This window comes from Triticum urartu, chromosome 2A (assembly GCF_056163025.1).
Source record: "Triticum urartu cultivar PI428250 chromosome 2A, HENAU_Tu73, whole genome shotgun sequence".
NCBI classification, from domain to species: domain Eukaryota; kingdom Viridiplantae; phylum Streptophyta; class Magnoliopsida; order Poales; family Poaceae; genus Triticum; species Triticum urartu.
This window is the reverse complement of record NC_141874.1, coordinates 296,696,561-296,768,649: the sequence shown is the minus strand read 5'-3', so window position 1 is coordinate 296,768,649 and position 72,089 is coordinate 296,696,561. Positions and strand designations below refer to the sequence as shown.

The 72,089-nt window shown below is 44.1% G+C and overlaps 2 protein-coding genes and 1 long non-coding RNA gene across 3 annotated transcripts; all 3 read right to left on the bottom strand.

Annotated features, from left to right (window-relative positions):
- Positions 1-36,498: 36,498 nt before the first annotated feature.
- LOC125529758 (uncharacterized) lies at positions 36,499-46,404 on the bottom strand. The gene is made up of 4 exons (XM_087539817.1): positions 46,308-46,404; positions 36,971-37,108; positions 36,627-36,774; positions 36,499-36,529 (listed from the first exon to the last, which is right to left on the bottom strand). The coding sequence occupies exons 1-4, from the start codon at positions 46,402-46,404 to the stop codon at positions 36,499-36,501; spliced, it is 414 nt and encodes a 137-aa protein (XP_087395943.1).
- A 761-nt stretch (positions 46,405-47,165) lies between these two features.
- Positions 47,166-49,282, bottom strand: LOC147984881 (uncharacterized; the record flags this gene model as incomplete). The annotated part of the gene is made up of 4 exons (XM_087541301.1): positions 47,166-47,204; positions 47,282-47,369; positions 47,438-47,541; positions 49,034-49,282. Coding segments are annotated over 4 exons (480 nt in total), but the record flags the coding sequence as incomplete, so codon positions are not given.
- Positions 49,283-50,365: 1,083 nt separating this feature from the next.
- LOC125529757 (uncharacterized) lies at positions 50,366-52,363 on the bottom strand. The gene is made up of 4 exons (XR_007292738.2): positions 52,018-52,363; positions 51,718-51,777; positions 51,424-51,507; positions 50,366-50,741 (listed from the first exon to the last, which is right to left on the bottom strand). It is a non-coding gene; the product is annotated as an uncharacterized LOC125529757 (long non-coding RNA).
- Positions 52,364-72,089: the final 19,726 nt, after the last annotated feature.

The following is a 72,089-nucleotide window of genomic DNA, read 5'->3' as shown; positions in this document are numbered from 1 at the left end:
GATAGATTGGATCCTTAGCAGGCTCTGGGTAAATAGCTTCAACAGATAGATCAACCTCTGGCAAGAATACAAGATGATTGCGCGCAGACGGCTGATAGTTGAAGGCAGAGTCAAGCTTGATAAGGCGCATGACCCGTGGAGCATAGAATTTTAGACCAAAAATGTCGGAGCCAGCTGCAGCCAACTGCCTGATGAAGAAGTCTTGAGCATTGAAGCTTATGCCATTGAAGATATAGAAAACCAAAGTCTTCATTGCTCCTTCAAGCTTCGTTGCAAATGTCCTTTGACATGCCATAGAGTTTTTCTGATGATGTGGTAAATGGTGCGGGGCAGATACTCTAGGTCTTCAACAAAGAATTTGGTTGGGTATTCAGCGTCGTGAGGCAAAGGCTTCATCATGCTCAGCAATTGGCTCATGTTGGGTTCTGGCTTCTGGAAAATGCTCTCCAAAGCATTCTGGTGTTGTTGACAACCTGGTTCATAATATTCGCCAGGAGTGGGCAGGGCTGTGAGCTCAATGATGTCTTGGGCTTTAGCTTCATGATGAAGATCGCCTGTCATCCACTCAAGGATCCAAGTCTTCGGATCCCTGTTGTATCCACGAATGTGGAGGGTAGCATAGAACTGAAGCAGAAGTTCTTCATTCCAGTGTTCCTTTGCAGTCACAAAGTTGAGCAGACCCGCATCACGGAAGCAGTCAAGGGCTTCTTCAAGGCATGGCAGTCCAGCAATGGCTTCACAATCAAGATGCATATGAGGGAAGATGCGTCTCTGATTGTACAAGATGCATGAATAATAGCTTCGCTGCTGATAACTCCAGAATCGGTCCGAAGAGATTCTTGGCCTTGTGTAGGGGTTCTTGTCACTATCGAAGAATGTGTTGTGTGCCTTGAATCCATTCAGATTAAATGGATCCTGGTGAAGTTGCAGTACCTGGAAATCGTGGTAGCCTTGGCTTTGGCTTCTGGACCTGAGGCTTGTGCTCCACATGATAGGCAAACTGAGGTCCGGGAGCAGGCGGAGGAACCAGGATTGGCCAGCGGACGGTAACAAGCTGTCCACGATCATATGCTTGCTCGATGGTGTGTGGCCTTGGAGGAGGTACAAGAGCAGAGGCATTGGCTTCAGGCAGCGGATTTGCTTCTGGTGCTGCATTGGCTTCAGGTGCATTCACTTCTGGCACCACATTAGCTTCAGGCGCCACATTAGCTTCAGCCATGACAACGTCATTGGCTTCAGTGTTGATGTTAGTGGCCGCCTCAGTATTGGTAACCTCCACTTCAGGAGCTGGAGGGTCGGACACGTTCTCCTCGAGAACAACTTCAGGGTTGGACGGGGCTGTAGCAACTCTTTCTTCATCACGTGGTTCTTCTTCTTCATCGGCTGATGTAGCCGGAATATCTTCAGCCGCTTTGGCTTCAGATTCAGGGATGTTCATAGTAGGAGAGGCTTCAGGAAAGACTTCGCGTGAAACGGATTGACGCTCTTCTCCTTCTGGAACACTTGACAATGTGACCTGTGGCCTTGGTCCTTTGCGAAGCCTGCGAAATGCTGGCGACGCCTGTGGAGATGGAGTTGGTTGGGCCTCAAAGTCTTCACTGTCAATCACCGGAGTGGTGACCTGTGGTGGGGGAGTGACTGGTGTTTCTTCAGCACGAGGGGATTCTTGAGGGTGATCAACCCATGAGTCATCCTGAGCAATTGGCGTCAATGGATGACCAATGCTGATGAGTTCGCTGTTCGTGAGAACAGGCGATGATACCAAATTGTGCTCGATCTGAGGAAGGACTTCATCATCTTCAATATTGTCGTGAGGACCAATGTCTTCAGCTATGGTGGGGTCAACAGCTGGATTCTCTTTAGATTCAGGAGCCTCTGTGGAAGCAGGCTCATGAACTACCAGACGACGTTCACGATGTTCAGACGCAGGACGAGCAACATAAATTGGCTCGACAACAAGGGGCTCTATGGAAGCAGCCCGATCTCTCTTCTTTGTTTTTCTTTTCTTGGTTGGTGGAGCATCTGAAGGAAATATGCCCTAGAGGCAATAATAAAGTTATTATTTATTTCCTTATATCATGATAAATGTTTATTATTCATGCTAGAATTGTATTAACCGGAAACATAATACATGTGTGAATACATAGACAAAAACAGAGAGTCACTAGTATGCCTCTACTTGACTAGCTCGTTAATCAAAGATGGTTATGTTTCCTAACCATAGACATGACTTGTCATTTGATTAACGGGATCACATCATTAGGAGAATGATGCGATTGACTTGACCCATTCCGTTAGCTTAGCACTTGATCGTTTAGTTTGTTGCTATTGCTTTCTTCATAACTTATACATGTTCCTATGACTATGAGATTATGCAACTCCCGTTTACCGGAGGAACACTTTGTGTGCTACCAAACGTCACAACGTAACTGGGTGATTATAAAGGTGCTCTACAGGTGCCTCCAAAGATACTTGTTGGGTTGGCGTATTTCGAGATTAGGATTTGTCACTCCGATTGTCGGAGAGGTATCTCTAGGCCCTCTCGGTAATGCACATCACTCAAGCCTTGCAAGCATTGCAACTAATAAGTTAGTTGCATGATGATGTATTACGGAATGAGTAAAGAGACTTGCCGGTAACGAGATTGAACTAGGTATTGAGATACCGACGATCGAATCTCGGGCAAGTAACATACCGATGACAAAGGGAACAACGTATGTTGTTATGCGGTCTGACCGATAAAGATCTTCGTAGAATATGTAGGAGCCAATATGAGCATCCAGGTTCCGCTATTGGTTATTGACCGGAGACGTGTCTCGGTCATGTCTACATAGTTCTCGAACCCGTAGGGTCCGCACGCTTAAAGTTCGATGACGATCGTAATTAGAGTTTTTGTGTTTTGATGCACCGAAGGTTGTTCGGAGTACCGGATGTGATCACAGACATGACGAGGAGTCTCGAAATGGTTGAGACATAAAGATTGATATATTGGAAGCCTATATTTGAATATCGGAAACATTCCGGGTGAAATCGGGATTTTACCGGAGTACCGGGGGGTTACCGGAACCCCCCGGGGGGTTATTGGGCCTACATGGGCCATAAGGGAGAAGAGGAGGGCCGGCCAGGGCAGGCCGCGTGCCCCCTTCCCCCTAGTCCGAATAGGACAAGGAAGGAGGGGGGGGGGGCGGCGCCCCCCTTTCGTCTTTCTCCCTTCCTCCTTCCTTTTCCAACAAGGCAAGAGGGGGGAGTCCTACTCCTGGTTGGAGTAGGACTCCTCCAGGCGCACCCATAGGGCCAGCCGCACCTTCCCCTCTCCCTCCTTTATATACTGAGGCAAGGGGGCACCCCATGACACACAAGTTGATCCTCGTGATCGTTCCTTAGCTGTGTGCGGTGCCCCCTTCCACCATATTCCACCTCGGTCATATCATAGCGGTGCTTAGGCCAAGCCCTGCGTCGGTAGAACATCATCACCGTCATCACACAGTCGTGCTGACGAAACTCTCCCTCAAAGTTTTGCTGGATCAGAACTCGAGGGACGTCACCGAGTTGAACATGTGCAGAAGTCGGAGGTGCCGTACGTTCGGTACTTGGATCGGTCGGATCAGGAAGACGTACGACTACTTCCTCTACGTTGTGTCAACACTTCCGTTGCCGGTCTACGAGGGTACGTAGAAAACACTCTCCCCTCTCGTTGCTGTGCATCACCATGATCTTGTGTGTGCGTAGGCAATTTTTTGAAATTACTGCGTTCCCCGACAGTGGCATCCGAGCCTAGGTTTTATGCGTTGATGTTGTGCACGAGTAGAACACAAGTGAGTTGTGGGCGATATAAGTCATACTGCTTACCAGCATGTCATACTTTGGTTCGGCGGTATTGTTGGATGAAGCGGCCCGGACCGACATTACGCGTACGCTTACGCGAGACTGGTTCTACCGACGTGCTTTGCACACAGGTGGCTGGCGGGTGTCAGTTTCTCCAACTTTAGTTGAACCAAGTGTGGCTATGCCCGGTCCTTGCGAAGGTTAAAACAGCACCAACTTGACAAACTATCGTTTTGGTTTTGATGCGTAGGTTAGAACGGTTCTTGCTAAGCCCGTAGCAGCCACGTAAAACTTGCAACAACAAAGTAGAGGACGTCTAACTTGTTTTTGCAGGGCATGTTGTGATGTGATATGGTCAAGACATGATGCTAAATTTTATTGTATGAGATGATCATGTTTTGTAACCGAGTTATCGGCAACTGGCAGGAGCCATATGGTTGTCGCTTTATTGTATGCAATGCAATTGCGTTGTTATATCATGAAGGTGCTTCGGAGATGGAGATCACAAGCACAAGATGATGATGGCCATATCATATCACTTATATTGATTGCATGTGATCTTTATCTTTTATGCATCTTATCTTGCTTTGATTGACGGTAGCATTATAAGATGATCCCCACTAAATTATCAAATTATAAGTGTTCTCCCTGAGTATGCACCGTTGCGAAAGTTCTTCGTGCTGAGACACCATGTGATGATCGGGTGTGATAGGCTCTACGTTCAAATACAATAGGTGCAAAACAGTTGCACATGCGGAATACTCAGGTTTAACTTGACGAGCCTAGCATATAACAGATATGGCCTCGAAACACGGAGACCGAAAGGTCGAGCGTGAATCATATAGTAGATATGATCAACATATTGATGTTCACCATTGATACTACTCCATATCATGTGATGATCGGACATGGTTTAGTTGATTTGGATCACGTGATCACTTAGAGGATTAGAGGGATATCTTTCTAAGTGGGAGTTCTTTAGTAATATGATTAATTGAACTTAAATTTATCATGAACTTAGTACCTGATAGTATCTTGCTTGTCCATGTTTGATTGTAGATAGATGGCTCATGCTGTTGTTCCGTTGAATTTTAATGCGTTCCTTGAGAAAGCAAAGTTGAAAGATGATGGTAGCAATTACACGGACTGGGTCCGTAACTTGAGGATTATCCTCATTGCTGCACAGAAGAATTACGTCCCGGAAGCACCGCTAAGTGCCAAGCCTGCTGCAGGAGCGACACCAGATGTTATGAACGTCTGGCAGAGCAAAGCTGATGACTACTTGATAGTTCAGTGTGCCATGCTTTACGGCTTAGAACCGGGTCTTCAACGACGTTTTGAACGTCATGGAGCATATGAGATGTTCCAGGAGTTGAAGTTAATATTTCAAGCAAATGCCCGGATTGAGAGATATGAAGTCTCCAATAAGTTCTATAGCTGCAAGATGGAGGAGAATAGTTCTGTCAGTGAACATATACTCAAAATGTCTGGGTATCATAATCACTTGACTCAACTGGGGGTTAATCTTCCTATTGATAGTGTCATTGACAGAGTTCTTCAATCACTGCCACCAAGCTACAAAAGCTTCGTGATGAACTATAATATGTAAGGGATGAATAAAACTATTCTTGAGCTCTTCGCGATGCTAAAAGCCGCGGAGGTAGAAATCAAGAAGGAGCATCAAGTGTTGATGGTCAATAAGACCACCAGTTTCAAGAAAAAGGGCAAAGGGAAGAAGAAAGGGAACTTCAAGAAGAACAGCAAACAAGTTGCTGCTCCGGAGAAGAAACCCAAGTCTGGACCTAAGCCTGAGACTGAGTGCTTCTACTGCAAGCAGACTGGTCACTGGAAGCGGAACTGCCCCAAGTATTTGGCGGATAAGAAGGATGGCAAAGTGAACAAAGGTATATGTGATATACATGTTATTGATGTGTACCTTACTAATGCTCGCAGTAGTACCTGGGTATTTGATACTGGTTCTGTTGCTAACATTTGCAACTCGAAACAGGGGCTACGGATTAAGCGAAGATTGGCTAAGGACGAGGTGACGATGCGCGTGGGAAATGGTTCCAAAGTCGATGTGATCGCGGTCGGCACGCTACCTCTACATCTACCTTCGGGATTAGTATTAGACCTAAATAGTTGTTATTTGGTGCCAGCGTTGAGCATGAACATTATATCTGGATCTTGTTTAATGCGAGACGGTTATTCATTTAAATCATAGAATAATGGTTGTTCTATTTATATGAGTAATATCTTTTATGGCCATGCACCCTTGAAGAGTGGTCTATTTTTGATGAATCTCGATAGTAGTGATACACATATTCATAATGTTGAAGTCAAAAGATGCAGAGTTGATAATGATAGTGCAACTTATTTGTGGCACTGCCGTTTCGGTCATATTGGTGTAAAGCGCATGAAGAAACTCCATACTGATGGACTTTTGGAACTACTTGATTATGAATCACTTGGTACTTGCGAACCGTGCCTCATGGGTAAGATGACCAAAACGCCGTTCTCCGATACTATGGAGAGAGCAACGTATTTGTTGGAAATCATACATACAGATGTATGTGGTCCAATGAATGTTGAGGCTCGTGGCGGATATCGTTATTTTCTCACCTTCACAGATGATTTAAGCAGATATGGGTATATCTACTTAATGAAACATAAGTCTGAAACATTTGAAAAGTTCAAAGAATTTCAGAGTGAAGTTGAAAATCATCGTAACAAGAAAATAAAGTTTCTACGATCTGATCGTGGAGGTGAATATTTGAGTTACGAGTTTGGTCTACATTTTGAAACAATGCGGAATAGTTTCGCAACTCACGCCACCCGGAACGCCCCCGGAACATCGTTTTGGGGTTATGCTTTAGAGACGGCTGCATTCACGTTAAATAGGACACCATCGAAATCCGTTGAGACGACGCCTTATGAACTGTGGTTTGGCAAGAAACCAAAGTTGTCGTTTTTGAAAGTTTGGGGCTGCGATACTTATGTGAAAAAGCTTCAACCTAATAAGCTCGAACCCAAATCGGAGAAATGTGTCTTCATAGGATACCCAAAGGAGACTGTTGGGTACACCTTCTATCACAGATCCGAAGGCAAAACTTCTGTTGCTAAATTCAGAGTTTTTCTAGAGAAGGAGTTTCTCTCGAAAGAAGTGAGTGGGAGAAAAGTAGAACTTGATGAGGTAACTGTACCTGCTCCCTTATTGGAAAGTGGTACATCACAGAAACCGGCTTCTGTGACACCTACACCAATTAGTGATGAAGCTAATGATAATGATCATGAAACTTCAGATCAAGTTACTACCGAACCTCGTAGATCAACCAGAGTAAGATCCGCACCAGAGTGGTACGGTAATCCTGTTCTGGAAGTCATGCTACTAGATCATGATGAACCTACGAACTATGAAGAAGCGATGGTGAGCCCAGATTCCGCAAAATGGCTAGAAGCCATGAAATCTGAGATGGGATCCATGTATGAGAACAAAGTGTGGACTTTGGTTGACTTGCCCGTTGATCGGCAAGAAATTGAGAATAAATGGATCTTCAAGAAGAAGACTGACGCTGACGGTAATATTACTGTCTACAAAGCTCGACTTGTTGCAAAAGGTTTTCGACAAGTTCAAGGGATTGACTACGATGAGACCTTCTCACCCGTAGCGATGCTTATGTCTGTCCGAATCATGTTAGCAATTGCCGCATTTTATGATTATGAAATTTGGCAAATGGATGTCAAAACTGCATTCCTGAATGGATTTCTGGAAGAAGAGTTGTATATGATGCAACCAGAAGGTTTTGTCGATCCAAAGGGAGCTAACAAAGTGTGCAAGCTCCAGCGATCCATTTATGGACTGGTGCAAGCCTCTCGGAGTTGGAATAAACACTTTGATAGTGTGATCAAAGCATTTGGTTTTGTACAGACTTTTGGAGAAGCCTGTATTTACAAGAAAGTGAGTGGGAGCTGTGTAGCATTTCTGATATTATATGTGGATGACATATTATTGATTGGAAATGATATAGAATTTCTGGATAGCATAAAGGGATACTTGAATAAGAGTTTTTCAATGAAAGACCTCGGTGAAGCTGCTTATATATTGGGCATTAAGATCTATAGAGATAGATCAAGACGCTTAATTGGAATTTCACAAAGCACATACCTTGACAAGGTTTTGAAGAAGTTCAAAATGGATCAAGCAAAGAAAGGGTTCTTGCCTGTGTTACAAGGTGTGAAGTTGAGTAAGACTCAATGTCCGACCACCGCAGAAGATAGAGAGAAAATGAAAGATGTTCCCTATGCTTCAGCCATAGGCTCTATCATGTATGCAATGCTGTGTACCAGACCTGATGTGTGCCTTGCTATAAGTCTAGCAGGGAGGTACCAAAGTAATCCAGGAGTGTATCACTGGACAACAGTCAAGAACATCCTGAAATACCTGAAAAGGACTAAGGATATGTTTCTCGTATATGGAGGTGACAAAGAGCTCACCGTAAATGGTTACGTTGATGCAAGCTTTGACACTGATCCGGATGATTCTAAATCGCAAACCGGATACGTGTTTTTACTGAACGATGGAGCTGTCAGTTGGTGTAGTTCTAAACAAAGCGTCGTGGCGGGATCTACATGTGAAGCGGAGTACATAGCTGCTTCAGAAGCAGCAAATGAAGGAGTCTGGATGAAGGAGTTCATATCCGATCTAGGTGTCATACCTAGTGCATCAGGTCCAATGAAAATCTTTTGTGACAATACTGGTGCAATTGCCTTGGCGAAGGAATCCAGATTTCACAAGAGAACCAAACACATCAAGAGACGCTTCAATTCCATTCGGGATTTAGTCCAAGTGGGAGACATAGAAATTTGCAAGATACATACGGATCTGAATGTTGCAGACCCGCTGACTAAGCCTCTTCCACGAGCAAAACATGATCAGCACCAAGGCTCCATGGGTGTTAGAATCATTACTGTGTAATCTAGATTATTAACTCTAGTGCAAGTGGGAGACTGAAGGAAATATGCCCTAGAGGCAATAATAAAGTTATTATTTATTTCCTTATATCATGATAAATGTTTATTATTCATGCTAGAATTGTATTAACCGGAAAAATAATACATGTGTGAATACATAGACAAAAACAGAGAGTCACTAGTATGCCTCTACTTGACTAGCTCGTTAATCAAAGATGGTTATGTTTCCTAACCATAGACATGAGTTGTCATTTGATTAACGGGATCACATCATTAGGAGAATGATGTGATTGACTTGACCCATTCCGTCAGCTTAGCACTTGACCGTTTAGTTTGTTGCTATTGCTTTCTTCATAACTTATACATGTTCCTATGACTATGAGATTATGCAACTTCCGTTTACCGGAGGAACACTTTGTGTGCTACCAAACGTCACAACGTAACTGGGTGATTATAAAGGTGCTCTACAGGTGTCTCCGAAGTAGGGGTGGGCGTTCGGTATAAACCGAATTTTCGGTTTCTACCATTCGGTTTTTCTTTAAATTCGGTTTGCAAAACTAGAAACCGAAAATGCCAACATAAAATACAAAACCGAAATTTCGGTTAACCGACTGATTCGGTGCGGTGTCCGGTTTATGCCGAATGGACCTTGCGTGTAATGACAGTGGCCAGAGCACCCTCTTGTATAGCCGCAAGTCTCCACCATTTCTCATAAGCCAGGCGATGTGGGACTAAACAGTCCCTGGTAGGACGCTCGCTCGCCCACTTCTTTCTTTAGCGAAGAGTGACATGGCCCACATGGGCTGGGAGATGCCATTCACAAAAAATTGGGCCTTCATGGTACCACGTACGTGTGGTCAGCCCAAGCGAGTAGCTACCACATACTTGTGGTCCTTCATAGTACCACGTACGTGCACTTTTTGCCACTGACTCACGTGCGGCCACCCATCGCAACCTGGCTACGTCGTTAGCTACCTGGGCACTGTTGTTCGTTGCGATTACTTCGGTTTCTGTTTCGGTGATCGGTGTTAAACCAAACCTGCCGAATTTAATTCGGTTAATAGAGTAGAAAACCGAAATTTCCTGTAGCAGCAAAAAACCGAAAATTCGGTTTTTTCGGTATCGGCTTCGGTTCGGTCTTCGGTTTGTCAGTTTTTATGCCCACCCCTACTCCGAAGGTACTTATTGGGTTGGCGTATTTCGAGATTAGGATTTGTCACTCCGATTGTCGGAGAGGTATCTCTAGGCCCTCTCGGTAATGCACATCACTCAAGCCTTGCAAGCATTGCAACTAATAAGTTAGTTGCAAGATGATGTATTACGGAACGAGTAAAGAGACTTGCCGATAACGAGATTGAACTAGGTATTGAGATACCGACGATCGAATCTCGGGCAAGTAACATACCGATGACAAAGGGAACAACGTATGTTGTTATGCGGTCTGACCGATAAAGATCTTCGTAGAATATGTAGGAGCCAATATGAGCATCCAGGTTCCGCTATTGGTTATTGACCGGAGACGTGTCTCGGTCATGTCTACATAGTTCTCGAACCCGTAGGGTCCGCACGCTTAAAGTTCGATGACGATCGTAATTAGGGTTTTTGTGTTTTGATGTACCGAAGGTTGTTCGGAGTCCCGGATGTGATCACAGACATGACGAGGAGTCTCGAAATGGTTGAGACATAAATATTGATATATTGGAAGCCTATATTTGGATATCGGAAACGTTCCGGATGAGATCGGGATTTTACGGGAGTACTGGGGGGTTACCGGAACCCCGCCGGGGGTTATTGGGCCTACATGGGCCATAAGGGAGAAGAGGAGGGCCGGCCAGGGCAGGCCGCGCGCCCCCTCCCCCCTAGTCCGAATAGGACAAGGAAGGGGGGGGGGCGCCCCCCTTTCCTCTTTCTCCCTTCCTCCTTCCTTTTCCAACGAGGCAAGAGGGGGGAGTCCTACTCCCGGTTGGAGTAGGACTCCTCCAGGCGCACCCATAGGGCCGGCCACACCTCCCCCTCTCCCTCCTTTATATACTGAGGCAAGGGGGCACCCCATGACACACAAGTTGATCCTCATGATCGTTCCTTAGCCGTGTGCGGTGCCCCCTTCCACCATATTCCACCTCGGTCATATCGTAGCGGTGCTTAGGTGAAGCCCTGCGTCGGTAGAACATCATCACCGTCATCACACCGTCGTGCTGACAAAACTCTCCCTCACCGTTTTGCTGGATCAGAACTCGAGGGACATCACCGAGTTGAACGTGTGCAGAACTCGGAGGTGCCGTACATTCGGTACTTGGATCGGTCGGATCGGGAAGACGTATGACTACTTCCTCTACGTTGTATCAACACTTCCATTGCCGGTCTACGAGGGTACGTAGACAACACTCTCCCCTCTCGTTGCTATGCATCACCATGATCTTGCATGTGCATAGGAATTTTTTTGAAATTACTGCGTTCCCCGACAGCATCATTAGTGGTGGCTTTGGTCTTGCGCTTTCTGGCTTCGGCTTTAGCTGCTCTAGTTTTCTTGAACTTCGAAGCCACTATGGGGACCTTAGGCTTCGAGCCTGTCATACTGGCCGGGAAGACAATGCGAGGTTCTTCCTGCCTTGATGCTTCTGGTTCGACCACAGCTGGTTTCTTCTTCTTCTTGGCAGCCATTCTGGGGTCGATGCCTGGTCGCCCCAAAGCCTTGCACTTTTCAGCTTCATTGTAGCCTTGAACACATTTGGCAGCAAGATTCTTCATGCGCTCACGAGAACCTTTTGCTTCTTCTCATTTCTTGTGGAATGCCTCCTTGAGCTCATGCATCATGACCTTGAAATTTTGAATGGCTTCAACATTGAGCTTGGCCATGTGCTTCTTGAACTGAGACTTTTCATAATCAATCTTGTGCTTCAGCTCAACAATCTTCTGTGCAAGAGCTAGCTCAGGAGCAATGGCTCCATGGAAGAAGACGTTGAGGACAATTGGGAGCTGAAGATCATCAAAACTGAGGTCTGGGCTGTCAAACCACTCATCAATAAACTTGTACAGAATCTCCACATCAAAGAGAGGAAGATCATTGAACATTTCCGCCTCTTGCTTGCTCTTTATCAATTGCTCTAGAGCGTCATCGCCAAGATCATCGTCGCTGGACATATCAATGGCGTCATTCTCGTTTCTCAAAACAACAGCAGGAGTCAGTGCTTGACCAGTGGGTTGCATGGGCTTTTTCATCTTGTCAGACTTGGAGATGCGTGAGAGATCTTCAGATTGCACACTGACTTCAGGAGGTGCAGTGGCCAGAGGCTTCTCCCATGAGACCTTTGGTGCAGAAGAGGGCTTTGAAGCCTTTGGTTTCTTTTGCTTCACAGGCTTCGGTGGTGCAGGTGCTTCATTAGAATCAGTGTCATCTGCAGAGTGGTCCATGACTGCCCCTTGAACCTGAATGTGAGTGATGAGACCTTCTAAGTTGTAGAAGGTCCCAATAAGATTGGGTTCAGATTCGCGTGTGCCGTCAGCTCGTGGTGCAGAGGGGCCTGGGTTGAAGTCTAATCCCAAAGACTTCTTGTTTTCCTTGGCCGAGTTCTTTGCAGCCTGATAGTTGCGCTTGAACAGATTATCTTCACGACACCATAACAGAGAGGATGGGTCGGCATTAGCAGGCTGAGGTCCACGAATCATGCAGGGGTAGAAGCCTTGAGCAATAGCTTCGGACTTTGACTTGGGCTGAAGACCTTTGTAAATTATGTCTCCCCAGGGGCCCTTTAAGGCATTCTTCTCAGCATAATCCTTGGTGACGAATCTGTACTTGAACCATTCCTCTGCCCAATGTCTTCGAATCCATTGGATTCGGTTCTTGCGTTCTCCATAGGTTTCTTCTGGATTTGACTTGTATAACTCATAGAGATCCGGTCGCAGGTCCTTAGTAGTGTTTCCACGGCGTTGTCTGCCGCCCTTCCTGACTGATTTTTGAGTTGTCATGAAGTTTAGACTGAAAGGCTTCGACATTGTCGAAGTCTTCCGTCTACTGGTCAGACAGGAACTGGTTTCAGGAGAATTTGTGTGACGCTGTAAGAACTTTGCAAATGAACGCAAACTATGAGAACCAAGGGATTCTCCCACGGACATGTACCTGTGACAGTATTAGAGATGCGAGGGAAGGGGAAGAGGTCATATGCATTCTTAGAAGATTTTGAAGATAAATCAGTTTAGAAGACATTGACCTCATAGTGCGAAGACATTCACTCATATGTAGTGAGTTAGTTCCAGATTTGCACGAATCCACGAATAAGTACAAGTGAGGAATCTAACTACTTTGTGAAACATAAGTGAACATACTAGGCATGCTATGAGATGCAGAACATGATAGATCCAATTTTGTAGCAACAGAAACCACTTGTGGTTGGAAAGGATGAATCTATCGGATCAAAAAGACTGTAAAAAGAGGTTTTATTTACCACACGAGGAACTGCTAGACGGAGTGGGAGAGGAGGCCGAGCAGTTCGATCTTCCATGCCCTAACTTGGCGACGGAGGACACCTACGGCGACGACAGAGAAGAAGATGTCCGCGGCCGGCGTGATGACGGCGTCGGTGAGGTCGCGGTAGCTAAGCGCTTCGTTGCCGGTGTCGTCGAGGGCTAGCGGTGGCGCTAGGGTTTGTGCGAGAGTGGAAGAAGAGATAATGACTGGGGTAAGACGTGTATTTATAGGGACAGGGACGGCACAATATTATTACACAGGTGCCCCTGGAGGTTCACATCTGAAGGACACGTGGCGATCATGCAACACATAGGAGGTTGTTCCATGTTCCCACACACGCCTGGATTGTCGGGTGGTCGTTCCCGCTTCTCTGGGTTTCAGGTAAAAAGGATTGAACATTTAAAACAGATTTAATGTTTGTCTCTGTATCTTCTGCTGACAAAGACGCAACGAAGACATTCGACAGTTTCAATAGAATGCATATGATTTGGATAGATAGACTTAAGACGGGAGCATAGAAAGGTCAGGGTCTGATCACATTCACTTAGTTCAAAAGATTCAACTAGAAGACATAGCTATAAGTGAATGTTGTAGAGGACAAAAACCAAATTAGTACATTGAAAATAAACATGAAGCCATGTTAACAATGAAGACAAACCAAATGCGAAGACTTTGCAAATGTAACGCCAACAGAAATTATTCCAAACACAAGTTTGGTGGTGGCGTTACCCACCGTATAGGAAGTATTAGACCCAGACACGACGCACAATTATCGTGGCGCTCCGAAGTCAAATTCCGCGTTAATGTATTCACACTTAGAGTGTAAGTCTTCATTAGTTGAAGATATACGTTACTTCGTGTGTTTGCACATCTAAGTCATCAACTTGCATAAGTGTTAGGATGTGTGCATGATCACATGACATTTGAGGATTCCAAGATATTTAGCTCACACCGCAACTTGCAAAACCTTTTCTCATCCAATGGCTTTGTGAAGATATCTGCCAGTTGCTCTTCAGTGCTGACGTGAATGATATCAATATCTTCCTTCATGACATGATCTCTGAGAAAGTGATGACGAATCTGAATATGCTTTGTCTTCGAGTGCTGAACTGGGTTGTTGGCGATCTTGATGGTGCTTTCGTTGTCGCAGTAGAGTGGCACTTGCTTCAGATGAATGCCATAGTCTTTGAGTGTTTGCTTCATCCATAGAAGCTGAGCGCAGCAAGATCCAGCAGCAATGTATTCAGATTCAGCAGTGGAGAGAGATACACAGTTCTGCTTCTTTGAAGACCAACATACAAGTGATCATCCCAGAAAGTTACATGTGCCTGATGTAGACTTGCGATCCACCTTGTCACCAGCATAATCAGCATCCGAGAATCCAACTAGAGCAAACTCTGAGCCCTTTGGATACCATAATCCTAGCGTTGGGGTGTGAGCCAAATATCGAAGAATTCGCTTCACAGCTAAGTGATGCGATTCCTTTGGTGCCGCTTGGAATCGGGCACATATGCAAACACTAAGCATGATATCTGGCCTAGATGCACATAAGTAAAGCAAGGAACCAATCATGGAGCGGTATACCTTTTGATCGAACTCTTTACCATTGACGTCAGAATCTAGATGACTCTTGGTAGGTGTTACGACATATCTCTCTCAAGGTAGTTTTGGTGATTGATGACAACATGTTTGCGGACTAATCTTGTGCTTTGAATAATTCATAGATTCTCCCCTCGCACGAGACGCTTTCTTCCCCTCGGAGTGTATTTCAAGACGGTGTAGCTCTTTCGTCTCTTTCTCGGTGGACTAGTTGCATAGAGGGCACCATACTATCAAGAGGGGGTCCGCTGGGGTATTGCATGGGTGGAATCATCACGTACACATCAGCTTCTCACCCTCCGAGCTTTTCCATTCCATTGTAGAGTTCTCTCCTCTCTTCCTTGTCCTGTCTGGGTCCAAGCGGTAGTACCGCGCAACCCAGCGGTAGTACCGCTGAGGAGCCACAAGCGGCAGTACCGCTCCACAGCGGTAGTACCGCCCGTGGCTCCACAGCATTAGTACCGCTGGGGTGCCTGGCACCTCCGTCTCGTCCTTAGCATCTTTGGAGAGATTCTCTCTCTCTCTCTCTCTCTCTTGTGCCCCAGCGGTAGTACCGCACTACCAGCGATAGTACGGCCGAAGGGTCACAAGCGGCAGTACCGCTCCACAGCGGTAGTACCGCCCGTGACCCCACTGCCGTAGTACCGCTGGGCAGTCTGGCTCCTACCGCCTCGATTCGAGAGGTCTTTTTCTCGTGTCGGGTTTTGCGGCACTAGTCGCGGTTGTAGAGGCGGTAGTACCGCCCCTACCACCGCGGTAGTACCGCGGTTGGGTCCTTTCCTACTAGTCTCCTCTGCGCGGCAGTGCCGCTGGCTGGCACGGCAGTACCGCTGTCCTGGCGGTAGTACCGCCCCCTCTCAGCGGTAGTACCGCCCTGTGCGGGGCTGGTTGGTGGGGGCAACGGTTGGATTGTTGCCCCCACTATAAAAGGGAGTCCCCTTCTTCTCTTTGACCTACCTCTTCCTCCCCCAAGCTCCATTTATTGCTCAAGCTCCATTAAATGCTCCAAGCTCCATTTTCGCCCGACCTATCTCTCTAGCCAATCAAACTTGTTGATTTGCTCGGGAGTGGTTGAGAAGGCCCCGATCTACACTTCCACCAAGGGATTTTCGATTCCCCCTCTCATCCCTAGCGGATCTTGTTACTCTTGGGTGTTTGAGCACCCTAGACGGTTGAGATCACCGCGGAGCCATAGTCCATTGTGGTGAAGCTTCGTGGTTGTGTTGGGAGCCTCGGATTAAGTTTTGGAGATTGCCCCAACCTTTTTTGTAAAGGTTCGGTCGCCGCCTTCAAGGGCACCAATAGTGGAATCACGGCATCTCGCATTGTGTGAGGGCGTGAGGAGAATACGGTGGCCCTAGTGGCTTCTTGGGGAGCATTGTGCCTCCACACCGCTCTAACGGAGACGTACTTCCCCTCAAATGGAAGGAACTTCGGTAACACATCCTCGTCTTCACCGGATCCACTCTTGGTTATCTCTTACCTTTACTTGTGCAAGCCTTGTAGTGTTACTTCTCTTGCTTGCTTGTATGCTTGTTGGTATTGCATCATATAGGTTGTTCACCTAGTTGCACATCTAGATAACCTACTTTGATGCAAAGTTTAATTTGGTAAAGAAAAGCTAAAAATTGGTAGCTGCCTATTCACCCCCCCTCTAGTCAACCATATCGATCCTTTCAATTGGTATCAGAGCCTCGTCTCTTTATTAAGGACTTTACCGTCCAAAGAGTATGGTTGATACCGTAGACGGTGTGGAGGAACACTCCGGTGTGAATCCTATCTCGTCTACGGGCGATGGGGGAACCTCGGTCTCACGTGAGGAGTTCAATGTGGCCTTGAAGACATTGAAAACCTCCATGACGACCGAAGTTGAAAGCATGTTTACTAAATTTCTTGAGGGGCTTAAACTATCCATCGCACTGTTGAAAGTGGGTGATCCCGCCAACAAGGTGACGGATGCTATCCCCGACAAGGGGGAAGCTAGTAGTGAAAAGGCTCCTTCTTCTAGTGGTAAGAATGGCACCGGCATCTTTGCCCATGTGGAACCACCACTTGGTTATGGTGGACCGGTTCCTTCCACTCATTTGAATCATGCCGATCCTCCCCCTAAGATTGTGAAAAATGAGGATTTTGATTCTTGGGTCTATCTCTTTAAACGTCATTTAAATCATGTGAACACTAACCTTTGGAGAATCATTGAAGAAGGTTTCTATCCACATGATCCAAGCAACTTCACTCCTCGTGAAGCCGCGGACAATCAATTCAATGAGAATGCTCTCTTCATCATTCAAGATGCAATTCCACCCGAAGACCTACCTCATCTTCGTCCCTTCGCCTTGGCCAAAGATGCTTGGCATTGTGTCGTCTCTCTCTACCAGGGAAGCGCAAGCATTCAACGCTCCAACTATGAAGTGGTACAAGATGAGGCCGATGAGTTTGCAATGAAAGAAGATGAAGAACCTCGTGAGCTTTATCGGAGAGTAACCAAACTCGCGGTCTCACTACGAGATCACGGGAGCAAGGACACGGATGACAATTGGATCAAGCGCAAATTCCCCAAGGCAATGATGCCCTATCACAAGGCCATGTCCTCCGTCATTCGTCAAAGACCGGACTTCCACACTTTGACCTCTAGCAAAGTGTTGGATGAGTTTGTGGCCACGAACATTTTGGACAAGACCGCTGACAATGCGGTGCTCCGTTCTCAACGGGCAAAGAAGCCTAACCTTGCATTGAAGGCCAAGCTCACCGTTGAAGAAGAAGAAGAGGAAGAAGAGGAGAGCAACCCCGAAGATACGAAGTATGCTTATCATGAATACATGGCACTTGCTTCAAGGCAATTTTGGAGTAAGAAAAACTCGAGGCCAAACTTTAGCAAAAACAACTCGAGTGGCACAGGGGCAAGCAACGTGTAAGGACTTGCTACAATTGCGGCAACGTGAGTCATTTTGTTGCGGAATGCTCGTATGAGAAGAGGGAAGACAATGGTGGCAAGCTCATCCGAAAGGACAAGGCCAAGTCGTTCCCCAACAAGAACAACTTCACCAAGAAGACTCCTCCCAAGGCATTGGTTGTACAAGAAGAGTACAATGAGGATGATAACGATGATGAAGATGATGAGTCGGTTGCCATGGCCTCCGTTGCCATTGCAACGACTTCACGGGTGTCTCTCTTCGACTCACCCAATGAGAGCATCACCGCCAAGTGCCTCATGGCTAAAGCCACCAACAAGGTAACCTCCAACATCAAAACTACCATCATTAATCATCCTTCTCCGACGGATAGCATTAATGAACTTGAGGGAGCTAATGTGGAGGCTAACGAGTTTGAGGCCTTTATGGGCAAACTCAAGGGAAAATCCAAGAAGCACTTTTTTGCTCTCTTGGAACAACTTGGTGAAGCCAATGACATGATCGAGGCTCACGAAGACACCATCACTAAGATGGAAGGGCATAGTCGTGACTATGCCGATGAGATTTCGGATCTTTCCAATGCTCTTGAGGAAGAGCATGGTCTTCGTTTGTCTCTTGAGGAGTCACACAACGTTGATCATGCTAAGTTAAAGAAAGATTATGATCATGTCCTCATAGTTTCTCATGTGCTAAACTCCGAGAAGGCCGAACTTGAGGTTGATCTTGCTAGACTCAAAGAGGAGTTTGATCTACTTGACAAGGCTCACAAGGTCTTGAAGGGTACTCATGCTAGCCTCAAAGAGTCTCATGATCAACTTCAAGTAGAGCTAACCAAGGAAAAAGCCACTTTCCCTCGCATGATGTTAATTGATAATGCAAATGCTACTAACCCGTGTTGTGAGCATGTGCATCTCGTTGAGGAGAACGCTAAGCTAAAGGGGAAACTTGAGAGAGGTCTTGCAACTTGCATACAAGGCAAGAAGAACCTCAACGATCTCTTGATCAACCAAACGGGAGTTGTGGCCAAGGAAGGGGTTGGGTACGTGCCCGACTCCAAGAACAAGAAGAAGAATGACAAGACCAAAAGACCTCCTCCTCTCATGCAAACCTTTGTGTGGGAGGGAGAGAGTGCCTCTGAGGAGAAGAAGAAGAACAATGTCAAGAAGGGCAATGTCACCCCTCCCAACAAAGCCGGCGATTTTAATCCTTCTTATGTGTTATGCCGTGCTAGTGATGGGCATGTTTATGCCAAATTTGTTGGTTCTCTTCATGAGTACATTGAATGGTCTATTTGGGTTCCAAAGACCCTTGTTACTAACATCAAAGGACCCATCACAAAATGGGTACCTAAAACCAAACATTGATCTCTTGTAGGTGTTTGCTTCCGGTGGTGGATCATGGTTGCTCGATAGCGGAGCTACAAATCATATGACCGGAAGCAAGGACTTGGTGGTGGACGTGCACAAAGTTCCATCTATGCCCACCAATGTCGAGTGGGGTGACGCCTCATCTTCTAAGGTATTGGGACTTGGCAAGGTGGTCATCTCTCATGATCTCACGATCGAGAAGGTCATGCTTGTTGAGTCCCTTGCATACAATTTACTTTCCGTTCGTCAACTTGCAATCATGGGCTTTGCCACTTTCTTTGATATCGATACCGTGGCCCTCTTGTGGAGCAAGACTCTTAAAGTAGCTTTTGTTGGGCATGTCGAGAACGGTCTATATGTGATTAACTTTTCGGAGCGACCCACTAAGACCGCGACATGCCTAATGGCTAAAGTTGATGTGGGATGGCTTTGGCATCGCCGTTTAGCCCATGTCAATATGAGATCTTTGCAAAGTCTCCTCATGGGGGACCATGTTCGTGGACTAACGAATGTTAGTTTTGCTAAAGATCGTGCTTGTTGTGCCTGTATCGAAGGAAAGCTACATGAGAAGGCTCACCCTCCCACGACTATCATTTATTCAAAGAAGCCCTTGGAGCTCCTTCACATGGATCTCTTTGGGCCTCCATCCTTCGATAGTCTTGGAGGTAGGAAGTATTGCTTGGTGATTGTGGACGACTACTCAAGGTACACGTGGGTGTATTTCTTCAAGAGGAAGAGCGAGACCCAACAAACCGTCATTGACTTTGCAAATGAAGCTCAACGTCAACACAATGCAAAGATCTTGACAATAAGAAGTGACAACGGCACCAAGTTCAAGAACTACACCTTGGATGAATTTCTTAGTGATGAGGGAATCAAGCATCAATATTCCGCACCCTACACCCCTCAACAAAACGGTGTTGCGGAGAGGAAGAACTGGACGTTAATGGATGCGGCAAGGACCATGATGGCGGAGTTCAAGTCTCCGTACAACTTTTGGGCCGAAGCCATCAACACCGCGTGTCATGCATCCAATCGGCCCTACTTCCGCAAGGGCTTGAACAAGACTCCATACGAGATACTCATCGGTAACAAGCCCAACCTCAAGTACTTCCGGGTATTCGGGTGTAAGTGTTTCATTCTCAAGAAAGGTGTTCGGTTGTCTAAATTTGAGGCTAGAGCTTATGAGGGCATATTTGTTGGCTATGCTACAAACTCTCATGCTTACTGTGTCCTCAATAAATCCACGGGACTTATTGAGGAGACGTGTAACATGGAGTTTGATGAGAATAACGGCTCCCAAGTGGAGCAAAGTGGCACTTGTGATGTAGGTGATGAAATTCCTCCCCAAGCCATAAGAAGAATGGGTGTTGGCTTTATCCTACCCATTGAGGAACCCCTTGTGGCCGAAGGAGAAGGACAATGCTCCACTCAAGTGGAGCCATCATCAACCCAAGGCCCACATGCTTCCGAAGAACAACATGAAGGCCCTCATCCTCAAGAACATGACCAAGGGCAAGATCACGCTCAAGATGGTGTTGACACTCCAAGTGATGCCCAAGGTCAAGTTCTCTCCTCTGAGCAAGTTCAAGAACAAGAACAAGCCCAAGACGACGCTCAAGATGATCAAGTGACCACTCCTCGTCTCACCCCCGAGGAGGAATTAGAGCGTCGTTCTGCCAAGGTTGCTTCCAAGCTCTCCACCAAGGATCATCTCATGACGAATGTGCTTGGAAGCTTAAGAAAGGGGGTAAGCACTCGTAGACAATTAGCAAATTATTGTGAGCATAACGCGTTTGTCTCTTGTGTGGAACCCCACAAGGTCTATGAAGCGCTAGAAGATCCGGATTGGCTCAACGCCATGCATGAAGAACTCAACAACTTCGAGCGCAACAAAGTGTGGAGATTAGTGCCAAGACCAACCGGGAATCACAATGTCATAGGAACCAAGTGGATATTCAAGAACAAGCAAGATGCCCATGGGATTATCATTCGCAACAAGGCTCGTTTGGTAGCACAAGGCTACTCCCAACTCGAGGGTATCGACTACGGTGAAACCTTTGCTCCCGTTGCTCGTCTTGAATCCATTCGCATGTTGATTGCATATGCTTCTCATCATAACTTTAAGTTACAACAAATGGATGTGAAGAGTGCTTTTCTTAATGGTCCTATTAATGAATTGGTTTACGTCAAGCAACCCCCCGGGTTCGAGGATCCCTACTTTCCCGACCATGTGTATCAACTCGATAAGGCACTCTATGGCCTTAAACAAGCCCCACGTGTGTGGTATGACCACCTTACCGAGTTGTTACAAGACCGTGGTTTTGAAGTTGGGCTAATCGACCCCACTCTTTTTACTAAGAAGGTCAAAGGGGAGTTGTTTGTGTGCCAATTATATGTTGATGATATTATCTTTGGTTCTCCTAACAAAGCTTTCAATGAGGAATTTGCCGCTCTCATGACCTCAAAGTTCAAGATGTCCTCCATGGGAGAGTTGAAGTTCTTTCTAGGGTTCGAAGTGAAGCAAAGAAGAGAAGGAACCTTCATCAATCAATCCAAATACACTCAAGACATGCTCAAGAGATTCAAGCTGGGTGACGTCAAGCCGGCTTCCACTCCAATGCCCACCAAGTGCCAACTTGACTTAGATCCCAATGGTAAAGTGGTGGATCAAAAGGTATATCGTTCCATGATTGGATCCTTGCTTTACCTTTGTGCATCTAGACCGGACATCATGTTGAGTGTGGGAATTTGTGCACGGTTTCAAGCCGCACCTAAGGAGAGTCACTATGTGGCGGTCAAGCGAATCTTTCGATATTTGGCTCATACCCCAAACTTTGGCTTGTGGTACCCAAGAGGATCAAACTTCAAGCTTGTAGGGTACTCGGATTCTGATTGGGTGGGAGACAAAGTGGATAGGAAGTCCACTTCTGGAGGGTGCCAATTCCTTGGTTGCTCTTTGGTAAGTTGGTCTTCCAAAAAGCAAAGTTGTGTGTCTCTCTCGTCCACTGAGGCGGAGTATGTTGCCGCCGGCAGTTGTTGTGCTCAACTCCTATGGATGAGGCAAACTTTAAAGGATTACGGTGTCACTTGTGACAAAGTGCCTCTTTGGTGTGACAATGAAAGTGCCATCCAGATCTCTCTCAACCCGGTGCAACACTTCAAGATGAAGCATATTGAGATTCGGTATCACTTCATCCGGGATCACATTAGGCGAGGAGAGATCGAGCTCAACTATGTCAATACTCATGACAACCTTGCAGATATTTTCACGAAGCCCTTGGATGAAGCAAGATTTCACGAGTTAAGGCATGAGCTAAATATCATTGATTCGAGCAATGTGGCTTGAACCCTTGCACACCCCACCACGCTCATTTTGTTGTCTAGTTTAGGTGTAGGCATGGACATAGGGGGAGTGTTGTTCTCTCAATGAACTCTCCCTCCCCTCATTATGCATAAATTGATCAAGTCTTTCACTTTAGCCATAGTTGATGGTACTTGTGCTTCAAAGACGAGTTTTGGTCATGGGCCCAAGGTTAAAATCTTCGCGGCGCCATACCTTTTGACTCAAACATAGGTGGCCTCGGCCACCGCCCTCTTTTGAAGAGGTGTGTCTTGGTCGTCTTGCTGGCATGCTATTTTTCTTGCCGTTTTTGTCGTTCCTTCGAGCAAAAGCCGTGTTGGTTTGGTTGCCATGGCGTGCTGGGCGGTACTACCACTCATGAGCGGTACTACCGCCCCCTAGCACGGTACTACCGCTCATGAGCGGTACTACCGCCCCTAGCACGGTACTACCGTTGAGGGACGGGACCAGGGGGGATAAGTCAGGGGCAGGGGGAGGTTTCTTCTCCCCCATACCGATTCACTTCGCCCCCTCTTTCCTCTTTCCTCTTCCTCTCCCCAGCCTCCACTCGCCGCGGGAGGGCTCCGGCGGATCTCCGTCTCCGGGGCGTCCCTCTCCATTTCCTTTGGTGGAGTCGATCCCCACCCTGTTCTCTTGCCATGGATGCCGGTATTGCCCCCGTTCCTTCTTTCCTTTTGTCTCATTTTCAGATCTTGTTTCTTAGGGGCAATGGTGGTTGCATCTCTAGATTTTTGGCTAAATCTAGGCTTGAGTTGGTTGGAGAAGGCAACTAGACTATCTCGATTAGAGTTTGGTAGGAATATTTTTCAATTTGGCAGGCCGGTAGTGCCGGATCTGACCACGGTAGTAGGAAACCGCTGTTTCTCCGCCTCGTGCTATAGGAAACTGCTGTTTCTCCATCTCAAGCAGTAGTGGTACTACCGCTTGACCTCGAGCGGTACTACCGCTCTCCTTGGGGCGGTACTACCGCGGGCATGCCACGGTACTACCGCTGCATGCCAGATTCCATCATATTCCTGCCTTACCTTGATCTTTTTGTTGTGTCTGTTGGCTTATGCTCGTTCTTTCTGGTTGTTTTGCATGTTCTTGTGTTTGGCTCCAGGTGATGACCAGTCCGAGCAGCAAGGTCGCCGTATCAACCCCGGGCGTGCTTCATCAAAACGCTACCGCACCTCAGAGCCAGCCGGTGGTTCCTCGAGTACCCAACCACCTCCAGCAAGTGCATCTGCAAGTGTTCCTCCACCTCCTCAGCAATCGAAGCGATCCGCCAACAAGCCAAAAGGGAAGACTGTGACTGAGATGACCAACAAGGAGTTTTCGGAGAAGCGTCGCCGCAACCCCTATGCGGTGGACCAAGAACCCACTTTGGTCAACCGCCCGTTCTGGAACCGTTTTCAGTTTGCCATCTACTTTGATGTGATCAAGGCCAAGAAGAATATGTTTGTTGATGTTCGCTCCATTGACACTGATGCTATGGAGAAGGACCCGGAGTATTTTGGCGAAGCCCTTCAGATGTGCACTCAGCTGAACATTCTCAGGATCATGCAATTCAACAAGGATTTCGATGCGGATTTGGTGGCTCAATTCTATGCCACTGTCCATCTTGGTACGGATGGCGACAGGACTCTGACATGGATGACCAATGGCAAGATGCTTTCCGTCAAATGGAAGGCTTTCATGGAGTTACTTGATGTGGTGGATACCGGGCTTGAGACTCCTGTCGGTTTCCGCCCTCATCGCAATGCTACGTCCGCCCACAAGCAAGCCCTTTGGCCCTACTACACTGTGAAAGTTCACCTAGTAACTGAGAAGAAGACCTATGAGCTGTCTCCATATCTGGACATTCTTCATCGCATCTTCCGTGAGACTCTCTTCCCTCGGATCGGGAATCTGGATATGGTCCACTCTTACCTCGTGGACATGCTCCTTTTCTGTCAGCATGAGAAGGAAGCAAGCACTGGACAGAGCCTGGATATTTCTCATGTCATGTGGTCTGAACTTCTCTCTGCCGTGTCTGAGCGCAAGTGCCCTATATATGGCCCTTTCATCATGAGGCTCATTGAGAGGGCCTGGGCACAGACTTATCCCAGAGTGTTGCCAGAAACTGGAGACTTGGTTTCTCATGAGATCAACCGCCTGAGGAAGAAGGACAATTGGTCCACCCGTATGCTGCTGCTGCCACAGCGGGTCCGTCTGCTGCTGCTGCCATGGGAGATCCGTCTGCTACTGCTACTGCCATGGAGACCGAGGGTGGGGCAGCGACTGATGATCACGAGGAGGATATTGGCCCCTCTAGTGCTGAACCCTCATGGGCGAAGAAGCTTAAAAACAAGTTGAAGAAGCTTTTTTGCATGGAGTCTCATGGTCAGTACATGACTCATGTGGCGGAGAAGCATGCCAGGATGCGCCACAAGGAGCTCATGCGTCAGTTGGGAGCGACAGTTGCCAGTGGTTCTGAGGGACAAATCACTGAAGAGGAGGAGTGGATTCATCAGCACTGCCCTTGGACCGACTCCGATGCCGAGCAGTTTTCAACCCACGATGAAGATGCAGAGATGTGATGTTCGAGATCTTCTTCTTCCCATCACCTGGATTCGTAGCGTCACTCTTTGCCCTTTTTGGTGTCTCGCTGCCAAAGGGGGAGAGAGTGTAGGGATTTGTGTTGTTGCCGTGCTTTGAGTCGTCTTGTGGTTTCTTGTGTGTTCTCTCGGTGTCTTTATTTGGTTTGCTTTGGTCTGACCTAAGTTCTAGACATATGGTGTGAGACATATGCTCCCTATCGCTACCTTTTTACTTATGTCTATTCAGAGTACTGTAGTTTATTATGAGATGCATGCTTGTCCTGTTTATTCTCTTCTCTCATATATCTTGTGCTTAGTATTGTTGGACTATAAAATATAGGGGGAGTGTTGATCCGAATGTGTGTGTCTTGCCATATCTAGGTGCACACATTCTGGGGGAGCCCATCTATATTTTGTAGTTCTTAGTTTTCTTCGTTTTATTTCTTTTCCTTGCGCAAATCCCTAGTTGTCATCAATCCACCAAAAAGGGGGAGATTGTTACGGCATATCTCTCTCAAGGTAGTTTTGGTGATTAATGACAACATGTTTGCGGACTAATCTTGTGCTTTGAATAATTCATAGATTCTCCCCTGGCACGAGACGCTTTCTTCCCCTTGGAGTGTATTTCAAGACGGTGTAGCTCTTTCGTCTCTTTCTCGGTGGACTAGTTGCGTAGAGGGCACCGTACTATCAAGAGGGGGTCCGCTGGGGTATTGCATGGGTGGAATCATCACGTACACATCAGCTTCTCACCCTTCGAGCTTTTCCATTCCATTGTAGAGTTCTCTCCTCTCTTCCTTGTCCTGTCTGGGTCCAAGCGGTAGTACCGCGCAACCCAGCGGTAGTACCGCTGAGGAGCCACAAGCGGCAGTACCGCTCCACAGCGGTAGTACCGCCTGTGGCTCCACAGCAGTAGTACCGCTGGGGTGCCTGGCACCTCTGCCTCGTCCTTAGCATCTTTGGAGAGATTCTCTCTCTCTCTTGCACCCCAGCGGTAGTACCGCACTACCAGCGGTAGTACGGCCGAAGGGTCACAAGCGGCAGTACCGCTCCACAGCGATAGTACCGCTCGTGACCCCGCTGTCGTAGTACCGCTGGGCAGTCTGGCTCCTACCACCTCGATTCGACAGGTCTTTTTCTCGTGTCGGGTTTTGCGGCACTAGTCGCGGTTGTAGAGGCGGTAGTACCGCCCCTACCACCGCGGTAGTACCGCAGTTGGGTCCTTTCCTACTAGTCTCCTCAGCGCGGCAGTGCCGCTGGCTAGCGCGGCAGTACCGCTGTCCTGGCGGTAGTACCGCCTCCTCTCAGCGGTAGTACCGCCCTGTGCGGGGCTGGTTGGTGGGGGGCAACGGTTGGATTGTTGCCCCCACTATAAAAGGGAGTCCCCTTCTTCTCTTTGACCTACCTCTTCCTCCCCCAAGCTCCATTTATTGCTCAAGCTCCATTAAATGCTCCAAGCTCCATTTTCGCCCGATCTATCTCTCTAGCCAATCAAACTTGTTGATTTGCTCGGGAGTGGTTGAGAAGGCCCCGATATAAACTTCCACCAAGGGATTTTCGATTCCCCCACTCATCCCTAGCGGATCTTGTTACTCTTGGGTGTTTGAGCACCCTAGACGGTTGAGGTCACCGCGGAGCCATAGTCCATTGTGGTGAAGCTTCGTGGTTGTGTTGGGAGCCTCCGATTAAGTTGTGGAGATTGCCCCAACCTTGTTTGTAAAGGTTCGGTCGCCGCCTTCAAGGGCACCAATAGTGGAATCACGGCATCTCGCATTGTGTGAGGGCGTGAGGAGAATACGGTGGCCCTAGTGGCTTCTTGGGGAGCATTGTGCCTCCACACCGCTCTAACGGAGACGTACTTCCCCTCAAAAGGAAGGAACTTCGGTAACACATCCTTGTCTTCACAGGATCCACTCTTGGTTATCTCTTACCTTTACTTGTGCAAGCCTTGTAGTGTTATTTCTCTCGCTTGCTTGTATGCTTGTTGGTATTGCATCATATAGGTTGTTCACCTAGTTGCACATCTAGTCAACCTACTTTGATGCAAAGTTTAATTTGGTAAAGAAAAGCTAAAAATTGGTAGTTGCCTATTCACCCCCCCTCTAGTCAACCATATCGATCCTTTCAGTAGGCATTGGCATCGTGTAACCTTTGCAGTCTTGCATTCCAAACTTCTTCAGGCAATCCTTGAGGTATTTCTCTTGAGATATGAAAATGTCGTTGCGTTGCTGTCGTATTTTAAGACCAAGGAAGAACTTCAGCTCTCCCATCATGGACATCTGATATTGCTCTTGCATCATATATCCAAACTCATCACTGTATTTCTGATTAGTGCAGCCGAAGATAATGTCATCCACATATATTTGGCACACAAACAGGTCACCATCATATGTCTTCGTGAAGAGCCTGGGATTTTGGGAACCAGGTTTGAAGCCTTTGCTCTTCAGGAAGTCCTTGAGTGTGTCATACCAAGCATGAGGGGCTTGTTTGAGGCCATACAGTGCCTTGTTGAGCTTGTAGACCATGTCAGGATGTTTTGGATCTTCAATCCATTTGATACAGAAGAATGTTATGATGATTTGCATAGGCCAGCAGTATGCGTATAGCTTCAAGCCTAGCCACGGGAGCAAATGTTTCATCGAAGTCAATTCCTTCAACTTGAGTGTATCCTTGAGCAATGAGACGAGCCTTGTTTCTGACAACTTGTCCATGCTCATCTTGCTTGTTGCGATATATCCATTTAGTGCCTATGATATTGTGTTTATGATGATAAGGACGCTTGACCAGTTCCCATACATTATTCAGCTCAAACTGTTGAAGCTCTTCTTGCATAGCTTGAATCCATTCAGGTTCCACGAAGGCTTCATCAACTTTCTTGGGTTCAGATATTGAGACGAATGCGAAGTGCCCACAGAAATTTGCTAGTTGTGTTGCCCTTGAACGAGTGAGTGGACCAGGTGTATTGATGCTATCAATTATTTTCTCAATCTGTACTTCATTTGCAACACGAGGATGAACAGGACGAAGATTTTTCTCTTGCTGATCATTGTCATCGTTAGAAGGATTGTCTTCAGGTTGATCAGGTGCAGAGATGATGAGTTCCTCTTCAGGCTGTTCTTCAGATGATATGATTTCTCCAGTTCCCATAAGCTTGATGGATTCACTGGATGGAACTTCATCTAGCACATTTGGCAGGTGCTCTCTTTGCGAGCCGTTAGTCTCATCGAACCGCACATCCAAAGTTTCAACCACTTTATAGTGAAAGAGGTTGAAGACTCTGTAGGAGTGCGAATCCTTTCCGTAACCAAGCATAAAACCTTTATGTGCTTTCGGTGCAAATTTTGAAGTGTGATGTGGATCCTTGATCCACCACCTGACACTAAATACTCTGAAGTAACTGACATTTGGCTTCTTACTAGTGAGGAGTTCATAGGATGTTTTGTTCAGAAGCTTGTGAAGATAAACATGGTTGATGACATGGCATGCAGTATCAATGGCTTCAGGCCAGAACTTCCTTGGAGTCTTGTATTCATCGAGCATCGTCTGGGCCATCTCAATGAGTGTTCTGTTCTTGCGTTCCACGATGCCATTCTGCTGCGGTGTGTACGGAGCTGAGAACTCATGGGTGATGCCCAAGGTATCAAGATAAGTGTCGAGGCCGGTGTTCTTGAATTCAGTGCCATTGTCACTTCTGATGTGCTTGATCTTGACACCATAGTTGTTCATGGCTCGATTGGCGAAGCGTCTGAAGACATCCTGCACCCATGTATATCTTGAATAATCATCAACAATGATGAAGCCATAGAGACAAGCAGTAGTAGTAAGAGTTGAGTAGTGAGTGGGACCGAAGAGGTCCATGTGTAGCAGTTCGAAGGGTTGAGTCGTTGTCATGACTGTCTTCGAGGGATGCTTGGCCCTCGTCATCTTTCCTGCTTCGCAGGCACCGCATAAGTGATCCTTCTTGAACTTGACGCCCTCAATGCCTATGTCATGCTTCTTCTTTGCAAGAGTATGCAAGTTCCTCATGCCCGCATGCCCTAGCCTCCGATGCCAGAGCCAACATTCTGAAGCTTTTGCAAGAATACATACGGCAAGCTATGGCCCTGTTGAGAAATCTACCATGTACAAATCATCTTTCCGATACCCTTCAAAGACTAGAGACTTGTCAGATTCCATTAGAACAAGACAACGATATTTTCCAAACATCACAATCATATTCAAATCGCATAGCATTGAGACAAACATTAAGTTGAAACCAAGGGATTCAACAAGCATCACTTCATCCATGTGCTGATCCCTTAAGATTGCAACTCTACCTAGACCCAATACCTTGCTTTTGCCAGTATCAGCAAATGTGATGTGACTTTTGTCAGATGGACATAAGGTTGAGTCCATGAGAAGACTTCGCTTGCCAGTCATGTGATTAGTACATCCACTATCAATAATCCATTCTGAAGCAGCTGGTGTCATACCCTATAGTGTAGTTAGGGGGATAGGCTTCACGAAGAGAATTGTGAAGCATAAACATTTGACGAGCAAGTGGATTATGAAAGCTTAGATCGAGGATAGGACTGATAGGGCGAGTAGCAAGCGACTCAGGAACAAAAAACATAATAAGACCATTTGGGCATTTGATCTTGCGCCCTACAAGATGTTTAAGGTCCCCAGCAATAGCTTCAGACGCATTTGATTTTCGGCTGGAGACCCTTCCCTGCAAAAGAGAGTTAAGCTTTCTTAGCCACCCACATCTTCAAGGGTGGCTTCGAAGCAATGAGTCTAAGTGCAGCATCTGAGAACTTTGGCTTTCGAGCCCTAGCAAATAGTCTTGCAGGTGGACAATAGTACTCATAAGAATAAGCAGAGTAGTTCTTGGTCTTATGAACATGGCGGTTTGATGAAACACGCTCATATTCATAGGCCTGAGTATGGTTTCCCTGCAAAACATTTGCATTAGTGCGACTCAGGTGAGTCCTCTGTCTGTATGAAGCCTTTGGACCATATGAAGCATCTGGTCTGGGGTTTGTCTTCTTCACTTGTGGTGTCATGACGACATTCACAGGAAGATTTTCCAAACACTTTTTTGGCACCCAGACTTTCTTCATAGGTGGCCCATTCCTGTAGTTAGTACCAATATACCTGACAAACACTTCACCATTCTGATTCTTAAACAGTTTATAGTTTGCATCAAAGGATTCATCAATAACAATGGGATTAGCACAAGTGAAGCTAGATAGGGTGGATGGATCTGCTGAAGGTTCCTTTGCAGCAACCCATGTGGTTTTGGGGTACTGCTCGGGTTTCCAGTAAGAGCCATCAACATTCATTTTCCTTTCGAACCCAACACCCTCTTTCCTAGGGTTTCGGTTCAGGATCTGCCTTTTGAGGACATCACATAGTGTCTGATGCCCTTTGAGACTTTTGTACATCCCTGTTTCAAGCAATGTCTTCAACCTAGCATTTTCATCAGCAATAGCAGTGGCATCCTCAGCAGCGGGGTTAGTTACCACATCAACAGTTGAAGATATTGCAACAGTAGCGGCAGTAGAACATCCAGCAACAGAAGTAGCATTGTCACGCTCAATGCATTTAAGACATGGTGGTTCAAATCCTTCCTGAGCGGAACTGATCTGTTTGGCGCGAAGTGACTCGTTTTCCTTTTGAAGATCTTCATGAGACGCTCTCAATTTCTCAAGATCTTTCTTCCTTTGAAGATAATCATAGGAAAGCTTTTCATGAGTTGTTGAGAGTGTTTCATGACGACTTTCAAGTTCCTCATACTTAACATGAAGATTTTTTATGTCTTCAATTAAGGACTGAGATCGAGTCATTTCAGCGTCTAACAGGTCATCGCTTTTGTCTAACAGTTTTTGAATATGTTCTATAGCTTTCTGTTGTTCAGTTGCAATTTTAGCAAGTGTTTTGTAGCTGGGTTTGGAACCACAATCAGAGTCATCTTCACTGGATGTTTGATAGTGAGTAGTGCGTGAGTTTACCTTGGCACCGCGTGCCATGAAGCAGTAGGTGGGAGCGGAGTTGTCCTTGTCATTAGCATCGGCATCGGTGATGAAGTCATTGTCTTCAGTGTTGAAGATGGACTTGGCAACATAGGATGTAGCTAGACTTGCAACGCCAGAATCGGACTCCTCCTCAGACTCCACCTCCGCCTCCTCAGAAATAGACTCCTCCTCTGAATCCATTTCCTTGCCAACAAACGCACAAGCCTTGCCAGATGAGCTCTTCTTGTGTGATGAAGACTTTGAGGAAGACTTGGAAGAAGACTTTGAGTGTTTCTTCTTCTTCTTGTCGTCAGAATCATATTCCTTGCTCTTATTCTTCTTCTTCTTCTTGTTCTCATTGTCCCACTGCGGACACTCAGAGATGTAGTGACCAGGTTTCTTGCACTTGTGGCATGTTCTCTTCTTGTAGTCATGAGCAGAAGCTTCATCATTCCTTGAGCTGGATCATGAGGACTTTCTGAAGCCTTTCTTTTTGGTGAATTTTTGGAACTTCTTTACAAGCATAGCAAGCTCCTTTCCAATGTCTTCAGGATCATCAGAACTGCTGTCAGATTCTTCTTCAAATGAGGAGACAACTTTTGCCTTCAAGGCATGGGTTCGCCCATAGTTGGGACCGTAGATGTCTCTTTTCTCAGAAAGCTGAAACTCATGCGTGTTGAGCCTTTCAAGTATGTCAGACGGGTCGAGTTTCTTGAAGTCAGGGCGTTCTTGAATCATTAGGGCTAGGGTGTCAAACGAGCTGTCAAGTGATCTCAGGAGTGTCTTGACGACTTCATGCTTGGTAATCTCAGTAGCGGCCGAGAGCTTGAAGCTCATTTGTGATGTCAGTGAGTCGATCAAACGTGAGCTGAACATTCTCATTGTCGTTTCTCTTGAAGAGGTTGAAGAGGACACTGATTCTTTGTTCTCTCTGGGTTGAGACGCCTTCGTTGACCTTGGAGAGCCAGTCCCATACTAGCTTGGACATTTCCAGAGCACTCACACGGCCATAGTGTCCTTTGGTCAGATGACCACAGATGATATTCTTGGCAGTAGAATCTAGTTGAACGAACTTCTTGACATCAGCAGCGGTGACACCTTCACTAGCCTTGGGGACGCCATTCTTGATGACATAACAGAGGTCAACATCAATGGCTTCAAGATGCATGCGCATCTTATTCTTCCAGTAGGGATATTCAGTTCCATCGAAGACTGGGCACGTAGCGGGAACTTTGATTATCCCTGCAGTCGACATAGCTAAAACTCTAGGTGGTTAAACCGAATCACACAGAATAAGGGAGTACCTTGCTCTGATACCAATTGTGCTAGTGATCGACTAGAGGGGGGGGGTGAATAGGCGATTTTTATGAAAGTCTTCAAAACATGGAAGTTTCGAAGACAAACGATAGAAATGAACCTATTAACATGCAGCGGAAGGTAGACTACACTAGCCAAGCCATAGTCAAGTATTCAATGAAGTGAAAGCACAAAGACTAATAGCAGCTAGGCAGTATGGATCAGGATGGAAGATAGTATGAAGCCAATCAGAATAAGCAGTCACACAGTGAAGACAAATAGATAATGCAAACAGGCAATGACTTCACAAGGACTAATATGCAAATAAAGAGATGTGAAGGATAGAACCAGTGGCTCGTTGAAGACAATGATTTGTTGGACCAGTTCCAGTTGCTGTGACAACTGTACGTTTGGTTAGGGAGGCTGAGATTCAACTCAGAGGACCGCGTCTTCACCTTATTCCCCTTGAGCTAAGGACACCCAGTCCTCGCCTAATTACTCTGGTAAGTCTTCAAGGTAGACTTCCAAACCTTCACAGACTTTGTTCATCGGCGATCCACAATGACTCTTGGATGCTCAGAACACGACGCCTGACCGGCTGGAGGATTCACAGTCCTCAAGTGTAATAAGTCTTCAGATCACACAGAGAGGAAGACTTCAGTGATGCCTAACACTCTTTGGCTCTGGGTGTTTAGGGCTTTGTCCTCGCAAGGATTTCTCTCTTAAAGGCTTCGAGGTGGGTTGCTCTCAAACGACAAAAGCCATGCACTAACTCTGAGCAGCCAACCAATTTATGGTATAGGGGTGGGCTATTTATATCCACTAGGCAACCCGACCTGATTTGTCCGAAATGACCCTGGGTCACTAAGGAACTGACACGTGTTCCAACGGTCAGATTTCAAACACACACGGCAACATTACTTGAGCTACAAGCAAAGCTGACTTATCCAGCTCTAGATAAGATTTGCTCTCATTGTCTTCGCTCGAAGACATAGGATTTTGGTTAAGCGTCACTTCAGTCATTATGACTAGTTCACTTGGACCCCACTTAATAGTACGGTGGTTCCTATGACTCAACAAAGAAGAAAAAGAACGACGAAACAACTAAGTCTTTGCGCTCCATAGTCTTCACGCGATGTCTTCTCTTGGCATAGTCTTCAATGTGAATGTCTTCACATACCACCTTTGACTTCAATGTCTTCATACATTTTTAGGGGTCATCTCCGGTAGGAAAACCGAATCAATGAGGGACTTCTACCTGTGTTATCCTGCAATTCTCACAAACACATTAGTCCCTCAACCAGGTTTGTCGTCAATACTCCAAAACCAACTAGGGGTGGCACTAGATGCACTTACAAGTGGAGGACCCCAGACCACTCAATGTACATATTGACAGAAACCCCTGCTACTAGTTGGATATGAAATAGGACTATTGCACTTACCACCTCAGCTTTCTTCATATCCAAACATTTTTACCCAGTAAATAAGCCTACCTCCAAATCTTCACAGCTCCTATAAAAACTAGTAGACCGCCCATGCGTTGCTACGGGCTACAATACAATGCATGTAAATGAATTAAACAAATGACTAAAGTTGTCTTCAAGGTCGAAGCTCATTTCTTCCTAGTATATTTGGGCATGTTTGGACATCAAATGGACAGCTGGTAGGCTCTCCAAATTCAGCTGTGTGGACAATAGCTGCAACATAGCTAACACTTTATTTGCAATCAACCACTCTCTTCCCATAACATCCTTTCTTCCTGTCATTGTAGACTAATTGTTGAGCTCCCTCCATAGTCACACATTTCCTCACACCGCCAACCCATCAACCACGTTGGGGGACACCCGAAGACAACCGTCCTTATTGTCTCCCTCTCGCTAGGAGGGACAAAGAGTGAGGCATAAACATACACATATGTAAGTTAATTCATTGTTTCATTAATTGATTACTTAATATGATGTCTTGTATCCTCTACATGGACAAAAAATACAACAAAAATATTATCTTCATTCTACAGAATGAAATTGAAAACTTGTGAACAACATCACAAATAAGTGTTGAAAAGTAAGAAAACATGAGGATCCTTAAATTGGTGATATGATTTACATGATACTAACTCCTTCCATATACATAGGTCCCCTATCAAAATACTGACAAAAAAGAGAAGTAATGCCCGTCTCATGGGCCTCGCATACTTGGACAGACGATGTAAATGAAATCCATATATTAGCTAAATTATAAGGTGCTTCCAATCAAAACAATACATTTATAAGGGAAGGGGCTACTACAACTTGTACAGTCCTGAGCCACCACGCTGCTAACACACTCATTCTCCAGTGTATGCAAGTCATCTCTTCCTCTCCCCATCACAAGTGACATGTTCAAACTCCAAAGTTGATGGATTGGATCCTTCAATGTGAAGACATCAAATTTTGAGCTCCAAGGTGCAACCTTGCATCCTTCACATGATGCAGTATATTGGCCAAGGTAGCATACTATCAAATTTAGATCCGATTATATTTATATAGCTCTCATAACATAGAGATTGACAAGATATGATGATTATCACTTGAGAATATATACCAGCAACAAAAACATCCACAAAATATAAACACATATCACTTTTAAAAAGGTAAAACTTTGAGACACAGCAAAACACTATATGCTTAAATGTAAAAAATGACAAAAGGAGAATAGGAATAAATATGAAGACGTGGAGTATTTGAACCCGAGCTCACATGCTCCTTGATGAACAGTAAAATCCGAAAACACGGTAAAAAATATAAAAAAATTGATTTTTTTTATAAAAAATTGTGTAAGTTTTAACTTCTTGCAAATGCTTTTGATGAAATGACATTCGTGTAGGTGTGGGAAAAAAATCAACGCTCCAAAAGATTTGTTCTCGGAAACATTTTGGAGCATCGATTTTTTTCTTTTTGTCCATACCTCCACCAATGTTATTTCATCACCAATATTTGCAGGAAGTTAAAACTTTCATAGATGTTTAAATCCAGATTTTTTTTGAATTCTTTAACTAATTTTTTGGATTTTACTGTTCATCAGGGAGATTGTGAACTCGGGATCAAAAGTGCACTTTCGTAAATATGAGTGGAATTAAATAGAGGTAAGAGCTAATAGCTTATGTACATCTGGAGAAGCCAATATTGTAAGTTTAGTGCAAGGAAGTTTCTGCGGAAAATGAAGTTATTTAGTAAAAATGATATCTTTTTACGTCGTGTCATCCAACCCCCTAACACTCATTATCATGGCTCATCCATATCTTTCAGTTTCAACAGAATAAAGTTACCGCTAATTAGAAGCTCGCCATCTTCCCTGAACATTGAATTGTAATTTCTAGATTGAAATACCTATGAGTTTGCCATTTCTTATGATAAATGTAAATTATTAATACTGAATGATAATTTTGTTCATAATTCTGCATTACGTTTCTAAACCAGAATTTTGCATACATACACAAAATAGTTATGTAAATTTTGTTAAGTGACAAAACATGGTAAATATGGAAGATGGTAGAACCTGAAGTACATGATTAGAGATAATTCAAGTGCTGAACTGATAGGAAGCAAAACTCACTGGTGGTCTAAGACTTCTCGTCACCAGGCACATCTCCTCTTCGCATGAATGGCCTTCGGCGTTGCCAAAGCAATAACCTCCAACTCATTGGCATCAAGCTCAACCACCTTGCCCATAACCTTCCCGCGGTGTGGTACGAGTACGAATCAGTAGCGGAGCCATAAAATATCTATAAGGGAGGCCAAGTTCTACTAAAACAGGTTGGGGAGGGCCGAAGTGTTGAAAATTAGATTTTTAGCAGCAAATTAGTACTAATTTTGCCACTGTTCATAGCAAATTACATGCAAAATCATGGTGTTAGGGGGGGCCAGGGCCCCTGCTGGTCCCCCTGTCTCCGCCACTGGGTACGACCTAGTGAGACCAGCTTAGGACTTTGTACAACTAAAATCATTAAGTGGACAGTTGATCAAGCACAAACATAGACATGGAGAGAGAAGAATAAAAATTCTAATATATTCACCTCATTGTACCAATCATCGTCTTTGTATTGTCCGCAATGAACATTTGTTTCACCGGGAAGTGGACCCCCAAATCTATTGGCTTGTCTGTCATGAACCCTCGCCACAGATGGATTGCAAGCTATAAATTTAAATTTTCAGAAAGGAAATGTCATGAGACCATTGCTCATCAGATATTCATTGGACCACAGTGAACACATGAGAAACATCAAACTCACAATGGACTTGTGTGGTTGGTCCATGCATCCGTGGTGGGCTGCTTCTTGGGTCCTCTGATGATAACATTCCCAAACAACTCCTCTGCGTCCTCCGGCATGGTTGACCACATGCCCCTCTCAAGGTCCAGTATTAAGGTTGGCCTTCGGGTTGTGGGTACAAAAATCTATATTAATTGTTAAAAATGCAAAGAAATCATAAATATGATTCATGCATAGACACCTTGCTGGAGAGGACAATCTGACAGAGATGGAAAAGAGGTGTGAAGGAGGGATTCTCCTGGCCGTCATTTTCATTGCCAAGGGTGCTAGTATAGGGAGGATATGGAGGAGGTACTCGTGCTCACCGCAGTTGACCATCCCTGACCGGCCATGAATCATCTCCTCGTAGTGTGATGGAACTAACCATCCCCAACCGGCCATGAATCGTCCTCGTAGGTGATCGTCCGCGACCAGCCATGGATCATCCTCGTAGTGCGATGGAACTAACCATATACAAATGAATTGAAGTAGCTAAAAAATAAAACTAAATATATTTTTAAATAAATAATAATAAGTAAGAAGAATGGTGTCAAGGGAGGGAGGCTGGATCTAATGTGCAGCGGAGGACTGATCATTATGTATATACTTTGGCTGTGTTAAACAATAGAAATGTTTAAATGTGTGCAGCGGAGGACTGATATGTTGGGGAACGTAGTAATTTCAAAAAATTTCCTATGCACACGCAAGATCATGGTGATGCATAGCAACGAGGGGAGAGTGTGATCTACATACCTTGTAAATCGATCACGGAAGCGTTTGGTTGATGTAGTCGTACGTCTCCACGGCCCGACCGATCAAGCACCGAAACTACAGCACCTCCGAGTTCTAGCACACGTTCAGCTTGATGGCGATCCCCGGACTCTGATCCAGCAAAGTGTCGGGGAAGAGTTCCGTCAGCACGACAGCGTGGTGACGATCTTGATGCACTACTGTCGCAGGGCTTTGCCTAAGCACCGCTACAATATTATCGAGGACTATGGTGGAAGGGGGCGCCGCACACGGCTAAGAATATGATCACGTGGATCAACTTGTGTCTTTCTGGGGTGCCCCTGCCTCCGTATATAAAGGACTAAAGCGGGGGTGCGGCCGGCCTAGGAGAGGCGCGCCAGGAGAGTCCTACTCCCTCTGGGAGTAGGATTCCCCCCCCCCCAATCCTAGTTGGAATAGGATTCGCGGAGGGGGAAAAGAGAGAGGGTGGCCGGCCCCCTCTCCTTGTCCTATTCGGACCAAGGGAGGGGAGGGGCGCGCGGCCCACTTTGGGCAGCCCCTTCTCTTTTCCACTAAGGCCCACTATGGCCCATATAGCTCCCGGGGGGTTCCGGTAACCTCCCGGTTCTCCGGTAAAATCCCGATTTCACCCGGAACACTTCCGATATCCAAACATAGGCTTCCAATATATCAATCTTTATGTCTCGACCATTTCGAGACTCCTCGTCATGTCCGTGATCACATCCGGGACTCCGAACAAACTTCGGTACATCAACATGCATAAACTCATAATATAATTGTCATCGTAACCTTAAGCGTGCGGACCCTACGGGTTCGAGAACCATGTAGACATGACCGAGACAGGTCTCCGGTCAATAACCAATAGCGGGACCTGGATGCCCATATTGGCTCCTACATATTCTACGGAGATCTTTATCGGTCAGACCGCATAACAACATACGTTGTTCCCTTTGTCATCGGTATGTTACTTGCTCGAGATTCGATCGTCGATATCTCAATACCTAGTTCAATCTCGTTACCGGCAAGTCTCTTTACTCGTTCCGTAATACATCATCTCGCAACTAACTCATTAGTTGCAATGCTTGCAAGGCTTATGTGATGTACATTACCGAGAGGGCCCAGAGATACCTCTCCGACAATCGGAGTGACAAATCCTAATCTCGAAATACGCCAACCCAACATGTACCTTTGGAGACACTTGTAGAGCTCCTTTATAATCACCCAGTTATGTTGTGACGTTTGGTAGCACACAAAGTGTTCCTCCAGCAAACGGGAGTTGCATAATCTCATAGTCATAGGAACATGTATAAGTCATGAAGAAAGCAATAGCAACATACTAAACGATCGGGTGCTAAGCTAATGGAATGGGTCATGTCAATCACATCATTCTCCTAATGATGTGATCCCGTTAATCAAATAACAACTCTTTTGTTTATGGTTAGGAAACATAACCATCTTTGATTAACGAGCTAGTCAAGTAGAGGCATACTAGTGACACTTTGTTTGTCTATGTATTCACACAAGTATTATGTTTCCGGTTAATACAATTCTAGCATGAATAATAAACATTTATCATGATATAAGGAAATAAATAATAACTGAATTATTGCCTCTAGGGAATATTTCCTTCAGTCTCCCACTTGCACTAGAGTCAATAATCTAGTTCACATCGCCATGTGATTTAACAGCAATAGTTCACATCACCATGTGATTAACACCCATAGTTCACATCGATATGTGATCAACACCCAAAGGGTTTACTAGAGTCAGTAATCTAGTTCACATCGCTATGTGATTAACACCCAAAGAGTACTAAGGTGTGATTATGTTTTGCTTGTGAGATAATTTTAGTCAACGGGTCTGTCACATTCAGATCCGGAAGTATTTTGCAAATATTTATGTCAACAATGCTCTGCACGGAGCTACTCTAGATAATTGCTCCCACTTTCAATATGTATCTAGATTGAGATTTAGATTCATCTAGATTAGTGTCAAAACTTGCATCGGCGTAACCCTTTACGACGAACCTTTTTTCACTTCCATAATCGAGAAACATATCCTTATTCCACTAAGGATAATTTTGACCGCTGTCCAGTGATCTACTCCTAGATCACTATTGTACTCCCTTGCCAAACTCAGTGGTAGGGTATACAATAGATCTGGTACACAGCATGGCATACTTTATAGAACCTATGACCAAGGCATAGGGAATGACATTCATTCTCTTTCTATCTTCTGCCGTGGTCGGGCTTTGAGTCTTACTCAATTTCACACCTTGTAACATAGGCAAGAAACTCTTTCTTTGTCTGTTCCATTTTGAACTACTTCAAAATCTTGTTAAGGTATGTATTTATTGAAAAACCTTATCAAGCGTCTTGATCTATCTCTATAGATCTTGATGCTCAATATATAAGTAACTTCACCGAGGTCTTTCTTTGAAAAACTCCTTTCAAACACTCCTTTATGCTTTGCAGAATAATTCTACATTATTTTCGATCAACAATATGTCATTCACATATACTTATCAGAAATGTTGTAGTGCTCCCACTCACTTTCTTGTAAATACAGGCTTCACCGCAAGCCTGTATAAAACTATATGCTTTGATCAACTTATCAAAGCGTATATTCCAACTGCGAGATGCTTACACCAGTCCATAGATGGATCACTGGAGTTTGCATTTTTGTTAACACCTTTAGGATTGAAAAAAACTTCTGGTTGCATCATATACAACTCTTCTTTAAGAAATCCATTAAGGATTGCAGTTTTGTTATCCATTTGCCAGATTTCATAAAGTGCAGCAATTGCTAACATGATTCGGACAGATTTCAGCATAGATACGAGTGAGAAACTCTCATCGTAGTCAACACCTTGAACTTGTCGAAAACCTTTTGTGACAATTCTAGCTTTGTAGATAGTAACACTACTATCAGCGTTCGTCTTCCTCTTGAAGATCCATTTATTCTCAATTGCTTGCCGATCATCGGGCAAGTCAACCAAAGTCCATACTTTGTTCTCATACATGGATCCCATCTCAGATTTCATGGCCTTAAGCCATTTTGCGGAATCTGGGCTCATCATCGGTTCCTCATAGTTCGCAAGTTCGTCATGGTCAAGTAACATGACCTCCAGAACAGGATCACCGAAACACTCTGGTGCGGATCTCACTCTGGTTTACCTGCGAGATTCGGTAATAACTTGATCTGAAGTTACATGATCATCATCATTAGCTTCCTCACTAATTGGTGTAGTAGTCACAGGAACAGATTTCTGTGATGAACTACTTTCCAATAAGGGAGAAGGTACAATTACCTTATCAAGTTTTTTTTTTACTTTCCTCCCATTCACTTCTTTCGAGAGAAACTCCTTTTCTAGTAAGTTTCCGAATTTAGCAACAAAAGTCTTGCCTTCGGATCTGTGATAGAAGGTGTATCCAATAGTTTCCTTTGGATATCCTATGAAGATTTACTTCTCCGATTTGGGTTCGAGCTTATCATGTTGAAACTTTTTCACATAAGCATCGCAGTCCCTAACTTTAAGAAATGACAGCTTAGGTTTCTTGCCAAACCATAGTTCATATGGTGTCGTCTCAACGGATTTAGATGGTGCCCTATTTAACGTGAATGCAACTGTCTCTAATACATAACCCCAAAACAATAGTGGTAGATCGGTAAGAGACATCATAGATTGCACTATATCCAATAAAGTACGGTTATGACGTTTGGACACACCATTATGCTGTGGTGTTCCATGTGGCATGAGTTTGTGAAATTATTCCACATTGTTTTAATTGAAGACCAAACTCGTAACTCAAATATTTGTCTCCGCGATCAGATCGTGGAAACTTTATTTTCTTGTCACAATGATTTTCCACTTCACTCTGAAATTCTTTGAACTTTTCAAATGTTTCAGACTTATGTTTCATCAAGTAGATATACCCATATCTGCTCAAATCATCTGTGAAGTTCAGAAAATAACGATACTTGCCGTGAGCCTTAACACTCATCGGACCGCATACATCAGTATGTATTATTTCCAATAAGTCAGTTGCTCGCTCCGGAGAACGGAGTCTTAGTCATCTTGCCCATGAGGCATGGTTCGCAAGCATCAAGTGATTCATAATCAAGTGATTCCAAAATCCCATCAGCATGGAGTTTCTTCATGCGCTTTACACCAATATGACCTAAACGGTAGTGCTACAAATAAGTTGCACTATCATTATTAACTTTGCATCTTTTGGTTTCAATATTATGATTATGTGTATCACTACGATCGAGATCCAACGAACTATTTTCATTGGGTGTGTAACCATATAAGGTTTTATTCATGTAAACAGAACAATAATTTATTCTCTTACTTAAATGAATAACCGTATTACAATAAACATGATCAAATCATATTCATGCTTAACGCAAACACCAAATAACACTTATTCAGGTTCAACACTAATCCCGAAAGTATAGGGAGTGTGCGATGATGATCATATCAATCTTGGAACCACTTCCAACACACATCGTCACTTTACCCTTAACTAGTCTCTGTTTATTCTGCAACTCCCGTTTCGAGTTACTAATCTTAGCAACTGAACTAGTATCAAATACTGAGGGGTTGCTATAAACACTAGTAAAGTACACATCAATAACATGTATATCAAATATACTTATGTTCACTTTGCCATCCTTCTTATCTGCCAATCACTTGGGGTAGTTCCGCTTCCAGTGACCAGTCCCTTTGCAGTAGAAACACTTAGTCTCAGGCTTAGGACCAGACTTGGGCTTCTTCACTTGAGCAGCAACTTGCTTGCTGTTCTTCTTGAAGTTCCCCTTCTTCCCTCTGCCCTTTTCTTGAAACTAGTGGTCTTGTCTACCATCAACACTTGATGTTTTTCTCGATTTCTACCTTCGTCAATTTCCGCATTACGAAGAGCTTGGGAATCGTTTTCGTTATCCCTTGCATATCATAGTTCATCACAAGTTCTACTAACTTGGTGATGGTGACTAGAGAATTCTGTCAATCACTATCTTATCTGGAAGATTAACTCCCACTTGATTCAAGCGATTGTTGTATTCAGACAATCTGGGCACATGCTCACTAGTTGAGCGATTCTCCTCCATCTTTTAGCTATAGAACTTGTTGGAGACTTTCATATCTCTCAACTCGGGTATTTGCTTGAAATATTAACTTCAACTCCTGGAACATCTCATATGCTCCATGACGTTCAAAACGTCTTTGAAGTCCCGATTCTAAGCCATTAAGCATGGTGCACTAAACTATCAAGTAGTCATCATATTGAGCTAGCCAAACGTTCATAACGTCTGCATCTGCTCCTGCAATAGGTCCGTCACCTAGCGGTGCATCAAGGACATAATTCTTCTGTGCAGCAATGAGGATAAACCTCAGATCACGGATCCAATCCGCATCATTGCTACTAACATATTTCAACACAATTTTCTCTAGGAACATATCAAAATAAACACAGGGAGGCAACAACGCGAGCTATTGATCTATAACATAATTTGCAAAATACTACCAGGACTAAGTTCATGATAAATTTAAGTTCAATTTAATCATATTACTTAAGAATTCCCACTTAGATAGACATCCCTCTAATCCTCTAAGTGATTACGTGATCCAAATCAACTAAACCATGTCCGATCATCACGTGAGATGGAGTAGTTTCATTGGTGAACATCGCTATGTTGATCATATCTACTATATGATTCACGCTTGACCTTTCGGTCTCCGTGTTCCGAGGCCATATCTGTATATGCTTGGCTCGTCAAGTATAACCTGAGTATTCCGCGTGTGCAACTGTTTTGCACCCATTGTATTTGAACATAGAGCCTATCACACCCGATCATCACGTGGTGTCTCAGCACGAAGAACTTTCGCAACGGTGCATACTCAGGGAGAACACTTCTTGATAATTAGTGAGAGATCATCTTATAATGCTACCGTCAATCAAAGCAAGATAAGATGCATAAAAGATAAACATCACATGCAATCAATATAAGTGATATGATATGGCCATCATCATCTTGTGCTTGTGATCTCCATCTCCGAAGCACCGTCGTGATCACCATCATCACCGGCGCGACACCTTGATCTCCATCGTAGCATCATTGTCGTCTCGCCAAGCTTGTGCTTCCACGACTATCGCTACCGCTTAGTGATAAAGTAAAGCATTACAGCGCGATTGCATTGCATACAATAAAGCGACAACCATATGGCTCCTGCCAGTTGCCGATAACTCGGTTACAAAACATGATCATCTCATACAATAAAATTCAGCATCATGTCTTGACCATATCACATCACAACATGCCCTGCAAAAACAAGTTAGACGTCCTCTACTTTGTTGTTGCAAGTTTTACGTGGCTGCTACGGGCTTAAGCAAGAACCAATCTTACCTACGCATCAAAACCACAACGATAGTTTGTCAAGTTGGTGCTGTTTTAACCTTCGCAAGGACCGGGCGTAGTCACACTTGGTTCAACTAAAGTTGGAGAAACTATCACCCGCAAGCCACCTATGTGCAGAGCACGTCGGGAGAACCGGTCTCGCATAAGCGTACGCGCAATGTCGGTCTGGGCCGCTTCGTCCAACAATACCGCCGAACCAAAGTATGACATGCTGGTAAGCAGTATGACCTATATCTCCCACAACTCACTTGTGTTCTACTCGTGCATATAACATCAACATATAAAACCTAGGCTCGGATGCCACTGTTGGGGAACGTAGTAATTTCAAAAAAATTCCTACGCACACGCAAGATCATGGTGATGCATAGCAATGAGGGGAGAGTGTGATCTACATACCTTGTAGATCGACAACGGAAGCGTTTGGTTGATGTAGTCGTACGTCTCCACGGCCCGACCGATCAAGCACCGAAACTACGGCACCTCCGAGTTCTAGCACACGTTCAGCTTGATGACGATCCCCGGACTCCGATCCAGCAAAGTGTCGGGGAAGAGTTCCGTCAGCACGACGGCGTGGTGACAATCTTGATGCACTACTGTCGCAGGGCTTCGCCTAAGCACCGCTACAATATTATCGAGGACTATGGTGGAAGGGGGCGCCGCACACAGCTAAGAATATGATCACGTGGATCAACTTGTGTCTTTCTGGGGTGCCCCTGCCTCCGTATATAAAGGACTAAAGGGGGGGTGCGGCCGGCCTAGGAGAGGCGCGCCAGGAGAGTCCTACTCCCTCTGGGAGTAGGATTCCCCCCCAATCCTAGTTGGAATAGGATTCGCGGAGGGGGGAAAAGAGAGAGGGTGGCCGGCCCCCTCTCCTTGTCCTATTCGGACCAAGGGAGGGGAGGGGCGCGCGGCCCACTTTGGGCAGCCCCTTCTCTTTTCCACTAAGGCCCACTATGGCCCATATAGCTCCCGGGGGGTTCCGGTAACCTCCCGGTTCTCCGGTAAAATCCCGATTTCACCCGGAACACTTCCGATATCCAAACATAGGCTTCCAATATATCAATCTTTATGTCTCGACCATTTCGAGACTCCTCGTCATGTCCGTGATCACATCCGGGACTCCGAACAAACTTCGGTACATCAAAATGCATAAACTCATAATATAACTGTCATCGTAACCTTAAGCATGCGGACCCTACGGGTTCGAGAACCATGTAGACATGACCGAGACAGGTCTCCGGTCATTAACCAATAGCGGGACCTGGATGCCCATATTGGCTCCTACATATTCTACGAAGATCTTTATCGGTCAGACCGCATAACAACATATGTTGTTCCCTTTGTCATCGGTATGTTACTTGCCCGAGATTCGATCGTCGGTATCTCAATACCTAGTTCAATCTCGTTATCGGCAAGTCTCTTTACTCGTTCCGTAATACATCATCTCGCAACTAACTCATTAGTTGCAATGCTTGCAAGGCTTATGTGATGTACATTACCAAGAGGGCCCAGAGATACCTCTCCGATAATCGGAGTGACAAATCCTAATCTCGAAATACGCCAACCCAACATGTACCTTTGGAGACACCTGTAGAGCTCCTTTATAATCACCCAGTTACGTTGTGACGTTTGGTAGCACACGAAGTGTTCCTCCGGCAAACGGGAGTTGCATAATCTCATAGTCATAGGAACATGTATAAGTCATGAAGAAAGCAATAGCAACATACTAAACGATCGGGTGCTAAGCTAATGGAATGGGTCATGTAAATCACATCATTCTCCTAATGATGTGATCCCGTTAATCAAATAACAACTCTTTTGTTTATGGTTAGGAAACATAACCATCTTTGATTAACGAGCTAGTCAAGTAGAGGCATACTAGTGACACTTTGTTTGTCTATGTATTCACACAAGTATTATGTTTCCGGTTAATACAATTCTAGCATGAATAATAAACATTTATCATGATATAAGGAAATAAATAATAACTTTATTATTGCCTCTAGGGCATATTTCCTTCATGATCATTATGTATATACTTTGGTTGTGTTAAACAGTAGAAATGTTTAAATGTTTGACCAATTTTTGCCGTGTTAAACAGTACATAAATATGACGTATGAGCATGTGCGGCGGACTGCTCACTATGTATATATTTTGGCTGTTCAACATTGAGAAGATGACACTGATCCAAAATAATTATATCAATTTAGCATCATTTGTTCAGATGATGCGGAAATATTGTGAGTATAGATATAAGGCAAATATGACATATAGTACACTAAATGACGCCTTGAATTTCCTAAAAGTCTGTTGGCCAACTAATCAACAACAAAATTCTAAAATCAACCAAGAATTCTACCCTGCACGCAAATCTTCAATTGACCAAATGATATATATCAAGATGATAATAATGTACCATGATGCAAAAAAAGATGGAACCAATATGCTACAGGAAGTTACTGAAACAACAAAGCAAACATGAATTATATCACCTAGAGTGGTCATCAATAGTGGCAGCAGCTTTTCCTTCAGCGCACTTGGTAATATAGCTGGCAATCTAGACACTCCATGATTAGTTTCCAAATCCATAATTTCAATGAGAGAAAACAAGAATGGAAGCTACAAAATGTATCCATATCTACCTATGGGCAGGCTCACGGGTACTGCAGATTGTGTCAAAAAATCATACTCTCTCCCTGTATTAATTAGTATGTTATTTCTATAAGCAAATTAGGCAGCGGTAGTGCCTCAATAAGAATAATTATGCCACTCAAAAATAATAAGAAGAATCACTATACAGGACACAATGGCATACATGGCAACATGAAAATCACGGCTCACAAGATTGAGAGATATACATACCAAGAAAAAGACAAAGAAAAGCTGAAGAACCGCACCTGCATTAGTGCATGGTCCCGAGCACGACACAGATAGATGAATGCCCTTGAGGTCGGTGTAGAGCGAGAATCCTACCAGGCTAGAGGCATGCTCCAAATCAGGGATGCATGCGTGCATACTGACACCTCCACAAGCTTGTCCGTGCAACCGCAGCTTCATTCGCTCTCGCAACTGCTCGGGTCGACGCAGGTAGGAACATAGTACCACTTGCAACTCTAAGAGCATATCAGATCAATAGTTAGTTTCATCTTATCGCAAAATTCTAAACTAATAAGTGCCTACACATCTCTCCATCTCCATAAACAAATCACATCATAGGAACATATCATCTAGTATGAAACTTCAGACAGGGAAATAGATTGAAATTAAATTCCAATCTGGGTGGCTGCCGCCTCTGAGATATCCACCCTTACAAACGACCAATCCTCTGATTTTTGTTGTTGCAAACTGCACTAAAGAGCTTTTTGAATCACATGGTCGATCAAAAGGCCCTGGAAAAAATCCCAAACAATATCAATAGATTGATGTGCAGACGTGAACATAGTTGAAGGGGCGGGGGAAGACGAACCAGCGGTAGTCTTCTCTTTTTGATCATTTGCGTAGCCACCTTCTTGACTTCATCTTCTGTGAGCATCCCATCAATGTTCATGTTCCACCTGTTAATGTGAGACACCCAAAGGAAAATTTTCATCAGTATGTTAGATTGACTTAAACTGAACATAGCTTAGTCCAAGATGTGATCAGTAATCTCCGGCTCAATGTTCCTCTGCCTCGACATATCCCAAACAACTTGTCAGCAAACTCCTTGGAGTTCTCCATGCCTTGGATCTGAGAAGCATGCCCATTAGAAAGTTTAACAATTAAATGGCACTGCAAAAGTAATTAGAAAGTCTAACACATTTGCACAATTATTGTATCATGAAACCTGTAAAAACTCAGTTACTGGACGAGCATACAAACTGAAAATCCTACTGTTTTATACAATCTTCACATTCCATTCATCAAGCAGATTGATAGAGGCTAAGGTGTCCCGATGTTTCAATGAGATGGTGGCTATCATTTTCTGTGGGAGTCGACCTTGACGATCCGACTACGAACGTGCGAGACGTCGCGCCTTAGCAATCGCTAAACCAACTTCCGAGGGTTATTGACCACGCCGGAGCACGATCAACCTGACCACGAGGGTCTGTTTCCTGCGAGCAAACGAAGAACAAGCAAGAAACTGAGATTGCAATCGGGATATTGCGAATATAAGATGAAAGCTTTATTGATCAAGGTGGGGTTCTGTGACGTCTTGGTCTGGTCGTTGGACACAAACGAAGTACGCGAAGTTGCAGCTATGGAGAACTTTTAATCTAAACAAAACCCAAAGTCTAAACGACGCCCTAAGGGCTGTATATATGGAGGAAGAGGGGGGAATTTCGTGGACCTTGAGGGTGGGGTCCGAAACTAACCCTAACTCTTGTTTCCCCACACATACGGACTCTAAAAATAGCCTATACTTAAGTATTTCGAAATTACATGGGCCTGGCCCATTAATAAGGTGACGCAGCACCTAGAATAGCCTATGGACGAATATTATGAAGTGGCATCTTGTATATTTCGTCCAAGGCTTCATGCACTCCTTATGGCGGCTTCAAAGTCCTGAAATCATCACTTGTAACTCCGTTCTTGATCCCCTTGCGCATGCCATCAACTCCATGCGTGTTCTTGCTCCAATGTTCATCCTTCTCCAAGCTAGGCCCTTCATTTGTAAGCAAAACAAATGTATCCAATTTAGGCAGCATCATAATCTCATGAACATTAGAATCATTACCAAGAAACGAAAGTACCTGGTAATTTAATTGGCGTGCGCGAGCTCTAGTAATTGGTCCAGTATATGTAACAGTAGGGGCTGTGGGTGTAACAATGGTATTGATGTCCTCATCACAGATAGTAGCAATCATTCTAATAAATGAAATCAAAACTTGGAGACTCCCAATTACAAAAAGCACAAGCGTTGAACAAAATGAGATGGAACATACATGGCGTAATTTGTTCTGCCCAATTCACCCAAAGTAACCGTCCGGTGATACAATCAGTTGTAGCAGTTAAGCAGCTAACAGATCTATTTAATTAACTACAAAGAGGAGAGAGCATTCGAACCAGCGGTAGTCTTCTCTTTGTGATCATTTGCGTAGCTACCAGCTAACAGATCTATTTAATTAACTGCAAAGAGGAGGATCGGTATCTATCATGCACTGCGATTGACCCAGAAATACTTGGAGATGGTGCAGCCTTATGGCTGATGCATCTATTCACATAAACAGAGAATACTCACCGTGTGCCCCGGATGAACATCAACATGTCCTCGCCGGCTACCACCCGCACGCACCTGGCCGCTGCCTGTGCCATGCTCACGCCCACCATTGTCGTGAGCATCGACCACGCGCCCTGCTACGAGCGGCCTTGCGCTGTCTCCTGCCGTGCCCTCTGGTAGGCCCACAACCCGTCGGTCGCCGTCACCATCGGATATACGTGTGGAGCACCAGCAAGGACGAGGACGGGACTGCAAGAGGAAGAGGAGGCGTCATCGTCGGAGATAGAGGTGGCTAGGGTTAGCCACGGGGCCGCACATGGGGCCAGAACAGCAAGGCGGCTGCATATGTTGGAAATAGGAGATCTCATCGGAGTCGGTAGCGCCATGGGGGCACCAATCGACGGCGGAGGCGGCCGGTAGTGGACGCCGGCAGCGATGCACACACACAAAAGAGAGATATTGGGAAAAGGGAGAGAGGCCAGCGAACCAGAAATAGAGAGGGATGGCGATCTCAGAGGTCGATGGCGGCGATCTTGGACCTCGCCCGCAACGCGATCACGCCCTGCCCTACCCTCGGGTTCCGCGAGGCGGCGGCGGCCCACGAGTAGGGCGCCTTGGAGGTCGGCAGAGGAGGAAGACGGTGCAGCGGCGGCTCCTCCCGGACCTCGGTGGCGGCGGCTCCCCTCGGATCTCGGCGATGGCGAAGGGCTGTCGCCGCTGGGGTGTCCTGAGGATTGACCTGGGAAACAGATCGAGGGAAGCCCCGTCGAACCTGCGTGCGATTCGTTTGTGTTTTTTTTCGCTGATTAATTTTTGTCGGTTTTTTTTCGCTGGTTAATTTTCGTAGGTTTTTTTTCGCTGGTTAATTTTCGTAGATTTTATTTGTTTCGCTTCGTGGATGGTTTTTCACTCATGGTGCGAGGGCGTGGAGGCGGGTGGGGGACTCGGCAGGAGTTTTTTTTGGTTCTACGCGTCTCAGCGTTAGGTGGGAGTAGGTACAAAAAAATCATGATAGGTGGGACGAAAATAAACCCGGAACGGAGACTACCAACTGAGACATTAGGAGTAGAGATATGGTACGCCATTGGCGTACTCTGAAAAAAAAAATCTTCACAGCTGATGCCCCTCTTTGCACAGATGTACTGCATGTATATTTAAGTAGAAAATGCTGGCTTTTATTATATCACTAATTATGCAAGAAAATCTGTTGGTCAGTACATGTCAAGCTGGACAATCCCATGCACAAATATTTCGCGTACATGTCAATGTCAAACTGGACGATCTCAGCACAAATATGAGTACATTTCAAAATGGACCATCACAAGCACAAGTATTGGAGCAACTTGAACATCCTAGGCAGAACTTCTTTTCGTACTTGTCAAACTGGAGCATCCCAGGCATACATATCAAGTTATACATGACATGATCATTTCTAGTCACCCCAAGCACAAATATTTGAGTCAGTGGACCATCCTAGGCACAAAATTCGTAGTGCATGCCAAACTGGAGCATCTCAGGCACACCACAGATATACATACATATCAAGTTTACACATAACATAACATGATAATTTTTAGTCCATGACCAACAAGACCGAGTATGAAGGTGATCACTCCTGAACACACATTGCTGTCAAAATTTGCATCAACTTTTGGTTTCTTGACGTACATGAAAAAAGAGCTCTAGCTTCTACCTCCAGTTGTAGTGCTTCTTGCTGGGAAGGACCACACTGAAGCAAATACAAGTCAGTTTGAGCACAAGATCATGTAAGTGTCATACATTCATACTTCAAATATTTACTTGTGAGCTAATCGACGGAATATGCATCAACAATGCATTTGACTCGCAGGAACAAATCTCTGGTCCAGTTAATCATGAAACTGAGAGGTCACAACAGACAGCCGGCAGGTCAAATGATAATTTCTTTTAAGGCCGAGATGAACTGCTTGTAAGCTCTACTGTCTTCCAGATTAGTCACATCATTTATTATCAGAAATATCACTTGAGAATGACAAAACTATTCTTGGTGCAAATATTTGCAGTTTTGTTTCGATAAATGATAAATTCTTTTAAGGCTGAGATGAACTGCTTGTAAGCTCTACTATCTTTTAGATTAGTCACATCATTTGTTTGAGATACAAGCGGACAAAATAAATAAAAAGGAGAATCACAACTCATTAGTCTTCACATATTCATCGTCGAGATTAGCACCTGGTGACACCTTTTTATGTGTAGAATGAGCACGATTTAGTTGGTTTACAATTCAGTAAGAATTCTGAAACAACTCTCGACCATGGTCACGTAGGATTCACAACAGATTACAAATACATTATGTTCATGTATGTGCCATCACATGCATAATGATGGGGAATAAGAACAATCCCCCATAGATCCAGCAGGAAGATACTTACCCATTGAATGATCTTTTATTCCCAAAAAGGATACTCCGGTCTTTTCATCTATATTCTAACAGGTATGAGGCATCTCCAGAGGTACTGAAAATAACCAAATGCGTTTTTTCTTATTGCAACAACTAGAATGAGTCACTAATAATGCTATCTACAATTTCATATAGTGGTTCATGCTTCTAGAGCTCCAGCTTCTTATATGATGGAACACGAAAAAGGTCATCTGGTTGATTGTAGTGTTTCTCTAATTTCATCCAAATTGATAGATCTAACCTAGAGCATGGCAAACCAGCATACCTGAAGACTCAAGCATGGCAAACCAGCATAAATTAAAATCTTGTATTGTGGGATCTCTAGCTGGCACACAATGAGATAGATTAATTAGTACACCAGCCATCTCCTGCAATTAGTACAGAACGCACAACTAGCTGTTTTTAATTATTGGTTGTGAAATAAATTTAGTGCAGGAATTCTGACAGGCACACTAGAGAGTTGCATATTAGATAGAACACGAACATGGTGAGATTTGTAGCTAGCGGCCATTACATATACAAATTTGGAGGAGAGATTTGGGGGAGGGGAGTGGGAGCAGTGTACCTTGCTGTTGAACTTGAGAGGGGAAGGAGTTTAGGAGCCCGCCACCGGCGAGCTACTGCTGGATCCGGATCATGAGTGGTAGGAGTAAGGGAGTACGGATCTCAAGGGAGTATACCTGCGAGCTGCTCCTAGAGCCAGAGATGGGGAGGAGGCGAGGATGCCAACACCGACTTGCCGCAGTCGAGTTGCTCGAGAGAGGACGCGGATCTGGGCCGCCGCCACCGTCTGCCACTCTCCTTGGGAGTGAGTAGGGATGAAAATGGAACGGAAACGGACGGAACTAAGTGTTATTATATTTGTTTTCACATTTTTTGTAGAAGCGGAAATGAATAGGGAAACCTCATAAATGAATACGGAAATAGATACTACCGGAAACGGACACGGAGCAAATACAAAATGGATACGGAAATAGAAATGGGCATTGATCGAAACTTAAAAAACCCCTTGAATTATAGAAAAATACACAAAAAACAAATAAATTTAATGAGTTATTAACATGGCTACAAAATAATATCATTATGTTAGCAACTTAGCGTAGTATTTTAGTTGTACTGGACAATTGCGTATAGGGTCAAGCTAAGTACATGTGTGGTAGTAGAAGCTAGGCCTCAGATCAATTCTACTAATTGTGTCACTGTGTTCTCTTTGGTGATTGGACTACAAAGTAGTCATAGGTCTATAGTAAAAACAGAAATTTCATATTCACGGAAACGGAAAGTTCCGTTTTCATGCATGTTCCACCGTAAAACACCGTTCCATTTTTGTTTCCGTTTCCGCATAAAAATTTCATTTTCACTTCCGTTTTGCAAATTTCTGTTTTCGTTTTTCACATTTCCTCTCCGTTTCCATCTTTCCTCCGGAAAAACGGAAAGTTTCCACTCCATTTTCATCCCTAGCAGTGAGAGATCAGGTTTGGAGGTTAAGGATATCTGAAGCAAATTAACCATGGGCGAGGGTCCTTTTTGCTAATAGTGCGCACAGGTGGTTTCATCATAACCTGTACCGTCTATTTGCAATCCAATGGTCCAGAACCATTTTTTCTATTTTTCACCACAAGCCCATCTTCTATGCTAGTCGTTCCCCCTTGATCCCAGTCAACAGTGAATAGGTAATGCCTAACTAGTGTAACCTGACAAGACCGAAGCCAACTATTGCATATGCAACACAGCAACAAACAACTATTGCATATGCAACACGACAATAAATATTCGTCCAACCACTCTTAGTTTTTACTCCACGCACGAAATTCGTCCAACCACTCTTAGTTTTTAATCCACGCACAAAGTTGGAAGCACGAACTGGTCGCCGCCTCAACGACTACTATTAAGATTATGGTTGCACTTAGCTAACCTATGCTGAAATAAAATTGCCAAAGAGTTGTGGCTGATGTGAGGGAAGGGGTATTTATATTAGGAACAACCCTCTTAGTTTAGGTGTGAAAACAGTTCAAAGGAGGGGCTAAAAGCATGCTAACCAGCCGGGCAGGGCAACAAACACATGGAGTCTCGCGCAACAATTAATGCTCTCGACAACTTGCATTGGTACTCTCATATCCATTGACTCATGATTTCAAATGATGCACTGTTTGATTTTCCTGAAAGTAGACTTCATATGCTATCCATTTTGTACTCCCACACATGTTGGATACTCATATATTTATGTGGCATGGTGCAACAAGTTCTGGGACGAATTCTGGAAATGTGCATGCAACAATAGATTACCGAAATGGCTTGTTGTTCTTCCTTGGGGTGTAACTAGTTGCCCTTGTCACTAAAACTTGGTTTACATCAGAGTTGAAACTTGTTCTCTTCAAACTTGTTGAGCTTCAAAACTGGTTTCTTCATGAGATGAACTTGTTTATTCGACATTGTACCTGAGTAAAATTAGCACACAAGATTGGGGCAGTATAAAGGTCTCATAGATAGTTTTGAATAATGATCAGCTAGGAGCGCATTCACCTCTGTTCTATTTGTTTGGCACGGCTCTTATCATGGGACCCAAATAGATCTTCTTTGTAGAAGCTTCATTTGATAGTTGAGATTTATCATGAGGAGAAGGTGATAAACGAGGTGAACCTGGGATGTCCTCATCATCCTCCCTCTCTTCAAAAGGAGTCATCCTTGACTCTTGACCCTCTTGATTGAAGCATGGAGACAAATGAACAATGTTGAATGTTGCACTCACAACATAGTCTCGAGGAAGCTCAATCTTGTAAGCATTGCCATTGATCTTGGCCAAGACTTTGAATGGTCTATGTCCACGAGGTATTAGCTTGGATTTGCGCTCCTCTGGGAACTGATCTTTGCGCAAATGTATCCAAACCAGACCATCAGGCTCAAAAGTCACCTTCTGGTTTTTGTTTGCCTTAGCTGCATAGTACTTGGACTTCTTTTCTATCTATTTTCTATTCTTCTAATGAAGCTTCTTGCCTTCTTCACATATACATCATGCTTTGAAGTGTCCATGTTACATCTATCTTGTAATGGCAGTGGCAACAAGTTGATTGGTGCAAGTGTTTTGAATCCATATACCACCTCAAATGGGCACATGATCGTGGTAGAGTGAACTTCTCTGTTGTAAGCAAACTCCACGCCCAATAAACACTCTTCCCACTCCTTCAAATTCTTCTTGATCATTATCTGCAACAAGGCTGAGAGGGTGTGGTTCACTACCTCTGTTTGCCCATCGGTTTGTGGGTGACATGTTGAAAACAACATCTTGGTTCCCAACTTTACCCATAATGTTTTCCAAAGTAACTCATGAACTTCACATCACGATCTGAAACAATAGTCCTCGGTATTCCATGCAAGCGAACAACCTCCTTGAAAAACAAATCAACATGTGAAGCATCGTCGTTCTTGTGACACGGAATGAAATGTGCCATTTTTTAGAACCTATCAACCACAAAAAAATTGAATCCCTCCCCCTCTTAGTCCTTGGCAGTCCTAAAACAAAATCCATGCTAATATCTTCCCAAGGAGCATTTGGAAGAGGTAGGGGAATTTATAAGCCATGGGGATTCAACTTAGACTTAGCTTTATGGCATGTGATGCATCGCTGCACAATTCTCTTAACGTCCTTCCTCATAGCCAATAAAATTGATCAACTAATAGCTCATAGGTCTTCTCACCACTAAAGTGTCCCATTAATCCTCCTGCGTGAGATTGCTGCAAAAATAAGGGCCTAAGTGACGAATCTGGAATAAACAATTTGTTACCTCTAAAGAGGAACCCATCATGACATGGTATTTATCCCAACATTTCCCATCTTTACATTTCGCATATGGTTCTAAAAATATATGATCAGTGCAATACAATTCTTTTAAGCTCTCAAGTCCTGGTACCTTCATTTCTAATTGTGTCAAAAGAACATGCCTACGAGACAAAGCATCATCAACCATGTTTTCCTTTCCTCTCTTGTACTTCACAACATATGCGAAAGTTTCAATGAATCCTACCCATTTAGCATGCCCACGATTCAGCTTAGCTTGGCCTTTCAAATGTTTCAAAGCCCCATGATCATAATGTACAATAAATTCCTTAGGCCATAAGTAGTGTTGCCATGTTTCAAGGACTCTAACCAAAGCATATACGTATTTATCATAAATAGAATAATTCAGTTGTGCACCACTCAGCTTCTCACTAAAATATTGCTGTACGATGGAACCCTAGTTCATGATCTTTTCACACTTGGAAGGGGAAAAGGGGAAGCGCAACAAATCGCTCAAACAAAACACAAATCACACATCCACTAGAATAGCCTACATGAGATGCACAAGCATAACATGAACAATCAAGGGAAAATAGCCCAAAGGTAAGGTTCTTCTCAAATCTAAAGGAGATGAGGTCTTGATGATTTAGGTAGACCCTTCTCCCTTAGGAGGTCTTGATGATCCTATGATGGGGATCCTTCTCCCTTAGGAGGTCTTGATCCTCAAGATGGAGGTATAAAGAGTAAAGCTCTCTCAAATGATCTCATATACTTTGGTAACCCTAACAAATGATCTAGGTACGAATATATAGGTGGATAGAGGTGAGGGACGAAGTGGAGGGGCAAAAGAGACAAATCCTAGTCATCTTGTAGGAGAGCCCGTGCGCATGGGCTAAGTGGGCCCCGTGGGCATGGTACATGCATATGCGCATGAGTTAGCCAGTAACTACAATGGAGGGGTCGGTGTGCACGGGGTCCTGGAAGCTCGTGCACATGGGGTATCGAGAAACTCTCTAGATAGGCCATGCAGATGGGGTCCAACACGGGCATTGCACACGGGGTCGAATGGGTGTGTCTTCTTCATGTTCCCGGTCTACATCTTTTGTGCAACCTTCTCGTCCTTCTTCTTAGACTTGGCGAGGCTCCTTAGCTCCTTGCTGGGGGTCGTCCTCATACTAATGATGCACAAGGTTCCATGGTGAGGTAGTAACCAAGTCTCATCCATATTCATGTCAAGCTCAAAAAGGAGTAAGTTCACCTCGCTTTCAATGGAACATGCACAATATCTTGTTACGAGTTGACTTGGTGCTTGACGAGTCTGTATGGTGTCCATGGGGATGACCAAAGGATACTTCATATCAAATATGCTATTGGTTTTCGTTCTTTCATTAAGACACCTCCAACACCTATTCCGCTAGCATCACATTCTATCTCAAAAGTTTTAGTGATTCAGTAAAATCAACAAAGGTGCTTCAGTTAATTGTTTCTTAAGCTCAAGAAATGCTTATTCTTGTGGTGCAACCCATTTAAAAGAAATTCCTTTCTCAATTCATTCAAAGGTGCAACAATTATATTAAAATCTTTCACAAACCTCCTGTAGAAACCAGCAAGGCCATGAAAACTTCTCACTTGGCTTCCATTCACCAGAGTTCGCCAATTCTTGATAGCTTCCACCTTAGATTCATCCACTTCAATTCCCTGTCCTCAAATAACATAGCCAAGAAAAACATCCTTGTTTGTGCAAAAGGAGCACTTCTCAATGTTAGCATATTTTTTTTCTTTCCTTAGCACATTCAACACATGTTTTAGATGTTCAATATGTTCCTCGCTGGATCAGCTATAGATTAGGATGTCATCAAAGTGACAACAACAAATTTGCCAATGTAAGCTCTCAAAACATGGTTCATCGATCTCATGAATGTACTTGGTGCATTAGTTGACCCAAAAGGCATAAGTAACCACTCACACAACCCAAATTTTGTTTTGAAAGCAGTTTTCCATTCATCTCCTTTCATCCTAATCTGACGGTATCCACTCCTCAAATCAATTTTAGAGAAAACAGCAGAGCCACACAATTCATCAAGCATATCATCTAACCTAGGAATAGGATGACACTACCTAATAGTTATAATATCGATAGGCCTACAATCCATTACCGTTCGCCATATTGCATCTTTGTTAGGTACCAAAATCACAGGTATAGCCCAAGGACTTAAACTTTCGCAAACATAACCTTTCTTTAAAAGTTCTTCTACCCGCCTTTCTATCTCCTTTGTTTCTTCAGAATTGGTGCGGTAGGGAGGTTGATTCAGAAGTGTTGCTCCTAGAGTGAGGTCAATCTGATGTTCTATGCCACACAAGGGAGGTAGACCAGCGGGTACTTCCTCCAAAAAACATCCTTGAATCCTACTAGACATCACTAACAACACCAGGAGACAAGTTAAGTCGTTAGCTGAAAGCAAAGCGTCTTTGTACACAAGTACAACGGCCACTTGATTTGGCTTGGGCCTCACATCTCCCAGTTCTGATTTTGTGGTCAACATGATCAAGTTCTATCCCCCTATTTTATTTTATCTATCAGTTTTGGCTTATGGCACTCACTCACCGATTTGTGGATATATATATCTCTCCCCTTCCTTTTCTCTCCCTCTTTCTTACTCACTACTTTTAGTTCAGAAACTTTTTGCATGTCGTCGGCCATAATTTGTTGTGGTGTCATGGGTCTTAGCACCAAATCTTTTCCTTTCCACTTGATGGTGTATTGATTGGTTCTACCACAATGTTGAGCTGAAAGATCATATTCCTAGTCTGCCAAACGACAAGTGAGACACCTCTGTGGGCACAACATCACACTCAACATTGTCATTATAGTCTCCAATCTGAATTGCACTTGTACCATGTGTGTGACCTTCAACTCTCCACATTCACTCAACCATTGGATATGATATGAGTGGGGTGTTGCAGCAACTTCAATCCAAGCTTATCACACATTTCTCTACTATAAGATTGTGACAACTTCCACCATCAACAATAACCTTGCATACCTTGTCTTGCACGTTGGCTCTTGTTTGAAACATATTGCGTCGTTGTCCATTCTCAGCTTCTTTGATCTGCACACTCTAAACTTTAGTGACAACATGGAAGGCACCTTGCTTATAATCACAATAATGCTCATCACCATCTTCAGTTTCTTCTTCTAGTTCACTACAAGACTCATATTCTCCATTCTCTGTGACCAGCATAGTATGCTTGTTGGGACAATCTTTCTTCCTGTGGCCATGTCCCTTACATGTAAAGCACTGTATCTCACTAGTATTCCCCGTGGATCCAATGGAAGATGAATTTGGGGCTGGAAGTTTGCTATTCTCCTTTGAATTAGATGCCTCATTTCTCCTCGTGACTGCACGTGCTTGGGGTTGATTTCCACCACCAGAACTAGTCATGATACCTCGAGCAACATTAAATTGTGGCACAAACTTACTCCCACTTGATGTAGCTTGAGCTGTAAAAGATGTAGTTCTATTTTGCTTCGAATCTTCTTGCAGTTGACGTTCAGCCTTAGAATCAAGATGTACAAGCTCAACCACATTACGATATGACTGCAAATCAACAACTCATTTGACAGTAGGATTCAACACATAGAGGAGGGTAGAGGGTGGCAGTACACACCAAAGATAAAATCACCCATAACTCAATTTTGCAAGACAGATCTGGTCTCCAAAATGTTGTTAAAAGCGACGAAGTGGGTGATGGACGCATACAACTTTTTGTTGCCATTGTTTTGGCTGGTCATGCAACTCAAAAGGAGTTTGTATGGCCAAATTGTGTCCATTTTAAGGGTACAACATCCGGGACAGAACGGGGAAACAACTTTCAAGGTAAGTTGATCGCGCTGACGAGCCATCTTGCACTATTCAAAATGACCTATAATTCTTTTTGTGCATGAACAAAATGAGGATTAGTTGTTATGTACATTATGATCCAAAATAATGCATCTGATCATGAAAAAGTGAGGGTGGTAGTGGGATGGGTGATAGACCATGTAAAGTATGAATTCCTGGATCTCGATGAAACAAAGAGCCTCCTCCCTCTGTTCAGACCGGACCTCTAGTCTTTCCAGTTCATAATGGAAGGATGTTGCATTGTTTCATATGGTATTGTCCATATATCTGTCCTTGGGTGAGCTCATGGAAGGGTGGTAGTGATGCGTAGCATCATACAGTCATCCCCATGGGCCTACCTACGTCTCTCATGACACAACATGGACCAATGACTAGAGCTCGAGCAAGGGCTATCGAAACTAAGGTGAACTCGCTCCTCTCTGAACTACCACCTTCCATATGTGAGACATGGCTACTACCTCAAGCGGAGACCTTGTGTGTGATTAGGTACTTGGAGGGAAGTCACGGAGCAACTACATCTAATGGACAAGATGTCGAGGACACCAAGTACAAGGACCAAACGGAAGAGTGATGGAAATATGACCTAATGGTTATTATTATATTTCCTTAATCATAAGAAAGGTTTATTATTCATGCTAAAATTGTATTGACTGGAAACTTAAATACATGTGTGGATACATAAACAAATACCGTGTCCCTAGTGAGCCTCTACTAGACTAGCTCGTTGATCAAAGATGGTTAAGGTTTCCTAACCATAGACATGAGTTATCATTTGATAACGAGATCACATCATTAGGAGAATGATGTGATGGACAAGACCCATCTGTTAGCTCAGCATATTGATCATTCAGTTTATTGCTATTGCTTTCTTCATGTCAAATACATATCCCTTTGACTATGAGATTATGCAACTCCCAGATACCGGAGGAATACCTTGTGTGCTATCAAACGTCACAACGTAACTGGGTGATCATAAAGATGCTCTACAGGTATCTCCGAAGGTGTTTGTTGAGTTGGCATAGATCGAGATTAGGATTTGTCACTCCGAGTATCGGAGAGGTATATCTGGGCCCTCTCAGTAATAACATCATAAGCTTGCAAGAAAATGACTAAGGAGTTAGTTATGAGGTGATGTATTACGGAACGAGTAAAGAGACTTGCCAGTAACGAGATTGAACTAGGTATGAAGTTACTGACGATCAAATCTCGGGCAAGTAACATACCGATGGACAAAGAGAATTACGTATGTTGTCATAAGGTTCGACTGATAAAGATATTCGTAGAATATGTAGGAGCCAATATGGGCATCCAGGTTCTGCTATTGGTTATTGACCGGAGAGGTGTCTCGGTCATGTCTACATAGTTTTCAAACCCGTAGGGTCCTCACGCTTAACGTTTGTTGACGATATAATGTTATGTGATTTGGTGACCGAATGTTGTTCGGAGTTCCCGATGAAATCACGGACATGACAACGAGTCTCAAAATGGTCGAGAGGTAAAGATTGATATATAGGACGATGATATTCGGACACCGGAAGAGTTTCGGGATGCACCAGGTAGTCATCGGGTCACCCGAAGGGGTTCCGAACACCCCCGATAAGTGTATGGGCTTAATGGGCCAAAGGAGGGGACAAACCAGCCCACTAGGGGGCTAGTGTGCCCCTCTACATGGCCGGCCGACCCTAGGGGAAGGAAAGGGGAGGGGTGGCCCCTCATGCCTTTCCCTCCTTGTGAGAGAAAGGAAAGGGGGGCCTCCTCCTCATTCCTTCCTCTCGCACTCATATATGGAGGGGGGCTTGGGGAAGTTCCCAAGTAAGATTCGGACCTACTTGGGGTGCACCTTAGCCTCCCCCCTCTCCCCCACCTATATATATGTGGGAAGGGGCACCTAGCACAACCAGAACAATTGCTTAGCCGTGTGCGGCGTCCCCCCTCCACCGTTTACACCCTCGGTCATATTTTCGTAGTGCTTAGGCGAAGCCCTGCGGAGATCACTTCACCATCACCGTCACCACGCCGTCGTGCTGCCGGAACTCATCCACTACCTCGCCGTCTTGCTGGATCAAGAAGGCGGATGACGTCACGGAGCTGAACGTGTGCAGAATGCGGAGGTGTCGTACGTACGGTACTTGATCGGTTGGAGCGCGAAGAAGTTCGACTACATCAATCGCGTTAACAAACACTTCCGCTTATAGTCTACGAGGGTACATAGACACACTCTCCCCTCTCGTTGCTATGCATCTCCATGGATATATCTTGCGTGTGCGTAGAATTTTCTTTGTTTTCCATGCAACGTTTGCCAACAGTGGCATCCGAGTCAGGTCTATGCGTAGATGATATGCACGAGTAGAACACAAAGCGTTGTGGGCGGTGATAGTCATACTGCTTACCACCAACGTCTTTTGATTCGGTGGTATTGTGGGATGAATCGGCCCGGACCAACCTTACATGTCCACTCACATGAGACCGGTTCCACCGACAGACATGCAACTAGTTTTGCATAAAGGTGGCTGGCGGGTGTCTGTTTCTCCTACTTTAGTTGAATCAAATTTGACTATGGCCGGTCGTTGTAGAAGGTTAAAACAACAAACTTGATGAATCACCGTTGTGGTTTTTGCATAGGTAAGAACGGTTCTTGCTAGAAGCCCGTAGCATCCACGTAAAACTTGCAACAACAAAGAAGAGGACTTCTAACTTGTTTTTGCAGGGCATGTTGTGATGTGATATGGTCAAGATATGATGTGATATATGTTGATGTATGAGATGATCATGTTCTGTAATATTGACAACCGGCAGGAGCCTTAGGGTTGTCTCTTTATTGTATGAAGTGCAAGCGCTATGTAATTGCTTTACTTTATCACTATGCGTTAGCGATAGTTGTAGAAGCAATAGTTGGTGAGACGACCCCGACGCAACGATGGAGATCAAGGTGTCGAGACGGTGATGATGGAGATCATGATGATGCTTTGGAGATGGAGATCAAAAGCACAAGATGATGTTACATATTTTGATTGCATGTGATCTTTATCCTTTATGCATCTTATTTTGCTTAATTCAGCGGTAGCATTATAAGATGATCCCTTCACTAAATTTCAAGATAAAAGTGTTCTCCCCGAATATGCACCATTGCCAAAGTTCGTCGTTTCAAAGCACCACGTGATGATCAGGTGTGATAGACTCTACGTTCACATACAATGGGTGTAAGACAGTTTTGCACACGCAGAATACTAGGGTTAAACTTGACGAGCCTAGAATGTACATACATGGTCTTGGAACACTAGAGACCGAAAGGTCGAACGTGAGTCATATAGTAGATATGATCTACATAGAGATGTTCACCATTGATGACTACTCCATCTCACATGATCATTGAACATGGGTTAGTTGATTTGGATCACATATCACTTAGATAACTCGAGGGATGTTTATTTTGAAGGAAATATACCCTAGAGGCAATAATAAAGCTGTTATTTATATTTCCTTATATCGTGATAAATGTTTACTATTCATGATAGAATTGTATTAACCGGAAACTTAGTACATGTGTGAATACATAGACAAATAGAGTGTCCCTAGTATGCCTCTACTTGACTAGCTCGTTAATCAAAGATGGTTAAGTTTCCTCACCATAGAAATGTGTTGTCATTTGATGAACTGGATCAAATCATTAGAGAATGATGTGATGGACAAGACCCATCCGTTAGCTTAGCATACATGATCGTTTAATTTTATTGCTATTGCTTTCATCATGACTTATACATGTTCCTCTGACTATGAGATTATGCAACTCCCGAATACCGGAGGAACACCTTGTGTGCTATAAAACATCACAATGTAACTGGGTGATTATAAAGATGTTCTACAGGTGTCTCCGATGGTATTTGTTGAGTTGGCATAGATCGAGATTAGGATTTATCACTCTGTGTTTCAGAGAGGTATCTCTGGGCCCTCTCGGTAATGCACGTCACTATGAGCCTTGCAGGCAATGTGTATAAAGAGTTAGTCACGGGATGATGCATTATGGAACGAGTAAAGAGACTTGCCGGTAACGAGATTGAACTAGGTATGATGATACCGACGATCGAATCTCGGGCAAGTAACATACCGATGACAAAGGAAACAACATATGTTGTTATGCGGTTTTACCGATAAAGATCTTTGTAGAATATGTAGGAGCCAATGTGAGCATCCAGGTTCCGCTATTGGTTATTGACCGGAGATGTGTCTCGGTCATGTCTACATAGTTCTCGAACCCATAGGGTCCGCATGCTTAACGTTCAATGACGATTTGTATTATGCGTTATGTGATTTGATGTACCGAAGTTTGTTCGGAGTCCCGGATGAGATCACAGACATGACGAGGAGTCTTGAAATGGTCGAGACATAAAGATTGATATATTGGAAGGTTGTGTTTGGACACCGGAATGGTTTCGGAAAGGTTCAGACATTTTCCGGAGTACCGGGGGTTACCGGAACCCCCCGGGGAGTTAATGGGCCTTCATGGGCCCTAGAGGAGAGAGGAGGTGGCGGCGAGGTGGAGGCGCGCCCCCCATCCCAACCCGAATTGGACTAGGGTTGGTGAGGCAGGGGGGGGGGTGGCGCCCCCCTTTCCTTATCTGCTCATCCTCCTTCCTTCCTTCTACTAGTGGGAATAGGAAGGGGGGGCGAATCCACTTGGACCGGGAGTCCAAGTAGGACTCCCCCCATGGCGCGCCCCCCTTGGGCCAGCCACCTCTCCTCCCCCCTTTATATACGTGGGAGGGGGGCACCCCAAAGGCACACCAAGCCTTCTCTTAGCCGCGTGAGGTGCCCCCTCCATAGTTTCACACCTCGGTCATATCGTCGTAGTGCTTAGGCGAAGCCCTGCACCAGTAACTTCATCATCACCGTCGCCACACCGTTGTGCTGACGGAACTCTCCCTCGTCCCCAACTGGATCAAGAGATCGAGGGATGTCATCGAGCTGAACGTGTGCTGAACGTGGAGGTGCCATACGTTTGGTGCTTGGATCGGTTGGATCGCGAAGACGTTCGACTACATCAACCATGTTACTAAACGCTTCCGCTTTCGGTCTACGAGGGAACATGGACACACTCTCCCCGCTCGTTGTTGTGCTTCTCCTAGATAGATCTTGCATGATTGTAGGATTTTTTTGAAATACTACGTTCCCCAACAGTGGCATCCGAACCAGTTATATGCACGAGTAGAACACAATGAGTTGTGGGCGATAATAGTCACACTACTTACCAGCAATGCCTTACTTTAATTCGGTGGTATTGTTGGATGAAGCGGCCTGGACCGACATTACATGACCACGTTCATGAGACTGGTTCTACTGACATGCTTCACACACAGGTGGCTAGCGGGTGTCTGTTTCTCCAACTTTAGTTGAATCGAGTTTGACTACGCCCGGTCCTTGTTGAAGGTTAAAACATCACACTTGACAAAAAATCATTGTGGTTTTGACGCGTAGGTAAGAACGGTTCTTGCTACAAGCCCATAGCAGCCACGTGAAACTTGCAACAACAAAGTAGAGGACATCTAACTTGTTTTTGCAGGGCTTGTTGTGATGTCATATGGTCAAGACGTGATGATATATAAATTGTTGTATGAGATGATCATGTTTTGTAGAAGTTATCGGCAACTGGCAGGAGCCTTATGGTTGTCACTTTATTGTATGAAATGCAATCACCATGAAATTGCTTTACTTTATCACTAAGCGGTAGCGATATTCGTAGAAGCAATAGTTGGCGAGACGACAACGATGCTATGATGGAGATCAAGGTGTCAAGCCAGTGATGATGGTGATCATGACGGTGCTTTGGAGATGGAGATCAAAGGCACAAGATGATGATGGCCATATCATATCATTTATTTGATTGTATGTGATGTTTATCCTTTATGCATCTTATTTTGCTTAGTATGGCAGTCGCATTATAAGATGATCTGTCACTAAATTTCAAAGTATAAGTGTTCTCTTGGAGTATGCACCGTTGCTACAGTTCATCGTGCCAAGACACCACGTGATGACCGGGTGTGATGAGCTCTATGTTCACATACAACGGGTGTAAGCCAGTTTTGCACACATAGAATACTCAGGTTAAACTTGACGAGCCTAGCATACGCAGATATGGCCTCGGAACGCTGAGACCGAAAGGTCGAGCATGAATCATATAGTAGATATGATCAACATAGTGATGTTCACCATTGAAAACTACTCCATATCACGTGATGATTGGACATGGTTTAGTTGATATAGATCACGTGATCATTTAGATGACTAGAGGGATGTCTGTCTTAGTGGGAGTTCTTAAGTAATATGATTAATTGAACTTTAATTTATCATGAAGTTAGTACCTGATAGTATTTTGCATGTCTATGTTGTTGTAGATCAATGGCCTGTGCTACAGTTCCCTTGAATTTTAATGCGTTCCTAGAGAAAACTAAGTTGGAAGATGATGGTAGCAACTACACGGACTGGGTCCGTAACTTGAGGATTATCCTCATTGCTGCACAGAAGAATTACATCCTGAAAGCACCGCTAGGTGCCAAATCTACTGCAGGAGCAACTCCAGACGTTATGAACGTCTGGCAGAGCAAAGCTGATGACTACTCGATAGTTTAGTGTACCATGCTTTACGACTTAGAACCGGGACTTCAACGATGTTTTTAACGTCATGGAGCATATGAGATGTTCCAAGAGTTGAAGTTAATATTTCAAGCAAATGCCCGGATTGAAAGATATGAAGTCTCCAATAAGTTCTACAGCTGCAAGATGGAGGAGAATAGTTCTTTCAGTGAACATATACTCAGAATGTCTGGGTACCACAACCACTTGACTCAACTGGGAGTTAATCTTCCTGTTGATAGTGTCATTGACAGAGTTCTTCAATCACTGCCACCAAGCTACAAAAGCTTCGTGGTGAACTATAATATGCAAGGGATGGATAAGACAATTCCCGAGCTCTTCGCGATGCTAAAGGCTGCGAAGGTAGAAATCAAGAAGGAGCATCAAGTGTTGATGGTTAACAAGACCACTAGTTTCAAGAAAAAGGGTAAACGGAAGAAGGGGAACTTCAAGAAGAACGGCAAGCAAGTTGCTGCTCAAGTAAAGAAGCCCAAGTCTGGAACTAAGCCTGGGACTGAGTGCTTCTACTGCAAAGGGACTGGTCACTGGAAGCGGAACTGCCCCAAGTATTTGGCGGATAAGAAGGATGACAAAGTGAAAGGTATATTTGATATACATGTTATTGATGTGTACCTTACTAATGCTCGTAGTAGCGCCTGGGTATTTGATACTGGTTCTATTGCTCATATTTGCAACTCGAAATAGGGGCTACGGATTAAACGAAGATTGGCTAAGGACGAGGTGACGATGCACGTGGGAAATGGTTCCAAAGTCGATGTGATCGCCGTCGGCATGCTACCTCTACATCTACCTTCGGGATTAGTTTTAGACCCGAATAATTGTTATTTGGTGCCAGCGTTAAGCATGAACATTATATCTGGATCTTGTTTGATGCGAGACGGTTATTCATTTAAATCAGAGAATAATGGTTGTTCTATTTATATGAGTAATATCTTTTATGGTCATGCACCCTTGATGAGTGGTCTATTTTTGTTGAATCTCGATAGTAGTGATACACATATTCATCGTATTGAAGCCAAAAGATACAAGGTTAATAATGATAGTGCAACTTATTTGTGGCACTGCCGTTTAGGTCATATTGGTGTAAAGCGCATGAAGAAACTCCATGCTTATGGACTTTTGGAATCACTTGATGCTTGCGAACCATGCCTCATGGGCAAGATGACTAAGACTCCGTTCTCCGGAACAATGGAGCGAGCAACAGACTTGTTGGAAATAATACATACAGATGTATGCGGTCCGATGAGTGTTGAGGCTCGCGGCAGGTATCGTTATTTTCTAACCTTCACAGATGATTTGAGCAGATATGGGTATATATACTTGATGAAACATAAGTCTGAAACATTTGAAAAGTTCAAACAATTTCAGAGTGCACTAGAAAATCATCGTAACAAGAAAATAAAGTTTCTACGATTTGATCATGGAGGTGAATATTTGAGTTACGAGTTTGGTCTTCATTTGAAACAATGTGGAATAGTTTCGCAACTCATGCCACCTGGAACACCACAACATAATGGTGTGTCCGAACGTCGTAATCGTACTTTATTAGACATGGTGCGGTCTATGATGGCTCTTAGTGATTTACCGCTATCGTTTTGGGGTTATGCTTTAGAGACGGTTGCATTCACTTTAAATAGGGCACCATCTAAATCCGTTGAGACGACACCATATGAACTGTGGTTTGGCAAGAAACCCAAGTTGTCGTTTCTTAAAGTTTGGGGCTGCGATGCTTATGTGAAAAAGTTTCAACTTGGTAAGCTCGAACGCAAATCGGAGAAATGTGTCTTCATAGGATACCCAAAGGAGACTGTTGGGTACACCTTCTATCACAGATCCGAAGGCAAGATATTCGTTGCTAAGAATGGATCCTTTCTAGAGAAGGAGTTTCTCTCGAAAGAAGTGAGTGGGGGGAAAGTAGAACTTGATGAGGTAATTGTACCTGCTCCCTTATTGGTAAGTAGTTCATCATAGAAATCAGTTCCAGTGATTCCTACACCAATTAGTGAGGAAGCTAATGATGATGATCATGAAACTTCAGATCAAATTACTACCGAACCTCGTAGGTCAACTAGAGTAAGATCTGCACCGGAGTGGTACAGTAATCCTGTTCTGGAAGTCATGTTACTTGACCATGATGAACCTATGAACTATGAGGAAGTGATGATGAGTCCAGATTCCACGAAATGTCTTGAGGCCATGAAATCTGAGATGGGACCCATGTATGAGAACAAAGTGTGGACTTTGGTTGACTTGCCCAATGATCGGTAAGCCATAGAGAATACATGGATCTTTAAGAAGAAGACTGATGCTGATGGTAATGTTACTGTCTACAAAGCTTGACTTGTTGTGAAAGGTTTTCGACAAGTTCAAGGAGTTGACTATGATGAGACCTTCTCACCCGTAGCGATGCTTAAGTCTGTCCGAATCATGTTAGCAATTGCCGCATTTTATGATTATGAAATTTGGCAAATGGATGTCGAAACTGCATTTCTTAATGGATATCTTAAAGAAGAGTTGTATATGATGCAACTAGAAGGTTTTGTCAATCCTAAAGGTGCTAACAAAGTGTGCAAGCTCCACCGATCCATTTATGGACTGGTGCAAGCCTCTCGGAGTTGGAATATACGCTTTGATAGTGTGATCAAAGCATATGGTTTTATACAGACTTTTGGAGAAGCCTGTATTTACAAGAAAGTGAGTGGGAGCTCTGTAGCATTTCTGATATTATATGTGCATGACATATTGTTGATCGGAAATGATGCTGAATTTCTAAATAGCATAAAAGGATACTTGAATAAGAATTTTTCAATGAAAGACCTCGGTAAAGCTACTTATATATTAGGCATCAATATCTATAGAGATAGATCAAGACGCTTAATTGGATTTCAAAACACATACCTTGATAAAGTTTTGAAAAAGTTCGAAATGAACCAGTCAAAGAAAGGGTTCTTGCGTGTGTTACAAGGTGTGAAGTTGAGTCAGGCTCAATGCCCGACCACTACAGAAGATAGATAGAAAATGAAAGTCATTCCCTATGCCTCAGTCATAGGTTCTATCATGTATGCAATGCTGTGTACCAGACCTGATGTGTGCCTTGCTATTAGTTTAATAGGGAGGTACCAAAGTAATCCATGAGTAGATCACTGAACAACGGTCAAGAACATCTTGAAATACCTGAAAAGGACTAAGGATATGTTTCTCGTTTATGGAGGTGACAAAGAGCTTGTCGTAAACGGTTATGTAGATGCAAGCTTTGACATTGATCCGGATGACTCTAAGTCACAAACCGGATACGTATTTATATTGAATGGTGGAGCTGTCAGTTGGTGCAGTTCCAAGCAGAGCGTCGTGGCGGGATCTACGTGTGAAGCGGAGTACATAGCTGCTTTGGAAGCAGCTAATGAAGGAGTTCATATCCGATCTAGGTGTCATACCTAGTGCATCGGGTCCAATGAAAATCTTTTGTGACAATACTGGAGCAATTGCCTTGGCGAAGGAATCCAGATTTCACAAGAGAACCAAACACATCAAGAGACGCTTCAATTCCATCCGCGATCAAGTCAAGGAGGGAGACATAGAGATTTGCAAGATACATACTGATCTGAATGTTGCAGACCCGTTGACTAAGCCTCTCTCACGAGCAAAACATGATCAGCACCAAGACTCCATGGGTGTTAGAATCATTACTGTGTAATCTAGATTATTGACTCTAGTGCAAGTAGGATACTGAAGGAAATATGACCTAGAGCCAATAATAAAGTTGTTATTTATATTTCCTTATATCATGATAAATGTTTATTATTCATGCTAGAATTGTATTAACTAGAAACTTAGTACATGTGTGAATACATAGACAAACAAAGTGCCCCTAGTATGCCTCTACTTGACTAGCTCGTTAATCAAAGATGGTTAAGTTTCCTGACCATAGACATGTGTTGTCATTTGATGAACGGGATCACAACATTAGAGAATGATGTGATGGACAAGACCCATCCGTTAGCTTAGCATAAATGATCGTTTAGTTTTATTGCTATTGCTTTCATCATGACTTATACATGTTCCTCTGACTATGAGATTATGCAACTCCCGAATACCGGAGGAACACCTTGTCTGCTATCAAACGTCATAACGTAACTGGGTGGTTATAAATATGCTCTCTAGGTATCTCCGATGGTATTTGTTGTGTTGGCATAGATCGAGATTAGGATTTGTCACCCCGTGTTTTGCAGATGTATCTTTGGGCCCTCTCCGTAATGCACATCATTATGACCTTGCAAGCAATGTGTCTAAAGAGTTAGTCACGGGATGATGCATTACGGAATGAGTAAAGAGACTTGCCGGTAACGAGATTGAACTAGGTATGATGATACCGACGATCAAATCTCGGGCAAGTAACATACCGGTCACAAAGGGAACAACGTATGTTGTTATGCGGTTTGACCGATAAATATCTTCGTAGAATATGTAGGAGCCAATATGAGCATCCAGGTTCCACTATTGGTTATTGACCGGAGATGTGTGGACACACCATTATGCTGTGGTGTTCCAGGTGGCGTGAGTAGTGAAACTATTTCACATTGTTTTTAACTGAAGGCCAAAATCGTAACTCAAATATTTTACTTCTGCGATTATATCGTAGAAACTTTTATTTTTGTTACGATGATTCTCCACATCACTTTGAAATTCTTTGAACTTTTGAAATGTTTCAGACTTGTGTTTCATCAAGTAGATATACTCATATCTGCTCAAATCATCTGTGAAGATCAGAAAATAATGATACCTGCCACGAGCCTCAATATTCATCGGACCACATACATCAGTATGTATGATTTCCAACAAATCTGTTGCTCGCTCCATTGTTCCGAAGAACAGAGTCTTAGTCATCTTGCCCATGAGGCATGGTTCGCAAGCATCAACTGATTCATAATCAAGTGATTCCAAAAGCCCATCAGCATGGATTTTCTTCATGCGCTTTACACCAATATGACCTAAACGGCAGTGCCACAAATAAATTGCATCATCATTATTAACTTTGCATCTTTTGGTTTCAATATTATGAATATGTGTATCACTACGATCGAGATCCAACGAACCATTTTCATTGGGTGTGTAACCATATAAGGTTTTATTCATGTAAACAGAACAACAATTTATTCTCTTACTTAAATGTATAACCGTATTGCAATAAACATGATCAAATCATATTCATGCTCAACACAAACACCAAATAACACTTATTTAGGTTCAACACTAATCCCAAAAGTATAGGGAGTGTGCGATGATGATCATATCAATCTTGGAACCACTTCCAACACACATCGTCACTTCACCCTTAACTAGTCTATGTTCATTCTGCAACTCCCGTTTCGAGTTACTACTCTTAGCAACTGAACCAGTATCAAATACCGAGGGGTTGCTACGAACACTAGTAAAATACACATCAATAATCTGTATATCAAATATACCTTTGTTCACTTTGCCATCCTTCTTATCCACCAAATACTTGGGGCAGTTCCGCTTCCAGTGACCAGTCCCTTTGCAGTAGAAGCACTTAGTCTCAGGCTTAGGACCAGACTTGGGCTTCTTCACTTGAGCAGCAACTTGCTTGCCGTTCTTCTTGAAGTTCCCCTTCTTCCCTTTGCCCTTTTCTTGAAACTAGTGGTCTTGTCTACCATCAACACTTGATATTTTTCTTGATTTCTACCTTCGTCGATTTCAGCATTACGAAGAGCTTGGGAATCGTTTTCGTTATCCCTTGCATATCATAGTTCATCACGAAGTTCTACTAACTTGGTGATGGTGATTAGAGAATTTTATCAATCACTATTTTATCTGGAAGATTAACTCCCACTTGATTCAAGCGATTGTAGTACCCAGACAATCTGAGCACATGCTCACTGTTTGAGCTATTCTCCTCCATCTTTTAGCTATAGAACTTGTTGGAGACTTCATATCTCTCAACTCGGGTATTTGCTTGAAATATTAACTTCAACTCCTGGAACATCTCATATGGTCCATGACGTTCAAAACGTCTTTGAAGTCCCGATTCTAAGCCGTTTAAGCATGGCGCACTAAACTATCAAGTAGTCATCATATTGAGCTAGCCAAATGTTCATAACATCTGCATCTGCTCCTGCAATAGGTTTGTCACCTAGCGGTGCATCAAAGACATAATTCTTCTATGCAGCAATGAGGATAAACCTCAGATCACGGATCCAATTCGCATCATTGCTACTAACATCTTTCAACTTAGTTTTCTCTAGGAACATATATATAATATAGGGAAGCAACAACGTGAGCTATTGATCTACA

Coding starts and splice junctions, on each gene's coding strand:
- LOC125529758 (XM_087539817.1), bottom strand. CDS start 46,404: ATGGATTTGGAAACTAATCATGGAGTGTCTAGATTGCCAGCTATATTA. Junction 37,109..46,307: donor ACTATTGATGACCACTCTAG/GTGATATAATTC, acceptor GTATATGGTTAG/TTCCATCGCACTACGAGGAT. Junction 36,530..36,626: donor ACCAACCACACAAGTCCATT/GTGAGTTTGATG, acceptor TTAAATTTATAG/CTTGCAATCCATCTGTGGCG.